Source organism: Pan troglodytes, chromosome 22, assembly GCF_028858775.2.
Source record: "Pan troglodytes isolate AG18354 chromosome 22, NHGRI_mPanTro3-v2.0_pri, whole genome shotgun sequence".
NCBI lineage: Eukaryota > Metazoa > Chordata > Mammalia > Primates > Hominidae > Pan > Pan troglodytes.
In genome coordinates, this window is record NC_072420.2 from 20,155,503 (window position 1) to 20,227,591 (window position 72,089).

Here is a 72,089-nt window from a genome sequence, read left to right on the forward strand (position 1 = left end):
ATAGGAATGTAAAAGTAATGTAGAATAGTAATAAGAATAACTAAATCAAAATGTTAGTGATAATTAGAAATTATTAAGTTAAAGTTCTAATCATAAAATATAATGATTTAAACCTATGTTTTAATTTTATTATTACTGATTTTTTCAACTTTTCATGTCAAATACACTAATTATATCAGCTTGTATACTTTTTAAATAAAACTGAATAATGAAATTTAGTGGGCAAGAAGAGGATGAGGGCAGAAATGCCAATGATATTGATCTGAATATGAGACAACTACAGTCACAATAATGTTGACTTTTACTCTTTGGTCTATACAGAGTCGTAGACTCTAAAGATGAGTTATGATGTTGGCTGAGAATTTCATTAAACGCAAGGAAAGAATGAATTGAACACTTACTGAGTACCGAATGTTACTTACCAGATACCTAACTTATTATTTTCTTATTTAATACCAATAGCCATTAGTAATAATCACAAAAGCATCATTTTCATTTCACACATGAAAAAATTGAGGTTGAGTGAGATTAAATAATATGCTCAGTGTCAACAGAGCATTTGGAATTGAGAGTCATTTTGGAATTGAGAGTCAAACAGGCTTGTTGAATTGGACAGTCCCTGCTTTCTTTATTAACCAAGATTTTTCTATTTAAGTTCTTTCTAGTTTTCTTGTAAAGATAATAAATTATTTTCAAAAGCTACCTACAGCTGACACACTATTTATCAGGGGAAAAGGTGGCATGGTACAATACAGTATATCATCCATCCACTGCATGATGCAAAACAGGAGCCATGTGGGGGGTAACCATATTAATATTATTGTTCTCTCCTGACTTTGAACAGTAGCTGCAGCTTGAGCCTTAAATAACACAGGGCACAAGAGGTCCCAGGACATTGTACTTTGGTTATACATAGCTAAATTTTGCTGTCACTGTTTTGGTAAAGATCTAAAACCTCGTGTTCTCTTCAGCACACCCCCGGGATGAGACAAATTTTCTGATTAACTGGCGTTTCTCCCTCTCCTGAGTTCTGATATTTAGACGTTAAATACTCTTCTTATACTTTGCCTTTTCTCCAGCCATCTATTTAGATGACATCTTTCATACTTAAGTTAAAGATCTTTGAGGATAGGTAGAGATTGAGCTTTTTACTCTTTGGTATCTCTCACAAAATCCCGGTGTGCCTTGGGCACAACAGGAACCTAACTCGTTGATAGCTAAATTCATTGAAACTACATGTTTTTGTTTGCTTTCAGCCACCAATCCTCACGATAATATATAATGTCATTTATTTTGTGCAGATGATACATTAGAAAATAACAATGCATAATAATGCAAGTTCCATTATTTAATGTTTTGTTTATACAGTCTTGATGATGTTAATAAAAATGTATTATCAGGAAGACAGCTTTTGCGTTCATGAAATACAACCCATTGTCATTTAGTTGTTGAATGTAATTTGAACTGTTTTCCACAAGCTCATAACCAGTATCAGCTTTTAACATTCAGCAGTAAAACAGAAGCAGCAATAAAAATAAAACTTAATATTTTATTCAAAATATTATCATCAAATTATGACTCTTGCATAAGACTGGAGAAGACTTGGTTTCTTTTAAAATTATTTTCTTCCATTTCCTCAAAAAATTGTTTCTCAATGGATTTATTAATTTTTAGACACATGTAATTAAATTAATGTCTCAGAAATTTTAATTTCTTATACAAGTTTTGCCTAAATTTTCATATAATAAAGACATTTTTTCCTGTTTCGTAGTATTTACATTTAAATGAAAGAAATGTAAAAAACATACAATGGAATTAACACTAACTTTTGGAGTTAGAAGATCTGTTTTAGTGTAGTTTCTTCCATTACATAAAAATTAATCCTTAGCTAAATATTTTTTTTGTTTGTTTCCTTCAAAATTTAACACACCAGTTACCTGGGATTGTTTGTGGAAGTTAAGAAATGTAGATGAGGTGAAAGTGATTTGCATGCTGCAAAATTTACATATCAATTATTTAATTTTGGATATCAGGTATTTGACTATTGAGACTTAGGAAACAGCATAATTTTAGTAATTTGTAAAATTTAATAGTGTTTAATCTTTCTTTTTTTTGGTAGAATTTTGTTGCAGTATTTTTTCCAATATTTTTAAATATGGTAAAACAGACGCAACATATAATTTACCATCTTATCATTTTTAAGCATACAGTTCAATGGTATTAAATACATTCATAATATTGTGCAAATATCACTAAGATCCGTCTTCATAACATTTTTCATTTTTGGAAATCTGAAACTTTATACCCACTAAACAATGACTCTACATTTTCTCAGCCACTGCCAATGGCCATTCTACTTTGTGACTCTATGATTTGACTACTCTATGTATCTCATATAAGTGGACTCATGAAATACTGGCTTTTTGTGACTTACTTATTTTACTGAACATAATGCCCTCCAAGATTATGTATGTTGTAGCATATGTCAGAATGTCTTCTCTTTTTAAGGTTAAATAGTATTACCTGCATAGACTACATTTATTACATTTTGTTTATTCATTCATTCGTTGATGTTTGAGTTGCTTCTACATTTTAGCTATTGTGAATAATGCTGCTATGCACTGTTCTTTAGGGTATTTATGGAACTGCTGAATTATATGACAATTCTGTTTTTAATTTTTGAAGTAACATCTGTACCATTTTATATTCCCACCAACAGTGCACAAGAGTTCCAATGTTTTCACATCCTTGCCAGTGCTCATTTTCTGTTTTTCATTTGTTTATTTTTGAAAGTAGTCATCCAAATGGATAATAGGTAGTATCTAATTGTAGATTTTATTTGCATTTTCCTAATGTTTAGTGATGTTGAATATTTTTTCATGTGCTTATTGACCATTTGTCCTTCTTCATCTTCTTTGGAGAAATGTTTATTCAAGTCCTTTGCCCATTTCTGAATTTTGTTGTTTGAATTACGTGATTGAGTTTTGAGAGTTCTCTACATATTCTATATATTAACCCATTATCAGATGTATGATATGTAAATATTTTCTCCCATCCTATGGGTTGCCATTTTACTCTATTGATAGTGTCTGTTAAAGCACAAATTTATTAATTTTTATAATGTCCAACTGTCTATTTTTTATTTTGTTGCCTGCTCGTGTGTAGTCATATTTTAAAAGTCAATGCCAAATTTAATTTTGTGAAGCTTTGCACTACATTTTCTCCTGAAAAGTTTTATAGTTTCAGTCTTACATTTTAGTCTTTGACCATTTGAATTCATTTTTATATATGGTGTTACAAAAGGGTTCAACTTATCATTTTGCATGTAAACGTCCAGGTTTTCCCTGCACCATTTGTTGAAAACATTATTGTTGCTTTCATTGAATAGTGTTGGTACTCCCATCAATAATTATTTGACTGTATATGTAAATGTTTATTTCTAGGATCTCTACCTGTTTCATTGGTCTATATGTCTGCCTTTATGCCAGTACCATAACATTTTGATTACTGTAGCTTTGTAGTGAATTTTGAAATCAGGAAATATGAATCCTCCAGCTTTGTTCTTTTTCAATATTATTTTGACTGTTCAGTCTCTTGAGACTATGCAAAATAGGTCATTGGTATTTTGATAGGGATTGCATTAAATCTGCAGATCACTTTGGGTACTATAAACAGCTTACTATTAAATCTTTCAATCGATAAATACAAAACATGTTTTTATTTATTTATGTCTTCTTCAATGTCTTTTGGCATTCTCTTCCAGTTTTTATTGTACAAAACTTTCACCCTCTTGGTTAATGCCTAAGTGTTGTATTCTTTACATGCTAGTATACACTGAATTATTTTTATAATTTTCTTTTAAGAATGTGCTTTTTTCATGTAAAAATGAAACTTTTTTGGTGGTAACTGTATCTTGCTACTTTGCTGAATTCATGTATTACTTCTAATAGTTTTTTCTGAACTCTTTAGAGTTTTCTAGAGATAAGATCATATCATCTGCAAACAGATAATTTTATTTTGTTATTTCCAACTGGATGCCTTCATTTCTTTTTCTTGTGTGATTACTCTGACTAGAACTTCCTGTACTATGCTGAATAGAAGGGATAAAACTAGTCATGCTTGCCTTGTTCCTGATTTTAGAGGAAAAGCTTTCAGTCTTTCACCATTATGATGATCACTGTGGGTTTTTAAAAATATATGACTTTTATTATGCTGAGGTAGTTTTCTTCTATTCATAGTTTGTTGTTTTTATCATAAAAACAACAATTATGTCAAATGCTTTTCTGCATCAGTTGAAATGACCATGTGTGTGTTTTTTTCATACTTGGAATGTGGTGTATTACATTAATTATATATGATGAGTCATTATTGCATTCCAGAAACAAATCTCAAATTGTATAATACTTTGAATTTGAATTTTAGTACTTTCTTACATTGTATAGTACTTTGAATGAATGTGGTTCTGAGTTTGGTTGCTAGTGTTTTTACATCAATGTTCACATTAAACATTAGTCTGTTGTTTTCTTATAATGTCTTTGTCGGGTTTCAATAGCAGGCTAATGTGATTTCTTCTTTTATTTATTGATTGTTTAAGAATGTGTAGTTTATTCATTATTTTATCTCTGACAATCTCTGCTTCTAAATTAGCATGTTTAGACTATCTGCATTTAAAATGATTATGGCTTTAGTTAGATTAATATCTATAAAGTTTGTTAATGCCCTTAACAAATTAACAGAAGTTATTTTAAATGTCCTGCCTGATAATCCCAAAGTGTGTGTTTTATCTAAGTTTGGTTCTTAAGCTTGCTTTTTTAAAAAAAGAAATTAATATGTCTGCATTTGTCCATTCTCACATTGCTATAAGAACTGCCCAAGACTGGGTAATTTATAAAGCAAAGAGGTTTAATTGACTCACAGTTCCATATGACTATGGAGGCCTCAGGAAGCTTACAATCATGGCGGAAGGGAAGAAGAGGAATGCACCTTCCTCACAAGGTGGCAGGAGAGAGAATGACCAAAGAGGTAACTTATCAAACACTTATAAACCATCAGATCTTGTGAGAACTCACTCACTATTATGAGAACAGTATAGAGAAACCTACCGCATGATCCAATTACCTCCACCTGGTCTCTTCCTTGACAGGTAGTAATTATGGGAACTATAACTCAAGATGAGATTTGGGTGGGGACAGGAAGCCTAACCATATCAATACCTAACAATGTTTGGTTGAAAGCTGGACATGATGTATTAGGTAACAGTAACTGAGCTAAACAGGCTTTAATGGAAGGTTTTATGTTAGCCTGGCTTGGAGCTGGGCTGTATTTAATGTTGGCGTTATATGTACACAGATTTCAAATTCCTCTGGTGACCTTATTTTTGTCTCCCCTGTTGATTTTGGGATCCCTTAAGTACTAGTCTCATAAAGTCTGTGTCTTGCCGCTATTTCAGCTATAATCCACTGTTTTTCTACTGAGTCTTTACTGGCCTGGGGGTAAATTGTGGGGTAGAGAAAACAGTGTGTAATCTTATTATTAAATGTCATTCTTTTAATGTATCTATCTATTTTCCTCTGCTGTGACTTTCACAAGTGTTTCTTAGCTTTTCTTCTTCCTTTAGGTGAAACAGAAAATCTAAAGGATTTTAGACTGGAGAAATTACCTTTTCTTAAGGTGGAATAAGGCTCTAGTTAAATGGTTTCTCTGGGGAGTAAGCCTTTGTTATGGAGAAGACTTTGGGTGTATTTCAGAACTGTTTCTTTTCCCCTCTCTCTGCCAGAACCAATAGGAAATTATTCTCAGATATTTACTAGGGACTCTTGGAGAGATTGCCCATAAATATATATCCCACCCACCTGAAAACTGCAGCCCCTAGTTTATCATTCTTACACCAGTCCACACTTTGCATCTAGTAATTTGTTAATTTGTTCAAATTGTCAGAAGTGTTTGAACCAGAGGAACTCCATTTTATATAGGGGCTGGATAAAATGCAGCTGAGACCCACTTGGCTGCATTCCCAGAAGGTTAGGCATTCTAAGTCACAGGATGAGATAGGAGGTTGGCACAAGATGCAAGTCATTAAAGAGGCCCACGAAACCCACCAAAACCAAGGTGGTGATGAAAGTGACCTCTGGTTGTCCTCACTGCTCATTATATGCTAATTATAAGGCATTAGCATGCTAAAAGACATTCCCACCATCACCATGACAGTTTACAAATGCTGTGACAATGTCAGGAAGTTACTCTATGTGGTCTAAAAAGGGGATGAACCCTCAGTTCTGGGAATTGCCTTTCCCAGAAAACGCATGAATAATCCACCCCTTGTTTAGCATATAATCAAGAAATAACTATAAGTATAATTAGTTGAGCAGCCCACACCACTGCTCTGCCTATGGAGTGGCCGTTCCTTTATTCCTTTACGATTCTAATAAACTTGCTTTAACTTTATGGACTCACCTCCAATTCGTTCTTGCACAAGGTCCAAGAAGCAAGAACCCTCTCTTGGGGTCTTGAGTGGGACCCCTTTCTGGTGAAAAAGTTACCATTCATGTTTTCCTATCAGTGTAGAAAGACAGGGAGAGTCTCCAGGAACTATAAGAATGTAATCAACTTGAGCAATCAGCCTGTTTTATGGCTTTGCAGCCTGTTTTTATAACCACTCAATGAGTTCTTGCCCACTGCTCAGATGGAGCCAATTTATGAAGACAGGGGAATTGCCATAGAGAAAGAGTTTAATTCACACAGAGCCAGCTAAATGGAAGACCAGAGTTTTATTACTCAATTTATCTCTCCCAAAATTTGGAGACTGCGTTTTTTAAGGCTAACTTGGTGAGCAGTGGGCCAGGGAGTTGGGAGTGCTGATTGGTCAGGTAGGTGACAAAATCGAGAGGGTCAAAGTGGGTACTTTTTGCTGTCTTCTGTTCCTGGGTGGATTCACAGAACTGGTTGAGCTAGATTACAGGTCTGGGTGGTGCCAGCTGGCGCCTCAGAATGCAGGATCTAGAAAGTATCTTAAGCACCAATCTTAGATTTTACAGTAGTGATATTATTCCTGGGAACAATTGGGGATGTTCTGAATCTAGTGGTCTCTGGCTGCGTGACTCCTAAACCATAATTTCTTATCTTGTGGCTAAAGTGTTAGTCTTACAAAGGTAATCTGGTCACAGGCAAGAAGGGGGCTTGTTTGGGAAAGGGCTGTTACAGTCTGTTTCAAAGTCAAATTATAAACGAAGTTCTTCCCAAAGTTAGTTCAGCCTATGCCCAGGATAACAAGGCTGGTTGAGGGTTAGAGGTAAGATGGAGTCAGTTAGGTTAAATCTCTTTCACTGCCATAATTTTCTCACTGTAATAATTTTTTTAATGGCGGTTTCATTTTTCCCCAAACTCTGTGTAGAATGTGTTCACCTAATTGCCTGGAACAAGCTCCTAACAGATCCCAGCAAATTACAGATTAACCCAAGTAAACTTTTCCTATTATCATGCTAAAATCTCCACCCCGTGAAGAGCAACAGCTTCATTATCATAACATGCAACCTTTGTGTGCGCATAATGACTTACTGCATCTGCCCCACCGGGACCTCTCCTCTACATGCAATGATGCACCCTCTCCCCTCTAACTGCCCCATGAAACCCTCTTTCAGGGAGACACTGCCTTGGAGAATACACCCCATGCACTCCTTACTTGTAGAAAGTAGTAAAATTCCTATTGATTGAAACCTGCATTCTTGTGGAGAGTCATTTGTTACTCCAGGTAAATGAACTCCCTTTTTTTGGTAACATTTATTTAAGATTCTATGAGATTCTTCTCCTCGTAAGCAGATCTCAGCTCTGATTCTCTGCATGGGCACTTTTTTAAGGATTTCCAGATTTCAAGGTAACAATTTGCCCAACAACCTCAGCTCTTCAAGAACCACCATTGATTTTCAGTTTGTACAATCATTTCTTGTTAGAAGAATATAAGTGATGACTATTAAGCTCTTTAAAATTGCAGCTGAAGTTGGAAATCCACTAATACTGATTGGTTAAGTGTTAGCTTTTATCTTTCATAAAATTTGCTTCTGCCTCTGTGAATTTAATTTTTTCTATCTGACATTTTATCTTTCTTCTATTAATTTTTCAGTTACTTGATAAAAAAAGCTCTTGTAATTTAATTCCTTTTCACATCCACTTGTTGGCATTTGAAACATCCTTACATTAAATTCTCATGCTACTCCTCTTTTTCTTGCCCAGTGAGAGCCAGTTCAGCTTACACCTGTCAGGAAGCTTCCATTTCCACATTTAACCAATTTAACCATCTATGTTCTGCTTTTTTCTATCTGTTGAGCAGGTGCACTTCTGTGAGTTCCTTAACCCTACATTTCAGTCTTGCTTAGTGGGGGTCAAGGGTCTCAGCTCCTGCCATGGTGCCTGGCACCTGGTAACACAGTTGATGTTCAGCTGTTACAACATGAATAATCATCATCCAGCAGTAATTATTCACAAAAGTTTGTTAAAATAATATAACTTTATTATAATATGACTATTTTCCAAATTATTTTTGAGAATGAAGATGATAGGGAAAGGCAACTGTTAACCGAAAAATATAGGCCATTTAAAAGTCTCTTGTTTTTCGGGTGTCAACAAGTTCAATGTGCACACCGTGCTTTTGAACTATAAACCTGAGTAAAGTACAGGAAACATCTCATTCAATTCTCTCAATTTTGAGTTCACTCATTTTAGAGATAGAAAAGTGAGCCCCAAAGAAACAAAGCGAGTAGCACAGACTGCGCAATCCCATGATTTATAAACCAGTACTCTTTCATTCTATCACCTTGCCTTCTGACACCTCTGAATAATTTGCTAGTTCTAGACAGATAAATGGAGGCTATGAATTGCTGCAATTTTTAGTCAAGGCAGACTGGACCAATAACGTTACCAACAATATCCCCCACAGAATTATTTATTACAACTATTCTCTGTTTTGTTCTGCATCAGCAGGTCCATCTGGCAGTAAAGGATTGACCAGGTGTTCTGGGAAAAGTTGGCACACGAATGCCTTGAACACTGTGATGTGAGCAGGAGGGGGAGATATTTTCAATGAGAGAAAATTAGATTATTCTTGATACGTATACAGGTGCAAGACATTTTTAGGTGATAGCAATTATGAAACATCTTTTTGCTTTATTTGTAGAGGTTTTTTGGCTTGGTTTATAAAATCAGAATGAAGTATAAATATTCAAGGGAACTAGAGTGTCATCCCTATTAGTGTAGAGAATAAACAAAAATCTAGGTAGACATCCTTGAAAATTTGCAGTAAAATAAAAAAGGCATATCTCATCAAAACCATTTGTTATTCTAAAGAAAATAATAATAACAAAACCTCTCTCTTGATTAGTCTTGATTAGTTGGTACCTGACTCAGGGCTTTCAATCAGATGCTCAGAATATAGTTTACAAGTGATCTTTCCCTTACTAAATTGAATTTTGTGGCCTGAATTAGTTAATCCTTTTCCCAAAGTGAGCAATTTCCTGTGTATTTTAGCTTATCAAAGACAATGAATGTATTAAGAGGGCAGAATTCATTCTAATACTGCAGAACTTAGACTGAATAACAAATGTAGTACAAGTCCACTGAGGTTTCAAGCAGCCACTAAGAAGCTGTCACCAGGCAAAGAGAATGTTTCTTTGTGTAGTGAATCCCTACACATTAATGAGAAACCTCCATTGCTGGCACCCGCGGTCTGCAATGTCCTTGACTTTCATTATGTAAGAATTAATTCCATGGCAAAGGGCTTTTATCAAGCTTGAATGTGCATACAGGAGTCCCCCATTATTTGTGGAACATACGATTTTAGGCCCCCAGTGGATGCCTGAAACCACAGATGGTACCGAATCCTATATCCACTATGTTTTCTCCTATACATACAGACCTATGATAAAGTTTAATGTATGTTAGGCACAGTAAGATATTAAAACAATAATAATAAATTAGAACAATTATAACAACATACTGTAGTAAAGTTTTTTTTTTCTTTCCTTATTAAATCAAGAATTTTCATCCTTTCACTTAAAAGGGAGAAATTTACAGCTTCTCTTTGGCATATCCGAATTACCAGCATCATTGTTCTTGCTCTTTGGGGCCATTGTTAAGTAAAATAAGAGCTATTTGAACACAAGTGCTGTGATACCTCAACAATGGATCTGATAACTGAGAGGACTACCAATTAACTAAGGGGCAGGTGGGCGGCAGCTTAGAGAGCGTGGAGCTGCTGGACAAAGGAATATGAATCTTATCATTTCTGGGTAGAACATAGTTGGATGGTGCAAGATAGTATCACACTGCACAAAACAACATGCAACTTAAAACTTATTGCTTATTTCTGGAATTTTCCATTTAATATTTTTGAACTGAGGTTAACCCAAACCATGTGTAACTGAAACTGTAGAAATTGAAATCATGGATAAGAAGGAACTAATACTGTATGATATACTGTAAAATATCCAACCACACAATGTTTCTATACCGCTTTAAGACAGAAAAAAAATAATTTTCTAAGATTTGGTTAATTTTTATTTAACATTTATATTTATGTATTTTAACCTTTTCATCATAATCGCCTACATTTTCTTTAACCTGTTTCATTTTGAACATTACTTAGCGATTTTAGAAAAAACAACTAAAATGTTAAATCAAAATTGACGAATCTACTATTTAGAAACAACATTGACATTTATACCTTTCTTTTATATATGAACATATGTGTTCCTTCACATCTTTTCTAAATATGAATTTTATTATAACTTTTGTAACCTTTCTCCAACAAATTATTTGCTGTTTTTTAACTTTATTAACAGATAAAGATCTTAAACAGTAATTATCTTAAAAAACAAGAAAATATAAATTCAATTTAAAAAGCATCCAGATTACACTTATATATATTTCCATATGAGATAATTGAATAATTCCTTGGAATGAAAGATGTCAAGCTCTTAGCATCCATATTTCTTCAACATCTTCTCTCTTGACCTGCTAATTTTGTTGCCCAGACTATTTTAAATTTGATAGCAATCATAACACTATATTATCCAGTTATATTTCCATCAGGATTTATTCTTGTCTTTATATTTAAGTAAATTTAATAGTCATTACCAATAAATCACCAAGGCTTCTCCATCCTCAAGTTCTTTATATTATTTTTTAGATTGTTGAATTTAATTACCAAGAATTTTTCTTCAGAATTACTCATTTTATATTTTCTGACTCTTTTATATTACAGAATGTCAGCCAGTTGCTTTAATTCTTTTATGACTATTGAGATGGGTGTCATATTCTTGGATCACACTTCCTTTTTTTCAAGACTTGGCAATCACTGCTTTACTTATTTTCTGGCAAAGAATGTTTCTGTAGAGAAATCTAAAGACTAGCCTAATTTTACCCTTATAGCTGATGTTTTCTTACTACTTATGATCTAAAAAATTATTTACTTTAAAGTTCACTGGTTTTGGTGTATATAATATGAATCTCAATTTTGGCTTATCTTCATCAACTTTCTTGGTATGTGATATATCCTGAATTCTTAAAAACTTGTTCTGTATATTTTTCCTGTGAATTTAGTTTCTATATAATTTAAAAAAATTTTTTCCAAGGTATCTCTCTGAATATTATTTGTATTGTTTACTTCAGTGACATCAATTACCTTATGTTGCAACATTTGTTTTTTATATAAATAATATTCTGTATATTGATGTAATATTTTGACTTTCCGTCTATGTTCACTATGATTTCCGAAGCCTTTTCCTCATAACAGCAACTTGATTTTCCATTGCACTCATTCTATTTCTTTCAGTTTGTATCTTTCTGTCTTTCAGTTTGTTGACTTCTGTTACTATCTTTACATTACACATCTTTTAGGTAGTTATTTTGTGCTGTGATTTTATGTAAGTAATTTTATCATTAATTTCTTTAATAACTCAGTGATTTTAAGGAAGTTGTCTGTTGTTTGCTGTTTAGTTTGTTTTTGCTTCTGCTATTTTATGTAACGCATTTACTCATATTTTGTGATATTCCTTGTTTTTATAATCATGGATAGTATGAACAGCATTCTGTAGGTCCTATTTGTTTAATCATAGAGCAATCAAATTGTCTTTGACAGACATCCTAATTTAACTGATACTTCCAGTAGCTTGAGGATGTGTGGTTAGAGAGGTTAAAAGGCTGGCAAGCATTACAGGGGGCTCTTTTCTGTACTCTAAGTTGCCACTGGATGTACCCTCTCCCTTCTGCAGGTTTCTGTCACTCCCTCCATGAGGTATCCCTTGTACTCCCTTCTCAATCCAGTGACTGATTAAGTTAAATGACCAATGTGCAAATTGGAACTCCTTGAAAAAATAAATAAATCAAGATGTTTCAGAACTTGAAGTTAGAGTACAATGTATAATGGCCATAAGAAATTGAGAAATGCAAGTATATTAAAATTAAAGCCTTTTGTATATCCAAGACACTTTAATAAAAGTGAAAGCTGGCAGAAGTTACTTGTATTACAAATAATTAAGAGGATTCATATAGTTTTATAAAGACCTCAGAATTCAAAAATAAAAATGCTAAATATATGAATAGACTACTGGGGAGTGTAAATGAGCACATTCTTTACAGAATAGTCAATGCGTGTGGCTAACATACATATGAAGAGACGTCCAAAGTCATTGACATTGAAGGAAGCTGGAAGCAGGACTCTAATGCGATGTCATTTTATACCCATTCAATTGGCAAGTAAGAAGCCTGAAATGCAAAATGTCACAGCAGATAAAGATTGATTCATTCTCTCATGCACTTAGGGGAATAGAAAATAGGAACAAAAAATGAACAATCTCTTTGAGTATAAAATACAGCATTATTCTCTAGGGCTGGTAAATTCATATAATCTTTGAGACAGAGATGTAGTACAATGACTGTATTTTGACTGTAATAGGCACTCAGTTAAGGACTGTATATCCCAGCTCTCACTGTGGTAGGGAAAGCCATGTGACTTGTTTACTATTGGAATAAGAGCAACAGTGAATGTACTAGCTTGCCAGGGATGGCCACAAAATACCACAGACTGGGTGTCTGAAACATGAGAAATGTATTTTCTTATAGTTTTGGAGGCTAGAATTCCAAGATCAAGGCATCCCCAGTTCAGTTTCTCTTGAGGCCTGTCTCCTTGATTTACAGAAGCTATTTTGTCACTCTGTCTTGACACAGCCATTCTTCTCTATGTGTGCATGTCTGCTGTATCTTACACTTTATTATAAAGACTTCAGTCATATTGGATTAAGACCCCATCTTCATGACCTTGTTTTTATCTCCAAATATAGTTACTTTCTGAAATACTGAGATGTGGGACATCAATGTGTTAATTTTGTGGAAATATAATTCAGTTCATCCCAGTGCGGTACACCATTATTGAGCCAAGGTTTCTGGGAGATAGATGTGCTACCTTCATGTTCTCTTGAACTTCTGATAATCATATATATATATATACACACACACACACACACAATTATGTGGTACAAGAGGAAAGAAACCTTGATTTCTGAATTACTGAATGGAGATCAGGCACCTGCTTTGAACTGATACATAAGCAAGAAAGAGAGGTTTAATATATTTGAGTCATTTACATATTTTGGTCCATTTGTTAAGTTACCTTAATCTGTAATGAACATAATTTAAGCCTCATGAATATCACTCATGCACAAAATCAACTTTTACACTTAGTAACAGCAGATATAAAGAAGAATGTTCAGGCCGGGTGAGGTGGCTCACGCCTGTAATCCCAGCAGTTTGGGAGGCCGAGGCAGGCAGATCACGAGGTCAGGAGTTCGAGACCGGCCTGACCACATTGTGAAACCCTGCCTCTACTACAAAAATTAGTCAGGCGTGATGGCATGCGCTTGTAATCCCAGCTACTCAGGAGACTGAGGCAGGAGAATCACTTGAACCCAGGAGGCAGAGGTTGCACTGAGCCGAGATCATGCCACTGCACTCCAGCCTGGGCGACACAGCGAGACTCCATCTCAAAAAAAAAAAAAAAAAGAAGACTGTTCAGAGCAATATTACTCATGAGGGGAAAAAAACTAGAAACAGCCTAAATTCTCATCAATTTGAGAATGAATAAATAAATTGTTGACATTAAAATGATGAAATATTGCACAGTACTAAAAATACCAAATATACATACTTCAATCATGATAAATTGTAGAAATATAAAATTGAGAGAAAAATTTCACAGAAGGCTGCATACAATTTTCTACTGTTTTTATAAACATAAAATAAATAAAACATATTTTAAGTACGCATATATATATTTATATGTCATAAAATGATAAAGAATCTTGAGGCCATGATAAAAACATCAGCTTGGCCACCTGCTCTTCAGAAGAGGTAGGAGGGCCTGCTCAGGAAGTTGTATGGAGTGCTTATGTAGTATTGGTAATACTCTGTTTATTGTGTTTTGTAATGGGTTCTGTTTTATTCTTTCCAAGTTGCATATGTGAAATACATATATACAATATTTATTATAATATTATGTATTAAGCATTTTTATTTGAATAATTTTAAACATCTCCAAAATAATCATTTTGTCCCTTTTAAACATTGTAATAGTAAATTACAGTTGGCATGGCTATATTTGTTTAAGGTCTAATAAAATTTTTTTAAAAATCAAATTGTCATTAACAGGTTACTCAGTAAGATATCATATAATTTTGAAAATAATTTGGCCGGCCATGGTGGCTCACGCCTGTAATACCAGCACTTTGGGAGGCCAAGGCGGCGGATGGATCCCGAGGTCGGGAGATTGAGACCATCCTGGCTAACGCAGGGAAACCTCGTCTCTACCAAAAATACAAAAAATTAGCCGGGCGTGGTGGTGGACGCCTGTAGTCCCAGCTACCCCGGACGCTGAGGCAGGAGAATGGCGTGAACCCAGGACGTGGAGCTTGCAGTGAGCCGAGATCGCGCCACTGCACTCTAGCCTGAGTGACAGAGTGAGGCTCAGTCTCAAAAAAAAAAAAAAAAAAAAAAAAATTAAATAATTTCGATGAATATAATTTTGATCAAAATTAAGTTGCCAAAAATAACATTCAACTTCATCTTTATAGATGAAAGACTTTGAATTTAGGGTGGGATTCAAAAGTGGTAAGTAGTAAAAATAATTTTAGGTGAAAATAATATAAGTTGATAATTAAAAATACCATATCGTTGCACAGAGACTAGTTGTCTTTGCCAAGGACATCAGTTAACTATCAGATAAAGCTAAAATTCTTGTCCTTGTGATTTAGTGATTTTACAGGCAATGCTTATTGATTGAATAATAGTTAGCAGATTAAATGTTTATTATTTCTGACTTTCTAATAATTATAAAATCAGTTGCATATGGTGCATAATACTGGAAGGGAAAGCCATAAATACTAAATAATATACATATCTAACTGGCATTTCTATCTCTACTTGAGGTAAAAAGTATTAACGTGTTCAATAATATTTCTGTATTCCATTAAGAAATCATGATACATATGTACTTCTCTAAAGGATTAAAAATCAATTCCTGTGTAGAAAGGATCCTGTGATAATTGGGATTGAATTGCAAAGAATATCCTTATGATTTTATCTTGAAAGATTTTTCTAGAGTAGTGGTGTGCACTTTTATTAGTTTAATTACCTTGAAATCTTAAAGACAGAAGAATTTTTAAAGTTAGCCAAAATATGGGAGTTAAATATATTCATTATTTTTCAATTCTTCTTAAGGAGGTATGAAGGACAATTCAGGAATAAATATTTATAATGAGGATTGGCTTAAGAATGCTTGACCTCAGAACAGCACTTCCATTATCCTTTAAGAAAAGTGTCTACATTTCAAGATTAGATACTCTGATTAATTTAACATTTAATTTACAATATTGGGGTGTATATTTCCTAAGGAATTGATGAAAGAAGTTTCATTATTTCTTACAATTTTTTTATATTTTTGCATGTTTCTTAGTGTTTGTAGTCTCTAAAATGTACTTTTCAACATTGATATTTCTTGAACATTCTACCCTATTTTTCATCTATTTTTAATTTTCTCTGTTTTTCATTAGATTCATTTTGCCTTACCCTCTTCATTTTATCTTCCTTCTCTAAAATGCTAAAATAAAGAAAGGGAGAAACAGCTTTGTTGGGGCCATCGCTGCTATTTTATTTTCGATGGCAGGCATTATATCTTAGTGGAAATTGTGCAGTCTTTGATAAAACATACATCCGCTTACGGAATTGGATATGTTTTATACAAATTTCAACTTCAACTTCTTCATCTGTAAAACAGGGTAAATAATATCGAATTTGAGTTATTAAGGCAATAGAAAGAATATATTTAAAGCTCCTAGAACATATTCAATATTCAGTTAGTGGTAGCTATTATTGATTATATTATTGGTCTTGGTATCACTAAGGAGTATAGGAGATAAAATATATTATTAAATGTAGAATTAAAAGTTAGAGGTAAAAAAATGAGTGATATTCAGCATTGGGAGATTTTTATAATTTGGTAGTGATAGTGATAGGAAGCAGAGAAATTCCTGGGCAGACAGGGACAGGTGCCTGGTGAAACTCAACCTTCAAGCCAAGGAGAGTCTAAAGTGTAACACCAAACTACCAATCCTGGATAGAGTCTGTGGACCAGGGTGGAAACTTCCATTTCCATTTGGTGCAATCAGCCCCTCATTGGTTCTGGGCTAAGCCTTCACTTCAGCTCTCTATTGATTCTTTACACTCTTGTACCTCTTTCTGAATGGTGCTTTTTCCAAGCCTACCCACAAACCAATCAGCATACATTTCCCCTTTCTAAGCCCATAAAAACCACCTCGCAGCCAACAACTCACTTTCAAGTTCCCTGTTGCTCCTGAGAGCTTTCTTTCTGTCACTCAATAAAATTCTCCTCTGCCTTACTCACTCTCCAGTGTCTGCACACCTCATTCCTCTTGGTCGTGAGACAAGAACTCAGAACTTGCTGAAATGCAGAAGTGAAAGAGCAGTATCACTCCATCCTGCTGAACTATGGGAGTGAAGAAGCCACAGTAGGACTTTACTAGAAGTGAGGATTGGAGAACAGAATCTTTCCAAAAGGTAAGATTACCAGTGTCTCATTCTTAGAGAAGTTTTTAAATGAAACTACCTGATCTTGAAGCAAGAACATAGACTGAGTCGAACAACAGGGAAGATCAGTTGTGAAATCTCATACACTGCTGGGGCACCCAGACTCAATGCTGGTGTGCAGTGTCTGGTGATCATGAAGCGTATGTGTTGGGTTAGAAGAGAAACTAGCAGCTGGAGTCATTGACTATTAATGTAATTTCTGTTTTCAGAAAGTATTTCAGAACTGAGTCAGTTTCAGAAGCCCATCATTAATCCAATTCAGGAAGAAGAGAACAGAAACATTAAAAGGAAGACCGGTTCTAACTTAAATCCATGAAACCATAACTAATTTCTTATTTCAATTAAGATTTCTTAACAAAGGTTTTTGCATTTACATCTACCTGAATTTAATCTACATAAACTTCAGATTTCACCCTCCAACTGGTTGAAACATACATGTACTAAATTTAGTATTATCCTAAATAAGAACAAGTGTTTCTAAAGGCACAAGTTATTTATAGTGTATCCTTCTACCAACTACTTTGATAGAAAAGGAGATTGGAGGAGTTAATTATGTTTCATAAAAATAAAACATCCTAGTTCATAATATTTCACATGCATCTACAGGAGAGTGAGACCTGTCTTTGAGAATAGAAAAGATTATGATATTATTTCCATAATTATTTTCTAAATAAACTAAAGCTAAGATATACAAATTTAGAGAATATAAATTTTGACAGCACTTTCAAATTTTAGAGACATAAAATTATACAGATATGTTTTGAGACGTAATTAAACATACTATTAAATACAAATTATGATCACCATGTAAACATAAAAAGCACTAACAGAAATAATGCAAAAAAATAAAAATCTAGATACTAACATAATTTAGTAACTGAATGACCTTGAAAAGTAGAATAGTCATTAATTTAGACTAACTTGAATGATAGCTTTTTCTCCAATTACAAAGCCAATACATGCATATTGAATAGAAAGATAGTAACAAAATTCAAAAGATATGCTGTTTTTTTCCTACTAATAGTTTTATTCCTATATTTTTAAATTTTATTTGCAATTTACAGTTATGGATATATAATTGTTGTATGTACTTATGGGGTACATGTGACATTTTGATACAAGCATACCATGTGTAATGACCAAATTATGGTAACTGGGATATCTGTCACCTCAAGCAGTTATTATTTCTTTGTGTTAGAAACATTCCAACTCCACTATTTTAGTTATTTTGAAAGACACAATAAATTATTGTTAACTCTTAGTTTCCCTATTGTGCTACTGAACAGTGGGTCTTATCACTTTTAGCTATATTTTCGTACCCATTAACGAACCCCTCTCTGTCTCCCCCCACAACAGTACCCGTCTAAGCCTCTGGTAACCATTATTCTACTCTTTGTCTCTAAAAGTACAATTTTTTTAAAGTGTATGTTACATGAAATAAGCCAGGCACAGATAGACAAATATTACATATTCTCTCTAATATACGGGAACAAAAAATTATTTGTTTTTTAAGTTAACAGTGAAATATTTCAGAATGCAAATAGGTTTTGAGGAAAGTATTACTATACCCCAAGTGCCTCTGTGAAGCTGAAGAAACAAATCTAACAAAAATGATTGAAGTCTTTTCTCTCCTCTCCCAAATCTCTCTCCTTCTCCCACATAGTTAAACACTAAACAGAATTTGGTTTTCATTGTTTATGTGCCTTTTCTATACTTTCGCTGTGTAGTATTATATGGTTATGCTAAAACTATTCTTTTGCAACCTATTTTTTATGCTTAACATTGTGTTTGAGATTTATCCAAGTCAACTTTTTTATTCCAGATTCTTTATTTCAACTGTTGTATCACATTTTATTTATATAAATATACTACAATTTATCTATGCAAATATTAATTTGAATCTCTTTTTATTTAAAATTTCAATTTAAAATGTGAATAGGAATTCTTCACAAATAGCACTGTAATGGTTATTTAACATTTTACAATGTGAACATAATATAAGATGCCTAATGATTCTCCATTATTAGATATTTGGGTTAACATACTCTCTCCACTTCTCCCAAGAATTTAGAATATTATATAGTGCATAATAGATGCTTAGTAAAAACATTTATTTTCAAAGAATAACTTTCTAGGTTTTCATTGTTATAATTAATAATTCAAATAAACTATACATTACTTTTCATGTGATTATCTGACAATTTTTATGCTATATTAGAGAGAAGGTTGTTGTAGGAAAAAATATACAATTATGTAATTTTCTTTCCTGTTCTTACACTTTAGAGGTAGAATTTGGGAATTACATCAGCTCTGCTTAGCCCAAAACTTTGGAAAAGAGAAATTGGCTGCTGACCGTTGGCCTACCTCATCCTTTAACAAATGCTTGATAAACAACCTTTGCTCAAAGGTGTCACTCTGTCACTCTGAAGAGCACGTGTAAGATTAAATTTCCATTGGAAAAGATGAAAGCTCTTTGCCACATTTACAGTGGGCTCAGATCTTTCTATTTTAGCAGGAAACAAACAAGTGCCAAACTATGCTGACTTTTAAAAAATTAATCAAATGATGTTCAAATCTAATTTGTAAGAACACTTCCCTTCTCCCATGGGGCTTAATAAAAACACTTTTATTTTCTCCTAGGGTGGTGGGAGGGGTTGTTGTAAATAATTACTTTTATTTATCCTGAATTGATTCTTGTAAGGAATAAAAGTCACTTCCAAAGGAAAGAGTTAAGAGCCATTATTGCCCAGATGAGCCCAACATCTTACAATGTGGACAATTTTCAAGCACGAATTACCAATGTGAATTTGCCTGGAGCAACCTGCATCTCTCTCTCTGCGGTCCCCACCCCTCATATTTATTTCTTACAATAAGTGACAGCTGGCTGAGTGTAGCAGATATCTAGGCAAAGTAAGATAACTCAAATGAAGAAAACGTTTGTCTATTGTCAGTGTTCTGTTAACCATTTTAACTAACTTTCATCCTAGCCTTTATCTTATTTGACCTTAGGACACTGTGACCTCATTGGATTCCTTCTCTATTTTTTCATATATAAAAAGAATAAGTTGAATATTTTCTATACTTGATTATTACAATTCCATCTTCGTCAAGTAGACCTTGAAATGACCCCAGTAATTCCCACCCTCTGGTGTTCACTTCCTGCATTATCTTCTCCCTTTGAATGTTAATTGTTTCTCATCAATGAGATACGGTAAAGATGAAGAAATTTTGGAGATGTAATTAAGATCCCAATTAAGTTGCTTTTGAGTTAATCAAAAGGGAGATTAATCTAGGTGGGTCTGGTTTTACTGATAAAAGAACTCAAAGCGAAAATGGATCATCCCTGAAGTAAGAGTTTCTCTCCCTCTCTCTATCCCTTTCTCTCTCTCTCTATTGCTAGTTTTGAAGAAGCTTCCATGTTGTGAGAGAGCATACGGAGGGGGCCACGTGGCAAGGAACTGTAGTGGCCACTGAGTACTGAGTGCTGAGTGCTGAACATAGAACCTCAGGGCAACAGTTGCAAAGACATGAATTCCACCAACAACATGAAGGCCTTGGAAATGGATTATTCTCTAGTCCAGGCTCTGATCACCACAGCCCCAGCCAACACCTGAATTTCAGCCTTGTGAGACCCTGGAGTAGAGAACTTAGCTAGGATATGCCTGACTTCTGCCCTACAGAAACAAAGACGTAATAAATGTGTGCTATTTTAAGCTTCAAGTTTGTGATGATTTACTGCACAGTATAGAAAACTAATACAATATTACTTTTCTTTCTGCAACATATGTTTCCATTAGTCTAACTTCCATCTTGATTCAACAGATATTTTTTGAATTCTTATGCCAAGTGCTGTTAAGAATTTATCTCACAATCATATAGGTCAGTAAATAGCAGCGACCAGATGGGAGTTCAGGCCCTTTTAGTCATTGCTCAGTGATCATTCCCTTACAATAAACATCTGTGGATGCACTAATCCAAATATCAAGTGTGTGACTGCCACAAATATTTGAGTTATAAGATGTTAGAAATGTTTCATATATATATGCCAAATTTGGAACTGTATTGATACTTACGGAATGCTATGCTAGGAAAAGAGGTTAAGTGAGCCATTCTTTTTGTAAATAGTCATCAATATTTACAGAATACCTATGTTCAATTTTTGTTTTGCCTGAAGGTCAAAAAAGAAGTGAGGATCATATGGGAAATATACCTTCTTAAGAAAAAAGACTATGATCTCCATTCACAAAACTACTAATATATCTATGAGCTCTGCTTCATAATATTTCTGGATTTTATAATTAAACTTTCCTATGAATTTTCTAGGTTATTTTTGTGAATTTTCTGAGATATATTTCAAATTTTGATGGGGAAGCTTAAATAAGTTGGTTTTTCAGTCAAAATTATTATAATACAGCTAGAAAACAATTTGAACTATATTAATGGAGCTGCAATAAAATTAATTGAAAATTTTATGGACAATAAAAGCATAAGTGGAAATTTAAAACTAGATTTTGTTTCAATATAATAGCTTTTTAGAAATCTATAATGTTATAATAAAATATTGTAAAATGAATGATTTGGACACAATTTCCTACTTGATAGGATCTAAAACTTGTGTGGAGTTGAATAAAAAAGTACATTATAGATTTCCTTTGCTTTAATTTCATTGAGAACTACATTGTAGACTGCAATAAAACAAAGGTCAGATTCAGAGAAAATTGCATTTTACTAGTGGTAGCAGCAAAAATATGAACCAGAATTTACTACAGTTTTATGAGTTTTTATTAATATCAGTGATAGCACTGAGAAACAATGATACTAATTGAATTACTTATTTTTCCTATACTTGAAGTTTTAGAATAAATGAGATTATTCCAGGAGTTTAAGTTTTTATTTATTTCGCTGAAGATACTAAAATCTGTTTCATTAATTAATAAATTAGCCTATATGTTCTGTTATTAATGATGTTGGTAGCTGAAATATTTTGTTTATTAATGGATATATCTTTTATAATGACTTCTGCAAAACAAAGCAAATGCATCGCTTATGTTCCATTTTCACCATGTAGATTGCATTGTAATTTAATATCAGCATTGCCATAAAAACTTAATTGGTCACAAGACCTGAGTAAACTGGAAAATAATGGCATTTTCACCAGGATGTTTTTGAGACTGTTCTAATATAGTGAAAGCAAGCAAAAATTGAAGTAAAACTGTCAATCAGTAGTTTTCTTTTTTTTTTTTTTTTTGAGAGGGAGTCTCGCTCTGTCGCCCAGGCTGGAGTGCAGTGGCGCAGTCTCGGCTCACTGCAAGCTCCGCCTCCCGGGTTCACGCCATTCTCCTGCCTCAGCCTCCCGAGTAGCTGGGATTACAGGCACCCGCCACCACGCCCGGCTAATTTTTTGTATTTTTAGTAGAGACCGGGTTTCACATGTTAGCCAGGATGGTCTCGATCTCCTGACCTTGTGATCCGCCCGCCTTGGCCTCCCAAAGTGCTGGGATTACAGGCGTGAGCCACCGCGCCTGGCCAGTCAGTAGTTTTCTTTAAAATGCCTTTGCTGAATGACTTTATAAATGGAGTGAACTAGGTTTCAACAACTTTTGTTTCTCTAACAGCATGTAATGTTTTATCATTATCATTTTGTAGTTGATGTTTTTGGGATAAAAATTCCACATATTTTTAGAATTAAGTGTATGTATCTTAAATCTTGTAATTATTTTGAGAATAGGAGACAAAAAAATTGAAGAAATTCTATCACTAATAATAGTGAGCAAAACTGGTAAGCTTATACAAAGAAGATCATTTGTTATGCAATAGACAATTTTTAATTTTTTTTTAGTTGCTTGCTATTTTTTCCCCATCTATAAGCCTTCTTGAGGTCAGAACGATAGTTTATTGCTCTTTATCTTTTTGGCAATTAGGGAACTATCTGACTTGAATTTTGATTAGAATTGAACCAGGTTTTCTGTTTTTGTTTTATAGGAGACAAGTTCTTGCTCTATTGCCCAGGCTGGAGTACAGTGGTATGATCATAGTTCACTGTAACCCTAAACTCTTGGGCTAAGTTTTTAAATTTTTAAAATGCATGGCTAAGTTTTTAATTTTTTGTAGAGATGAGGTCTTGCTATTTGTCCCAGGCTTGCCTTAAACTCTTTGTCTCAAGTAATCCTCCCACCTAGGCCACCCAAAGTGCTGGGAATATAGGTCTGAGCCACTGCTCCCAGCCTAAACTGGGTTGTTAATAAAATTCCTGAAAAAAAATGAATCAAATTTTCATCAGGACAGTGAAATTAACAAATTTATCATAATCTTTGCCAAATTAAAAATAATAGGACTTATATTGGGGGCCAAGGTCATCTACTTTATAGTGCTTGAGTATTTTTTGTGCTTATGGCCTCTCTATATACGGAGGAAGCATATTTTCTTAAATTTATTAAGTTCTTCTCTATGGTACATAACAATCTTCATTATTCTAAAGTTTTATTTTTCTGAATCCTAAAAGATTGAGTCTCCTAAACAAATCATTAACTATTTGCATATTTACCCAACCAAGGCGATCTGAGCTGCCAGCTCAGTAGTAACATATTCTCTAGGCTCCAGTGAGCGGGATCCAATGGTAATGGCAGAGTAATCTAAATTTCAGATTTGGCATACGAGATACATACATTAACCCTTCAAATAACTGCCAAAGTCATAGGCAAAACTATGACCTATGCCAGCCTCTACCATTTCTAAAATGGTATGACAAAACCATACCTACCCAAGTGTTTTATGAAAAATAAAATAAGACACTGGTCACAACATTATAAGAAATTTAAACTGCATTGTTTAACTTAATAATATTTTATTATGATGATGCAGATTAGCAATGAATGTAATACGCATATAAGCAATTAAGAATCAGTTATAGAGTTAACAATTATGTGATTATGATGTTAACCTATATCAATTAGCTAGTCCATTTAAAAACATATTTGCAGATTTTCATATATTTTACTTAACCTTAAAAGTCATGGTTAGAGATAATTTCCCCAAATTATTGAATTATCTAATCAATGTGATATTCTCCAATATTTGGTAGAAAAAACACTACTGGTGGTCTTCAGGGTTTAGCTATCTTATTCTTGCCTAGAATTTTAAAGATATAATTAGTCATATAAATAAAATGTTTTGATTTTCTTTTGTATACATAAGCAGTGACTGTAGGATATCAAAAGCAGGTATGTAAAAGCAATTGTTAATATTTCCTAATATTATGGATATTGATTATAATGTCACCACTACAGGGTTTTACTTCATTGGAAATTAATAGATTGTGAAATATAAAGATTACTTATCATTCTGAATTCAGTGTGCATCAGAATGACTGTTTTAGTAAGACATTCTTTTAAAATAAATCAGGAGGTGAATCTTTTGGTGATGTTGAAGAAAAATTATTTAATTATACTTGTTAAAGCACAGAAAGGAAGACTTTATTCAGGACCATCATGATGTAGGCACCATTGCAATGGGATTTTGCGGTTGGGGAGAGATTGGGCTCAACTCTGAATACAGCATGAGAAAATGAGAATTTATAGCCAAGGAGCAGGGTGGGGATCAGTGGATAGAAAGTTACTAAGAGGAAACATCAGGGGTAAGATGGAATGTAACTAAACCGACCTAACAGTATTTTTGCTGAAGACAGGCCAGAACAATCAGATATCAGCTGGGGAATTGAAGAGAATGAGGAACCCAGTCAGATCATGAGGGTGATCAGATATTAAAGGTGAGGGCTGATGCTTGTTAAACTGACTTGTAATTTTGCTAAAACAAGATTTTACAAGAAAGTGCATAGATGGTGCTAAGAGATGGTTCTGCAGCATGACTAATGTTTGGTCACGCAGAGTCTTTGTTAGTGGCAAATTCTCAGAGAAATATGTTTAGCGTTACTGTTATTTGAAAAGGGTGATGGCTAAAAGGCTTGTTGGATGAGGCAATTTTCAGTGGTCCTTGAGCATCCTAGCAGTAACTGTGCAGTAACTGTGTTACACTGCAAGGTTTGTCTGTCTCCTGAAACTGACCAGTCTCTGCATTTAGTCACATAGGTGATGAAGTATTCAAAGCGACCGAAGTATAAATACCTTATAATTGCTCCTCCCTTCGTACTGGCTTGCTTGTTGCTTGTGAAAATATTTGTTGCTTGCTATGATGCTTGGTCCTTGCTCAAAAAGTGCTAGGCCTTGGAACTGCATTTCTCACCTGCAACACAGCCCACTGTATGCCTAATATCCATCTGGGCTGGTGGTATCTCCTTGGAGACATGGAGGTAGGGTCTTTGCTTATGCTCCTGATGTACACAGTTCTTTGAATAATAAACTATCTGGCCCTGGTCCATTGAGTTTCATTGTCCACTTTCCACGGAATAACCATGCTTTTATAGCAAGCCAACCTGCTTTCATGCCTAGTTACATGTTTTGTAGTTTTGTTGTGCTTTGGTATCTTCCAGAAGATTGGGGTCCTTCCTTGACAACTCTTCTGGATATTTTTTCTCTTCTGCGAACAATTCTATTTATTTTTTTACTATCTTTAAATCTTAATTACTATTTAGTAATTAAATGTAATTATCTTGCATCAGATATGTTCCATTTCAAAATTAATTTTAGAAAAAATATTTACCACAAACTGGTGAAAATTTGGCTTGTTATCCCTGTTAACATTGATTTTTACATTTAATTTAATTTACTTTTTAAATTTTTTTTCCTTTTTAACTTTTATTTTAGAATCATGGGGTACATGTGCAGGTTTGTTAAAAAGGTTTATTGCATAATGCTGAGGTTTGGGGTGTGATTGAACCTGTCACCAAGTATATTAGTCCATTTTCACACTGCTAAAAACAACTACCTGAGACTGGGTAATTTACAAAGAAAAGAGGTTTAATTGACTCACATTTCTGCATTGCTGGGAGGCCTCAGGAAACTCACAATCATGGTGGAAGGCGAAGGGGAAGCACATCTTACATGGCAGTGGGAGAGAGAGAGAGTGAAGGGGGAAGTGCCACACTTTTAAACCATCAGATCTTGTGAGAACTCACTCACTATCATGAGAACAGCAGGGGGAAAATCTGCTCCCATGATTTCATCACCTCCCACGAGGTCCCTCCCCTGACATGTGGAGATTACAATTTAACATGAGATTTGAGTGGGGAAAGAGCCAAACCATATCATCCAGGTAGTGAGCATAGTACCTAATAGGTAGTTTTCCAGCCCTTGTACCCCTCCCTTCATCCCCAGTCTAATAGTCCCCTGTGTCTATTGTTCCTATGTTTATGTCCATGAGTATCCAATGTTTATCTCCCACTTATAAATGAGAACATGTGGTACATGGTTTTCTGTTTCTGCATTAGTTTGCTTACGATAATGGCCTCCAAATGCATCCATGTTGCTGCAAAAGACATAATTTTGTGTATTTGTATGGCCACATAGTATATGTACCACATTTTCTTTATCCAGTCCACCATTGATGGGCACCTGAGTCGATTTCATCATTTTGCTATTTTACATAGTGCTGAGATGAACATACGGGTGCAAATGTCCTTTTGGTAGAACAATTTATCCTCCTATGGGTATATACTTAGTAATGGGATTGCTGGGTCAAATGGTCAACTACCATTTTTTAAGAAATCTCCAAACTGCTCTCCTCAATGGCTGGAATAATTCACATTTCCACCAATAGTGTATAAGTGTCCCATTTTCTCTGCAGCTTTGCCAATATCTGTTTTTTTTTTTTTTTTTTTTTACTTTTTAACAAACACTCTTCTGACTGGTGTGAGGTGGTATCCCATTGTGGTTTTGATTTGCATTTCTCTGATGATTAGTGATGATCAGCGCTTTTTTATGTTTGTTGGCCACTTATATGTCTTCTTTTGAGAATTGTCTTTTCATATTCTTTACCCACTTTTTAATAAGGTTATTTGGTTTTTATTCACTAATTTGTTTAAGTTCTCTATGGGTTCTGGATTTTAGACCTTTGTTGGATGCATAGCTGGTGAATATTTTCTCCAATTTGGTAGGTTGTCTGCATACTTCCTTGATAGTTTTTCTCGATGTGAAAAAGCTCTTTAGTTTAATTAGGTCCCATTTATAAATTTTCATTCTGTTGAAATTGCTTTTGAGAACTTAGCCATAAATTCTTTGCAAAGGCCAATATCAAGAAGACTGTTTCCTAGGTTTTCTTCTTTTACAGTTTGGGGTTTTAAGTCTCTAATCCATCTGGAGTTAATATACATGGTGATAAGTAGAAGTCTGATTTCCTTCTTCCTCCTATGGCTAGTAAGTTATCCCAGTAACATTTATTTAGTAGGGAGGCTTTTCCTGTTTGCTTATTTTTGTCAAGGTTTTCAAAGATCAGATGGTCGTAGGTATGTGGCTTCATTTCTTGGTCCTCTATTCTGTTCCATTGGTCTATGTGCCTATTTTTATACTAGTACCATGCTGTATTTGTTGCTGTATCCTTGTAGTATAGTTTGAAGTCAGGTATTGTGATGCCTCCACAACATTGATTTTAATACTCAAGTAATGTTGTCAGACAAGCCACTATCCTTTAAGTTAGAGAAAAAAGAAATAATGATTCTCTAAACAATAGCATAAAATGTGGAAATTTGTGTTTTAGCCACTAACTAGGACTGGAATTCTGTAACACTCTGAAAATTTACATTTTTCTTGATCTTAGTTTTCTCAAGAGGTTGTTTACAGCCTTCAAGTTTTAAAATGACAAGTACCATGTGTCAGGTGCTGTGTTTATACATTGCACTGTGAGCATCAGAATGAGTAGGACTCATTGCAAAACTCAGTATTTTTAGAATCTATAGAATCTCTAAGAAATGTCAATTTAATAATTTTAAACTTTATAAATATCATCATTGTCTTATAATCTGTTGTGTGGTATTTATTTCTCCTACTGATATTAATCAAATGCTGATTATGTGCTGGGCATTGTGCAACGTGCTTAGGAGCCAGCTGTCACTGATATCAACACAGTGCTTCATCTCATGGAGCTTCCTGTTTTATGGAAAGGGACATTTTTAAGACAAACACACACCACTGTACTTCATGAAATGGAAGAACAGAGGGATTTAGAAACATAATGGGGACCGCCAAATAATTGGATTTTCAATATATTAAAAGTGTTTATTATGTACCCATAGAATGTGTTCCTTTTGGGTTCATCTTCTGTCTAGAACAGATGTTTTTGCTATAATTTCACAAAATAATGATTTGCTACAATCAGTTGATATGCAGATGTTGCTCTTTTTAAAAGATTGCTATTTTGATTTTACTCTTTTCATTTTACATTTCCCTGATAGTATCTTCAAAAGGGTTAAAAAATTGGTATCACAAGGAGACAATTATCTATGGGTTTCTTACATTTTTGTATGTCTTGTAAGGAAAATAACTAACTGATTTGTTCTGACCTATCTTTTCAAGGATGTCTGTATAGCAAACAGCCTTGGATGATCTAGTGTCCACCTCGACCCCACCCCACCTCACTTCAGAGCAAACCCTGGATTTTTAAAATGTTAAAGGATAAAGTACCTTTCTCTGGAGCAAGTGGCATGCGTGCATTCATTGGTCTGTCTGGAGCAAGTTTGGCAGGATATGCATCCCAAAATATACCATTTTGGTATAGAGATTCTTTTGAGCTTTAGCACTTGAAAAACAGCAGATACAAGAAAGACATTGTAATTTCCTTCATCATAAAAACCTGAGATGAAAACTCCTCGTATAAATGATGTCCTCCCTAGGCTGGGTGCAGTGGCTCACGCCTGTAATCCCAGCACTTTGGGAGGCTGAGGCGGGTGGATCACGAGGTCAGGAGATTGAGACCATCCTGGCTAACACGGTGAAACCCTGTCTCTACTAAAAATACAAAAAATTAGCCAGGCATGGTGGTGGGCGCCTGTAGTCCCAGCTACTTGGGAGGCTGAGGCAGGAGAATGGCGTGAACCTGGGAGATGGAGCTTGCAGTGAGCCGAGATTGTGCCTCTGCACTCCAGCCTGGGTGACAAAGCAAGACTCCGTCTCAAAAAAAAAAAAAAAAAAAAGATGTCCTCCCTATACCAGAAAGAAGCAATATTCTTCAATGAGAAATCAGAGCTAAGAAAATTCTGTATAAACAGACTGTTAAAGTAATTATTATATTCGTTTAGCCTGTTGTGGAAAATTCAGTTACTTTTTCACAATTCTCCCTTTTGTTCAACCTAATATAAAAGCATTTAGGTTTTGCTAGTTCTTTGAGTCTTTATTTCATTATGATGGTTCCCATGTCCTATAAACTTATATTCAATTTGTATGCTTTTCTTCTGTTAATCTATCTTATGTCAATTTAATTTTTAGGCTCAGTCAGGATCCCAAGAAGTTAAAAGTAAAATTTGCCTCCCCTGTCTATGCATACTACCCGGCATTAAAAATGTGGATTTTGTAAACTTCGTGTTTCTCTTCTATAATATAATCCACTTTGTGGGTAGGTGTCACTTGTTCTTTTTGCCTCAGCTGGTGAAAATTGAAATGCAAATGCTAATATTCTGGTTATTGGTGTTGGAGTGAGTAATAAACTATTATTTGTTTCTAATAAAGATTGTACATATCTGAAACTATGGCAAGCTAACTTATTAATTTGCAAATAGGGTAAAAAATTTAGATACTTTACAGTTTTTAATATCATATCAGAGCCATTGGGGATTGCAAACACAGATGGGACATTTTTACATGTGATATTATCAATCATGTTGATCAAAGGAATAGAGAGGAATAACCAGGTTAAGCAATGCTGATCTAGAAGTTTTAAATAAAAGTCACAATTATACTTCCATTTTCTCCAAAATGCTAAGAGATATATATGCTATATGCATTAGAATTTAAGACAAGATTCTAAAAGATTCTAAAACATTTTTTTTCCAATTTTATTTGTCCTTACTCTTTGCCTTCACCATTGTGCTTTTTGTTTTGTTTTGTTTTGTTTTGAGATGGAGTCTCACTTTGTCACCTATTGCCCAGGCTGGAGAGCAATGGCAAGATCATAACTCACTGCAGCCTTGAACTCCTGAGCTCAAGTGAGTCTCCTGCCTCAGCATCCTGAGTAGCTGGTAGTACAGGACAGATATGTGTCACCATGCAGAGCATCTCATGCTTCCTTTTCATTCACGGAGATAAGGACACTCATACAATTGGACCTCGTTGGAGGAGTGTATGTGTGTGTCTGGCCGTGAGGGTAAATCCATATCCTTACACATTTTTAACCAACTATTTTTGTTACAAATATAAATGGTTAAAAATAGTTAGAGTTTTCATACTTCTCTGCCAAGCCATTGGGTCTCTTGTATCTGCATAAGGGCCCGCTGAGGATGGATCCCAGTAGAATAGATTACACAACTTTCATACAAACTTTAACCAGAGTAACTTTGACTTTCTTCATGTTACGTGTTGTATTTTTAAAAACACAAGAAAAGAGCTCTTCAGATAATAGAAATTTACAAACCACTGTTCCTTCAAAATTCAAAAGCTCACTTTATTGAGTGAAGCCAATATGTTTATAAGGCTTTATCTGTTATTAATCTGATGACACTAGTAATCCCGTACATATGTATTCATTTCTTAAATTTAGAGACTATTCCAATAAAATTTTCACCAAGCAGATAACAGGATTACTTTTATTTAAAAACCTGTCATTCTAAATTACAGCAGTCTCCTTTGGAGGCAAATAAACTGCAGAAAGGATAAACTAATATCTCAGTGTCTTATTTCTGTTATTTTAAATATTAATATTTTAGAACTAACAGTGATACTCCATTGAATGAAAAGCATTTTGGTGGGGTACAAAAGCTCAAAAAAAATTCAATGGGGTTAATCTTTGAAGCAGAGGAAAAATAAACTGCATGATTGTCTTACTCCTACTGATAAGGTTGATCCACTTTGAAAGCTTATCAGTACGTAGTATTGTCAAAGACATTCATAATTAAAGTCCAAATTGTGTGATTTATAATGTTCACAGCAGTTGCTTTTGATTTTCTTGCTATCTTTATTCCTGCTTCATTACGAATACATTTGTCTAATATATTTTAATTTCATTTAGTAGCTCTTTCCTAAGAATGTAAAAGTCCCATACCAACATTGACTTTTTTAAAAAAACTTTTAAGTTCAAGGATACATGTGCAGGTGTGTTACCTAGGTAAACATTGACTTGTAAAGCTTCACACTTTTGTTAGGTTTATGCTCATGTTGGAATGTTTACCAGCTGTTCCTTTTGCCATCATAATTATTCAAACCTGATTTTCATGTGCATGACAAAAATAGGCGATTTCTATAATATTTTAATCAATTATAAATGAAAGAATAATTTCTCGTTATTCACTAGAACCATGGATTTTACCGTATGGTCATTATTTTTTCAATCATCAAGCTTTTTAAAAGTATAGTGAATACAAAATATTCCAGACTTTCTTAAAGCATGAAATTTGACCAAAACCATTAAGATTTATTATTAACTTTGGTAATAAATACAAATTAAATATATAGAAATGAAAACAAAAATACATTAAAATGACTTAACGGTCAAAAGTTCAACACGTCAAAAACTGTTCACATAAGAAACAAGTGAAATGATAGATAAAATCAGCTATGGTTATCTGATACCTACTAATAAGCACACATAACACCTGACATCCACAGAAGGCTCTTGAATGTTGAGATAGGGGTATTATATTTAAAAATTATGTTGATTTTTTTTAATGTTTTATCTTTTAGCCTAGGTTGTTCTGGAACACCTTGGCTACTTTTGATGTTTCTAGATACACATATTCCAATTTTCTCTTTTTAAAAATATGGAAATTCATACTGATTTATTTAGTACCATCCAACTAATTACGGATAGGGCAAAGACCAGAATCCAAGACTTTTACATTAATTTCAATATTTTTGGATGCTTTTCCAGCTGTATAGTAGTCATTTTTGCATGACAAGTTATTGTCATCAAACCAGCATTGGTTGTAAACAAGCCCCTAACAGTTCATCTCAACATTTTATCAGTACTATCGCTTCTAGGGAGGGTGTACATAGCAAGACCAGTGAATTTCATGATAGTTAAGTCCATTCCCTTGCTGCTTCAGTTGTAAAATGGTTCGTTGTTAAGGGGCAGTGATGTGTGAATACCATGATGCTGAATGAGTATGAAACAAAACCAATTAAAGTCATGCTAAAAATAATTCTGGGCAACTTAAAAGCATCTGTAATATAATGTTTGATAGATGTTTTTAGTGATTCACTGAATCACTATTTCAGTGAAGATGGATTATTGTCTGTATCCTTCTCCACAAGGTGATGAGAGGAATTCAATATAATTAAACGGCCATTGGGTGTCAGACTGGTCCTCTTGGGAAATGGCAGTTTTGAATATTAGTCACTCAGCTAGATATGCCTTACTTAAGGGAAGATCTTGTTGTTGACCTCATGTGTAACATTCATCCCTTCTGAATTTTCGCAGGTTTTATCTCCCACCATTTGACATATATATTTTACAAATACATCCAGAGGTTATTTGCTATGTCTTGCTCACCAGATGCAAGTTTTGTGATATTATTGACATAATAAGATCATATATTCTGAGGGATGGTGACACAGTTGAGGTGAGCAAGTGTACTATGTTATGACACAAAAAGTGACACAGTGCACTATTTTATGAAACAGAACAGAGATGACATATTCCTGAGGTAATACAAAGAAGATGTGCTGCATTCCACACAGTATGAAAGCAAACTTTGTGGTGGTCCTTTCTAATACATAGATGCAAGCAATTGCCAATCAATAGTTTTTTTTTGTTGTTTGTTTGTTTGTTTGGATGGAGTCTCACCCTGTCACCCAGTCTGGAGTGCAGTGGCACGACCTCAGCACACTGCAACCTCCACCTGCCGGGTTCAAGCAATTCTACTGCCTCAGCCTCCTGAGTAGCTGCAACTACAGGCGCACGCCACCATGCCTGGTGAATTTTTTGTATTTTTAGTAGAGACGGGGTTTCACCATGCTGGTCAGGCAGGTCTCGAACTCCTGACATCGTGATCCGCCTGCCTCGGCCTCCCAGAGTGCTGGGATTACGGGTGTGAGCCACCGCGTCCAGTCCAGAACAATAGGTTTATACCAACTACGGAGCTTCATACAATCTGCTCCAATCTATACACAACATTTGAAACAACAGCCGCAATTGGAGGCAATTGCTAATTAGGTTTACAATAGTTCCTTTCGGTCTATAGCATCAATATTTCTTCACAAGCCCAAGTGGCATGTTAAGTGAAAATAAAGTAGAACTCACTTTTCTTGTATCTTTGATGGTGGCATAATTCCTTGTGATTGTACTACAAATGACATATGACTTTTTTTTCTGCTATTCATGTAAAATGAGATCAAAGACCTCTACTTTCTTATTGTACCATAAGAGCCTTTTCACCAGGGGCCAAGGAAGCAGTGTGGGGATTCTGCTAGCTATGGAGTATGAATATTTCAACTATGCATTCAGATCTTGGGGAGGTAACTACAGAATGGTTTTGTAGATTTACTATGCCCACTTACAGATGGATTCAGGCCAACATTACTTTTCTCAAATGACCTCCATAAGCCCCCACTCTGAGTCATGGACAGCAGCGGTCTTTTGAAGTATGAAAAATTTATGTCAGCTCAGAGCCAGTGTATTGAGTAATACCTAAAAGGTCTGGATATTCAAAGCAATTTACTTTGGAAAATGTTCACAGGTTTCTTTGGGGAAAGTTGGAAAGACTCGTTTCATTGCATATTTGTAGGTTTGTTTCTAGGGTCTACCTTCAGGGGGAACCCAGTTTCTACTTCATTCCAGGAGCTCTAGAATCTCTTTTGAATCACATCTGGGAAGTAGGTTACAGGTCCTTGATTCTTTAACTTGGCCATTCCTTCAAGTATCTTCAGCCCACTTACATTTTGTCTTAGTCTGATTATGGATCTATAGCAAAATACCAGAGATAGGGTAATTTATAACGAACAGAAATTTATTTCTCATGGTTCTGGATGTTAGGGAATCCAAGTTCAGAGTGCCAGTGGGATTGATGTTGGGTGAGGGCTGCTCCCTACTTCCAAGATGGACCTTATTGCTACATCCTCCAGCTGGGAGAAACAGGGAAGAAGGGATGGAAAGGCAACTTTGAGCCCTTTTATAGGAGTGCTAATCCTATTCATGAGAGTGGAGCCATTATGATGTAATCACACCCTCAAGGCACACCTCTTAATACCGTTATATTGGGTATTAAGTTTTAACATGAATTTTGAAGGAGATATTATTTTTCAAACTATAGAAAATTTGTTTTTAGTCTATGTTTTCCCTGTTTCACTTATTAATAAATAATTTACTTGATTCCTTCTGTTTCAGTCAGGGTTCACTCAGAGGAGCAGAACCAGCGGGACATTTATTATGGGAAATGGAAATTGACTAAGCAGTCTTTGCAAGGATATTTCTATATCAAATGCTGGAGGCCAAAGTCCACAGACAGACAGGCAGGGAGAAAAGATAACAAGAAGTCTGGAACCACAGGAGGACAGACTGAAAGTCATGTTTCTTCTTGTTACCACTGACATTAGTGATGAGGGCATCCTCGAAAACAGAGTCCTTTGCCATAGAGGTGGCCTAAGGTGACAAAGAGTCCTTTGTCATAGAAGTAGCATGTAATACATGTGGCCTAAGATTCAGAGAAAATAAATGAAGGTATAGCAAGAAGAGAATTGGAGAACTAGCTGCTGCTTTATGCTAATGAGGTGAGTTAACAGACTATCCATGCATATCCTACAAAACGGTTGCTTCCTGCCTTTCTGGCACCCTTATTAGAAGCATATAAAAAGGGAATTCTGGGAAATACTCTTCAGCTTAGCCAAGTGTGCACATAACAAAGCCATCACATCTGTTGTTCTCATTCCCAGGAACACCTCAAATACTCACTTCATCAAGTCTCTGCAGACCAAAACATTGTGATTACTGCTAACCATACCCATCTTAAAGATACAGGTAAGAGGTATTAGTTGTTGGCCTACGCCACTGCACAATCCCATTACCACTACTTAAATTAAGATGTAACACCTGTTATCGTGGACCTGACAAAGACAGCCATTATAGGGCTATCCTTTCCAAGAATGTTGGTACTGTTCTCATCGTTGTAACTTTTCAAGTCACTTATAAAAGGACTATCTTTTGGATTCTTCTCAATTCACTGGTGAAGGAAATATTCTCCGAGCTTTTCTTGGAAACATGATTAGCTTGGATAAGTGAATAATCCATGCTGAATTTACTGTAGTTACTTCCTCTTCCTAAGCACTTTCATTTTTTCCCCTGCTTTACATGCCAATTAAGTTCTAGTATTTCCATTCTATTTAATGTAGGCCAACATAGCATCCAGATTTCAGTTATTCATCAGGTAAACTATTAGAGATACTCATTGTTGCTCAAGCTGTAACCCATATTAAAAATTAAATCCCATCTAATGTTATAATATTTTTTCCTCATAAAATAACACACTTAGAATCCTTCCCCGCATGCATTTCCAGGTTTCAGTTGATACGAATTGAGAAAAATCAGGCAGATCTTTTGGCTTTTATTCTATCCCCTTTCAGGTTGTGATTTATCCTTATTCTTTTGAGAATATGCTGGTTATTTAATTCTGGGTCAGGAAGACATGAAGGATGGTACCTGTGAGTCTCAAAAACAATCAGCCTCCCCTTGAAAGGCATCTGCCTCAAACAAGGGATCAATTCAACAAGAAGAGCTAACTATCCTAAATATACATGCACCCAATGCAGGAGCACCCAGATTCATAAAGCAAGTCCTTAGAGACCTACAAAGAGACTTAGACTCCCACAGAATAATAATGGGAGACGTTAACACCCCATTGTCAACATTAGACAGAACAAGACAGAAAGTTAACAAGGATATCCAGGAATTGAATTCAGCTCTGCACCAAGTGGACCTAATAGACATCTACAGAACTCTCCACCCTAAATCAACAGAATATACATTCTTCTCAGCACCACACCGTACCTATTTCAAAATTGACCACATAGTTGGAAGTAAAGCTCTCCTCAGCAAATGTAAAAGAACAGAAATTATAACAAACTGTCTCTCAGACCACAGTGCAATCAAACTAGAACTCAGGATTAAGAAACTCACTCAAAACCTCACAAATACATGGAAACTGAACAACCTGCTCCTGAATGACTCCTGGGTACATAACGAAATGAAGGCAGAAATAAAGATGGTCTTTGAAACCAACGAGAACAAAGACACAACATACCAGAATCTCTGGGACACATTCAAAGCAGTGTGTAGAGGGACATTTATAGCACTAAATGCCCACAAAAGAAAGCAGGAAATATCCAAAATTGACACCCTAACATCACAATTAAAAGAACTAGAAAAGCAAGAGCAAACACATTCAAAAGTTAGCAGAAGGCAAGAAATAACTAAAATCAGAGCAGAACTGAAGGAAATAGAGACAAAAAAAACCTTCAAAAAATTAACGAATCCAGGAGCTGATTTTTTGAAAGGATCAACAAAATTGATAGACCACTAGCAAGACTAATAAAGAAGAAAAGAGAGAAGAATCAAATAGATGCAATAAAAAATGATAAAGGATATCACCACCGATCCCACAGAAATACAAACTACCATCAGAGAATACTATAAACACTTCTATGCAAATAAACTAGAAAATCTAGAAGAAATGGATAAATTCCTCAACACATACACCCTCCCAAGACTAAACCAGGAAGAAGTTGAATCTCTGAATAGACCAATAACAGGATCTGAAATTGAGGCAATAATTAATAGCTTACCAACCAAAAAAAGTCCACGACCAGATGGTTTCACAGCCGAATTCTACCAGAGGTACAAGGAGGAACTGGTACCATTCCTTCTGAAACTATTCCAATCAATAGAAAAAGAGGGGATCCTCCCTAACTCATTTTATGAGGCCAGCATCATCCTGATACCAAAGCCTGGCAGAGACACAACAAAAAAAGAGAATTTTAGACCAATATCCCTTATGAACATTGATGCAAAAATCCTCAATAAAACACTGGCAAACCGAATCCAGCAGCACATCAAAAAGCTTATCTGCCCTGATCAAGTGGGCCTCATCCCTGGGATGCAAGGCTGGTTCAACATATGTAAATCAATAAATGTAATCCAGCATATAAACAGAACCAAAGACAAAAACCACATGATTATCTCAGTAGATGCAGAAAAGGCCTTTGACAAAATTCAACAGCCCTTCATGCTAAAAACTCTCAATAAATTAGGTATTGATGGGACATATCTCAAAATAATAAGAGCTATTTATCACAAACCAACAGCCAATATCATACTGAATGGGCAAAAACTGGAAGCATTCCCTTTGAAAACTGGCACAAGACAGGGATGCCCTCTCTCACCACTCCTATTCAACATAGTGTTGGAAGTTCTGGCCAGGGCAATCAGGCAGGAGAAAGAAATAAAGGGTATTCAATTAGGAAAAGAGGAAGTCAAATTGTCTGTGTTTGCAGATGACATGATTGTATATTTAGAAAACCCCATCGTCTCAGCCCAAAATCTCCTTCAGCTGATAAGCAACTTCAGCAAAGTCTCAGGATTCAAAATATGTGCAAAAATCACAAGCATTCTTATACACCAATAACAGACAAACAGAGAGCCAATCATGAGTGAACTCCCATTCACAATTGCTTCAAAGAGAATAAAATACTTAGGAATCCAACTTACAAGGGATGTGAAGGACCTCTTCAAGGAGAACTACAAACCACTGCTCAACGAAATAAAAGAGGATACAAACAGATGGAAGAACATTCCATGCTCATGGATAGGAAGAATCGATATCATGAAAATGGCCATACTGCCCAAGGTAATTTATATATTCAATGCCATCTCCATCAAGCTACCGATGACTTTCTTCACAGAACTGGAAAAAACTACTTTAAAGTTCATATGGAACCAAAAAAGAGCCCGCATTGCCAAGTCAATCCTAAGCCAAAAGAACAAAGCTGGAGGCATCACACTACCTGACTTCAAACTATACTACAAGGCTATAGTAACCAAAACAGCATGGTACTGGTACCAAAACAGAGATATGGACCAATGGAACAGAACAGAGCCTTCAGAAATAGTACCACACATCTACAACTATCTGATCTTTGACAAAGCTGACCAAAACAAGAAATGGGGAAAGGATTCCCTATTTAATAAATGGTGCTGGGAAAACTGGGTAGCCATATGTAGAAAGCCGAAACTGGATCCCTTCCTTACACCTTATAAAAAAATTAATTCAAGTTAGATTAAAGACTTAAATATTAGATGTAAAACCATAAAAACCCTAGAAGAAAACCTAGGCAATACCATTCAGGACATAGGCATGGGCAAGGACTTCATGTCTAAAACACCAAAAGCAATGACAACACAAGCCAAAATTGACAAATGGGATCTAATTGAACTTCTGCACAGTAAAAGAAACTACCATCAGAGTGAACAGGCAACCTACAGAATGGGAGAAAATTTTTGCAATCTACTCATCTGACAAAGGGCTAATATCCAGAATCTACAAAGAACTCAAACAAACTTACAAGAAAAAAAGAAACAACCCCATCAACAAGTGGGCAAAGGATATGAACAGACACTTCTGAAAAGAGACATTTATGCAGCCAAAAGACACATGAAAAAATGCTCATCATAACTGGCCATCAGAGAAATGCAAATCAAAACCACAATGAGATATCGTCTCACACCAGTTAGAGTGGCGATCATTAAAAAGTCAGGAAACAACAGGTGCTAGAGAGGATGTGGAGAAATAGGAACACTTACACTGTTGGTGGGACTATAAACTAGTTCAACCATTGTGGAAGACGGTGTGGCGATTCCTCAGGGATCTAGAACTAGAAATACCATTTGACCCAGCCATCCCATTACTGGGTATATACCCAAAGGAAGATAAATCATGCTGCTATAAAGACACATGCACAGGTATGTTTATTGCAGCACTATTCACAATAGCAAAGACTTGGAACCAACCCAAATGTCCATCAATGATAGACTGGATTAAGAAAATGTGGCACATATACACCATGGAATACTACGCAGCCATAAAAAATGATGAGTTCATGTCCTTTGTAGGGACATGGATGAAGCTGGAAACCATCATTCTCAGCAAACTATCGCAAGGGCAAAAAACCAAACATCGCATGTTCTCACTCATAGGTGGGAATTGAACAATGAGAACACTTGGACAGAGGAAGGGGAACATCACACACTGGGGCCAGTTGTGGGGTGGGGGGAGAGGGGAGGGATAGCATTAGGAGATACATCTAATGTAAATGACGAGTTAATGGGTGCAGCATACCAACATGGCACATGTATACATATGTAACAAACCTGCACGTTGTGCACATGTACCCTAGAACTTAAAGTATAATAAATATATATATATATAAAAAGAAAGAAAAATATAGATCCATAAGTAGCAACATGGAAAGTTGTCCAAGATATATTGTTAGATGAAAAAGCTATTCACTGAAGGATATAGAGAAAAAAAGTGATTTACTTTTATAAAAAGAAAAACCGTACTATTTAAAAAAAACATTTTAAAGCAAAGGAATGTTAATATTCTTAGTCAGGGGAAGAGATTTTTCTTCTTAAAAGCAAAGTAAAAGAAGATGGGGGGAGTGGGGAGTGTAAGTAATCATCTCTATAAGAATACGTATGAATTCTCTCATTCTATATTCAGGGTTTTTCATGTTTTCCTAATAAACATTCTCACATTCACGTAAGAACCCCAGAGAGTTTCCTCATTTCATTTGCATGATACATCTTTACTTGGAAAGTAATAATTTGGTCTTTTTATATCAATCCCATGGCTACAGAAGATAAAATATTCTTTTAAGTCATCATGGGAGTTCATAGAATCATGTTTCCCTTATGTAAAAAAATACCTCCTTCTATCTTTTCCTCCCATGGATGCCTTTGTTCTCTCATGCTCTTTCCACAACAATTTTCAAAATTTTTAAATGAATTTCAAAGTGGGATACACATTTAATACAATGTAGGAGAAAATTTGAAAGAAAAGTAATCAGACAAATGATAATATCAGAAAATACAATGAGACGGGGATGGAGGATACCATGTTTTACTTTTTTCACATATGTTGAATAGCATATATATATATATATATATATATTTGAGGTGTATTAACTATCATTGTAACATAATAATGATTGTAAAATGACCCCAAGATTTCCAACCTTTTGTTCCACATGACATATATAATTTCCTCATCTTAAGTGTACTCAGAACTTTTGAGTTTGATGCAATAATACTCTCATGATTATGCCATATTACATGAAAAAGGAGATTTTGCAGATGTACTAAAGTCACTAATTAGTTGACCTTGAATAAATAAAATAGGAGATTATATATGTTGGCCTGACCTACGTGAGTCTTTTGTATATAGGTCTAGAAGTCAGAGTGAAGGAAATTCAGGTTAAAAGCAACAAAGATATTTTCTTTCTGGCCTTGAAGGAACAACTGCCATGTTGTGGAGAGGGCAGAAAACAGCAGGCAATCTCCCAGCCCTGAGAATGGCCTCCTCTTCCCAACAGCCAGCAAGAAGGCTGGAATCTCAGTCCTATGACCAAAAGAAACTCTAGTCTAACAGGCCAAATCAGTCTGGAAGAAGATCTTAAGCTTCAGGTAAGGCACCTTGCTTTCAGACCATTAGCAAAAAATGTACCCACTTTGTGCAAACTACTTTCAAGAAAAGCTGGACTAATTTAGATTCCCAACAACAGTGTATAAGCATTTTTTTAATCCACAATTTTGCCAGCATGTTTTATCTTTCCAATAATAGCCATTCTGACTGGTCAGTGATGTTGAGTATTTTCTCATATGTCTGTTGGTCATTTGTATATCTTTTTAAAAGGGTCTGTTAAAGTCTTTTGACACTATTTAATGGAGTTGTTTTTCCCTTGTCAAGTTGTTTACTTTTCTTATACATTCTGAATATTAGACCTTTGTCAGGTGCATAGTTTGAAAATATTATTTTCCCCATTCTGTGGGTTGTCTGTTTACTCTGTTGATAGTTTATTTTCCTGTGTAGAAGCTCTTTAGTTTAATTAATTCTCATTTGTCAATTTTTGTTTTTCTACAATTGCTTTTTTTTTTTTTTTAAACAGAGTCTCGCTCTGTCGCCCAGGCTGGAGTGCAGTAGCACAATCTCAGCTCACTGGAAGCTCCACCTCCCAGGTTCATGCCATTCTCCTGCCTCAGCCTCCCCAGTAGCGGGGACTACAGGCGCCCGCCACCACGCCCGGCTAATTTTTTGTATTTTTAGTACAGACAGGGTTTCACCGTGTTAGCCGGGATGGTCTCCATCTCCTGACCTCGTGATCCACCCGCCTCGGCCTCCCAAAGTGCTGGGATTACAGGCGTGAGCCACTGCGCCCGGCCTCTGCAATTGCTTTTGAGGATTTAGTCATAAGTTATTTGCCAAGGTCAATGACCAGAAATATATTTCCTCAGCTTTCTTCTGGAATTTGTATAGTATAGGGTCTTAAATTTAAATATTTAATCCAGATTGAGTTAATTTTTGGATATGGTGAAAGGTAGGGTTCAGTTTTATTCTGCCTATGGCTAGCCAGTTATCCTAGCACCACTAATTAAATAGGGAGTCTTCTTACCACTGTTTATTTTTATTGGCTTTGTCAAGGATCAGATGGTTGTATGTATGTTACTTTATTTCCAGGTTCTCTAACCTGTTCCATTGGTCTACATGTCTTTTTTGTACCAATACCATGCCATTTTGATTTCTGTGGCCTTACAGTGTAGTTTGAAGGCAGGTAATATGATGTCTCCAGCTTTGTCCTTTTTTTTTTTTTTTTTTTTTTTTTTTTTGAGGCAGAGTCTCACTCTGTCTCCCAGGCTGGAGTGCAATGGCGCCAGCTTTTTTCTTTTAACTTATGACCGCTTTGGTAATCTGGGCTCTTTTTTAGTTCCACATGAATTTTAGAATTTTTTTTGAATTTTATGAAAGAGGATGTAGGTAGTTTGATAGAAATAGGATTGAATTTGTAGACTGTTTTGGGCAGTATAGCCAGTTTAATAATATTAATTCTTTCAATCCATGAGTATAAGATGTTTTTCTGTTTGTGTTATCTCTAATAATCAGCAGTGTTTTGTTGTGCTCCTTGCAGAGATCTTTCACCTCCTTGGTTAGATGTATTCCTTAATATGTTATTTTATTGTATTGTAACTATTGTAAATAGGATTTAGTTCTTGATATGGCTCTCAGCTTAAATGTTATTAGTGTATAGCAATGTTAATCATTTTTTACATTGATTTTTATATCCTGAAACTTTACTTAAGTCATTTTTTCAAGTCTAGGAGGCTTTTGGTGAAGTCTTAAGGGTTTTCTAGGTATAGAACCATATCATCAGCAAAGGAAGAGAGTGGAACTTCTTTTCTGCCTGGTGCGGTGGCTCACACTTATAATCCCAACACTTTGGGAGGCTGAGGCGGGCAAATCACCTGAGGTCAGGAGTTCGAGACTAGCTTGGCCAACATGGTGAAACCCCGTCTCTACTAAAAATACAAAAATTAGCCGGGTGTGGTGGCGGGGAGACCTGTAATCCCAGCTACTTGGAAGGCTGAGGCAGGAGAATTGCTTGAACTGGGAGGCGGAGGTTGCAGTGAGTCTAGGTCGTGCCAATGCATGCCAGACTGAGACACAGAGTGAGATCTCTCAAAAAAAAAAAAAAAAAAAAAAAAGGGAGAGACAGAGAGAGAATGGGACTTCTTTTCCGATTTACATGTCTTTTATTTCTTTCTGTTGCCTGATTGTTCTGGGTAGGTCTTTCACTCCTATATTATATAGGAGTGATGAGAGTAGGCATCCTTATCTTTTTCCTGTTTTAAAGGGAATGCTTCCAGCTTTTGCCTGTTCAGTATGATGTTGGCTGTGGGTTTGTTATAGATGGCGCTAATTATTTTGAGGTATATTCCTTTGATGCATAGTTTGTTGAGGGTTTTTAACATGAAAGGATAATGGACTTTATGAAAACCTTTCTCTACATTTGCAGAAATAATCTTATGGTTTTGTTATAAATTCTGCTTATGCGAAGATCACATTCATTGATTTGCATATATTGAACCAAACTTGCATCCCAGGAATAAGCCCTACTTGATTGTGGTGTATTACCTTTTTGATGTGCTGCTGGATTCGGTTCGCTACAATTTTGTTGAGGATTTTCAAATCTATGTTCGTCAGGGACATTGGCCTGTAGTTTTCATTTTTTCTTGTTGTTGATATCAGGGTAATGCTGGTTTTGTTGAGTAAGTTAAGTAAGGGTAGATCTTCCTCAAATTCTTGGAGTACTTTTAGTATAATTAGTACCAGCTCTCCTCTGTGTGTCTGGTCTAATTCAGGTGTGAATCCACTCATACAGGATTTTTTTTTGGTTGGTAGTCTTTCTTGACTGACTCAATTGTGGAATTCTATTGTTCTGTTCAGGACTTCAATTTCTTCTTGATTCAATATTTGGAGATTGGTTTTTCTATAAATTTATTCATTTCCTCCATAGTTTCTAGTTTGTGTGCATAGAGGTGTTCATAATAGTCTGAGAATCTTTTGTATTTCTGTGTGATCAGTTGTAATATCACCTTTGTCATTTCTGATTGTGCTTATTAGATTCTCTCTTTTGGTTAATCTAGCTAGCAGTTTCATTGTTGTTTATCCTTTAAAAAATCAACTTTTAATTTGCTCATCCTTTGTAAGAGTTTTTGGGTCTCATTTTAGTTCAGTTTTGCTCTCTTATTTATTTCTATTGTCCTGGTAGCTTTGGGGTTATTTTGGTTTTGTTTTTCTAGTTCCTTTAGGTGTGATGTTAGATTGCTAATTTGAGATCTTTCTAAATTTTTGACAAATGCATTTACAGCTATAAATTATCCTGTTAACATTTTGCTACATCCCAGAGATTTTGGTATATTTCTGTATCTGTTTTCATTTGTTTCCATTTTTTAAAAATTTCTACCCTGATTTTGTTATTTACCCAGAAGTCATTCAGGATTAGTTTGTTAAATTTCCAACTAATTGTGTGGTTTTAAGAGATCTTCTTAGAATTCATTTCTATTTTTATTCTACTGTCATTTGAGAGTATGGTTGCCATGATTTCAATTTTAAAATTTCATTAAGATTTTATGTCCAAGAATGTGGTCAATCTTATAATATGTACTCTATGCAGATTAGAAGAATGTGTATTCTTGGTTGTGTATATATGTGTATATATATGTATATATGGTTGATGGGTGGAATATTCTATAGATGTCTATTAGGTCGAATTGGTCAAATATTGAATTTAAGTTCAAAATTTATGTTGGTTTTCTCTCTTGGTGATTCCTCTAATGCTGTCAGTGGAGTATTGAAGTCCCTCACTATTCTTGTGTGGCTAAGTATTTTCATAGGTCCAGAAGTACTTGTTTTATAAATCCAGGGGCTCTAATGTTGGGTACATATATATTTAGGACCCCTAAGACTTCAATCTTTCTCCTCCCCTTTACTTTGAGCCTATAAATGTTGTTACATATGGGATGGGTCTCTTGATGACAACAGACAGTTCGGTCCTTTATTAAATCCAGCTTGTCACTCTGTTCCTTTTAAGTGTGGCAATAAGTCTGTCTACCTCCAAAGTTAATATTGGATATGTGCAGCCAGGCACAGTGGCTCACGCCTGGAATCCCAGCACTTTGGTATGCTAAGGTGGGTGGATCACCTGAGGTCAGGAGTCGGAGACCAGCCTGGTCATCATGGCAAAACCCCATGTCTCTACTAACAATACAAAAAATTAGCCAGGTGTTGGGGCAGGTGCCTGTAATCCCAGCAGCTTGGTAGGCTGAGGCAGGAGAATCACTTGAACCTGTGGGACGGAGTTTGCAGTGAGCCAAGATCACGCCATTGCACTCCAGTCTGGGCAACAAGAGCAAAACTCCATCTCAGAAAAAAAAAAAATTAATATGTGAGGTTTTGATCACCTTATGGGTTTCTTAGCAGGTTGCTTTTCAGTTTCCATTGTGTAGTTGCTTTATAGAGTTTGTGGACTATGTACTTATATGTGGGGAGATTTTTTTGGTAGTGGGTATTGTTCTTTTGTTTCCACATTTATAACTCCCTTGAAGATGACTTATAAGGTTGGTTTAATGGTAAAAAAAAATCCTTTTGCAATTGTTTGTTGGAAAAGATTTTATTCCTTTTTTACTTGTGAAGCTTAGTTTGACAGCTTCATTCTTGGTTGGAATTTCTTATTCTTTTTCCTTTTTTTTTTTTAAGAATGCTGAAACTAGGCCCCCATCTCTTCTGGTTTCTCCTAAGAAGTCTACTTTTAGCCTGATGGGGTTTCCTTGGTATATGACCTGACCTTATTCTCTAACTTTAAGATTTTTTCTTTAGCACTGACCTTGGAAAGTCTCAGTGACTATATGTCTCGGTGTTGTTTATTTTGTATATTATCTCACTGATGTTCTCTGCATTTGTTATATCTGAATCTCTATCTCTCTAGCAAGATTAGAGAAATTTTTTTATTTATCCCTCAAATAAAATGTGTTTTTCATGTTGTTTACTTTTCCTCCTTTCTCAGGAATGCCAGTAATATACAGTTTTTTTGTTTGTTTGTTTGCATGATCCCATATTTCTCAAACACCTTGTCCCTTTCTTTAATTATTTTTAAATTTTTTATCTAACCAAATTACTTCCAAAGACCAGTCTTCAAGCACTGAAATCATTTCTTCTGCTTAGTCTTGTATATTGATGATACAGCTTGCAATTGAATTTTGAAATATCTTAAGTGAGATTTTCAATTCCAGAAGCTCTGATTGATTTATTTCCAGATATTTAGCTCTTCCTTGATTGCCTGGATTGCTTTAGAAGTTCCTTTCTGTTGATTTTTAACATTTTCCTGAATCTTATTGAGCTTCCTTGCTTTGAATTCTTTGTCTACCATGTCTGAGTTTCTGTTTTGGTATAGGACCATTGTAGGAGAGCTAGTATGATCCCATGGTGGTGTCACAGCATTCAGATTTTACATGGTGCTGGTCTCTTCCCATCTGGAGATGCTGGCACTTCTAGGTTTTGTAACTGTTTTTATGGAGATGTCATTTTTCTTCTTTTTTTCTTTCCCTATCTTATTATTATTTTTCTACCTCTACCTCTTTCCTAGAGGATATGACTGCACAGAATGTCGGATGGGATCTTTTGGCTTTGCTTCTCTATCTCTATGCACTTATGTTGGCTGGTTTTATATTGGGCTGTATGGTTCAAACTACAGACTACCAGACTGAGCTGATGGGTAAGAGCCAACAGTGGCCAATGCAAATGGGTAAACATATAGTCATTGTTTACTGGGAGAAAGTCTCGTTGCTGCAGGCAATGAGCTAATCCATGGAATGCACAGTGGTCTGAGTTCCCTGCTTATCCCTGTAAGGTGGGGACCCATATGGGCAAGGCCAGACCGGCCATGCCCACCTACACATGGGCCCCATTGGATCACAATCTCTGCACAGGAGGGATGGGCAACTTAGGCTGCTGGTTCAGGTGTACAAGTGTTCTGAATGCCTGGAGCTCTATCTGAGTGTTGAGTGGGGAGGACCTCACTGCACCACAATCTATGGAAAGGAGGATTAAGGTGGAAAGGAGGGTTAAGCCTGGGCATGGAGCAGAGAAGGCCCCACTGCATCAGGTTCTTAGAGAAGCAGGCTGTGACACACAGGAATGTCACACACAGGCTAGTTCCTCCCTATGTGAGGGAGTGTTTTGACTGCCTGGAGATCTGCCTGGGCATGGAGCAGGGAGGGCCACGCCAGTCCCCAATCTATGTGCAGGAATGCTGGGGTGGCTCAGGCTGCTGATCCTGGAGAGCAAGTGCTCTGAATGCCTGAATATCTGCCTAGGTGCAGAAGAGAGAGGGTCCTGCTGCACCCCAATTTATGCACCAGAAGAGTGGGACAGCTTAAGCTTTTAATTCATGTGAAAAGGCACTCTTAGTGTCTGGACATATGCCTGGGCATGGAGCAGAGAGGGCCCCACTGAACCAGGTTCTTCGAGAGGCAGGCTGAGACAGCCAGGAATGTCACACAGACTAGTTCCAGGTTGCCCAGTTGGCCTTAGCTACAAATCTCAACACCCAGGAGAAACTATGGCAGCAATGGCTCTCCTGCTCCACATGTGATGAGAGAGAGCACCATTTCAGTGCATACACCTGGAGCACTTTCCACACTTGTCACTTCATTCTGGTTGTGGAAGCTACTAGTCAGCTCCATAGCAAGTGCTGTAATTCCTGGACTAATACTAAAACACTTGCACAGACACACTGCTGGGCTGCCAAAGAAAGACTGACTGTGTACGAGCCCAGATCAAACCTGGCATCCTGCTGTCTGTCACAGGACTGGGAAAATGCCTGCAGGTATTCACAGTGTCTTTCTCTTGGAGTCTCCAAGCCTTTCCCCAAATTAGCTCCAAAACCGAGAAAAAGAAAACTATAAACTGTACTCCCTTGGCCTGTGTTGCATGAATCCCTAGTGGAAAAGTGAGTCACAGAGAGAGATTAGTTTTTCTACTTTTTTTCATGTAGGCACTTAGAGCTATATATTAATGCTTTCTTCTTAGTACTGCTTTTGCTGTATCCTGTTAATTTTAGTAAGTTGTGTATCCATTTTCATTTGTTTCAGGAAATTTCGTATGTCCTTCTTAATTTTTTCATCGACCATCATCCTTCTTAATTTTTTCGCCGGTCTTCCAGGAGCATATTGTTTAATTTCCATGTTTTTGTATAGTTTCCAAAGTTCTTATTTATTTTTAGCTTTATTTTATTGTAGGTAGAGGAGATACCTGATGTGATTTCATTTTTTTTCTTTTTTTTTTTTTTACATTTTTAAGACTTATTTTTTGGGCTAATATATGGTATCTCCAGAAGAATAATGCATGTGCTGAGGAAAATAATGTAGGCATTGAATGAAATGCTCTGTAAATATCTATTAGGTCCATTTGCTCCATAATGCAGATTCAGTTGGATGTTTCTTTGTTGATTTTCTGTCTGGAAGACCTGTCCAATGTTGAAAGTGGGGCATCAAAGTCTCTAGCTAGTAATGTAGCCTTGAATTTGTATGACATGACTGACTGACTATATTAGTCTGCTCTTGCATTACTATAAAAATACCTGATACTGGGTTATTTATAAAGAAAAGATGTTTAATTGGCTCATGATTCCAAAGGCTCTACAGGAAGCATGATGCTGGCATTTGCTCCATCTTTTGGAAAGGCCTCAGAAAACTTTCAATCATGGCAAAATGTGAAGGGGAAGCAGGCATGTCACACATGGCCAGAGCAGGAGGAAGAGAGATGGGGCATGTGGTACACACTTTTAAACAACCAGATCTTGTGAGACCTCACACACTATACAGTATCAACGTTGGGGGATGGTGCTAAATCATTCATGAAGAATCCACTCCCATGACTCAATCACCTCTCACCAGGCCCCATCTCCAACATTGGTGATTGCATTAGTTCATTCTTACACGGCTATAAAGACATACCTGAGACTGGGTAATTTATTAAAAAAAAGAGGTTTAATCGACTCTCTTTTCTGTGGATTGTACAGTCTTCTGCTTCTGGGGAGGCCTTAGGAAAGTTATAATCATGGTGGAAGGCAAAGAGGAAGCAGACACATCTTCACATGGCTAGCAAGAGACAGAGAAAGAGTGAAGGGGGAGGTGCTAGATACTTTCAAACAACCAGATCTCTGGATAATTCTAACATGAGACAGCACTAGGGGTGATAAGTTACTGCAGAACTGAATCCTTCCCTTTCAACATAGCAAATTTCCTTCTTGGCCTAGGCTATGTCTAAAAATGTCATTCGGAAGGTAGGGACTAGAATGAGGACCTCAGGACTCTGCATGGTGCCCTGTCCTTCTGTGGCTGAGCTGGTGTTTGAGTTTCAAGACAAAGTCCTCTTTACTCTCTCTTCTCTCCCCAAGCAACAGGAAGGAGAATGTCCCAGAACTGTGAGCTCTGCTGCCTGGGGGTGGGGGAGGGGTGACACAAGCACTCCCTAAGCTGCCCTTGCTTGTATCTCAGTAGGTCACAGGCACCCCAAGTCTACTGGCTCCAAGCCACCACAGCACCAGAACTTTTCCGATAATTGCACTCCTTGTGCCCTAGATCGCCTTTCATATTTGTTTATTTATTTATTTGCGACGAAGTTTCGCTCTGTCACCAGGCTGGAGTGCAGTGGTCTGATCTCGGCTCACTGCAACCTCCGCCTCCCCAGTTCAAGTGATTCTCCTGCCTCAGCCTCCTGGGTAGCTGGGACTACAGGCATGCACCACCACGCCTGGCTAATTTTTGTATTTTTAGTAGAGATGGGGTTTCACCATGTCGGCCAGGATGTTCTAGATCTCTTGACCACGTGATCCGCCCACCTTGACCTCCCAAACTGCTGGGATTACAGGCGTGAGCCCCCACGCCCGGCCGCCTTTTATATTTATTTAGGATCCAGTGTGCTTTAGCACATGGTGTTGGGGCTTGCCAGAACTGAGGTTTCAACCACTTAGATGGACAGTGCTGGTTTAAATGCTGCCTCTGTGGGCTCTGACTGAATTCGGCCCAGTGTTGCTTTCCAGTATGTCAGGCAGCTGTGAGTTTCAATGCAAAGTCCCACAATCACTGCACTCTTTCTCCCCTAGCTCACAGATTCTCTGCCTGTGTCGTATGGCTATTGCCAGGGGATGAACGAGGGTTGCTGTTCGCAATTCAAGACTGTCTTTCCTACCCTCTTCAGTGCCTCTTGATGTTAAAACCAGGTACTGTTATCGCTCATTTGATTTTTGGTTCTTATGAAGGTGGCGTTCTGTGTGAATAGTTGTTTAGTTTCGTGTTCCTGTAGGGGGAGGGATGGTCTTTAGAGGGAGTCTACTTAGCCATCTTGCTCTGCCTCCTCTCCAGAATCTCTTTCTTAATCAAATGCAGTAACTTCCTACATTCCTCTGCTGTATCCAGTCTTATCTCCCATGAATCTGTTTATACCGTAGCAGAGAAAGTGATCTACATTTTTAAAAACCTGACCATGTTGCTGTCACCAAAACATTCTATATTGTTTTTTAGCTCCTCCTCATGTACAAATTCTCAAACTTCTTAACGATTTTCTTTCATAACTTTGTACTTACTGATCTATGTCAACTTTTTTTTAATCCTAGCTTTGCACTTTATATTTAACCACGCAGAACTCCTGTGAGACTGAGCCCTTAGCCTATGAAATCTGTCGCTATCTCTGGATAGTTACTTGTGTTGCTTCACCAATACTGTGATGTTTCTTGTCATAATTATTTACTCTGTTCTTTTCTTCCTGAAATGTCCTACAGTTTTCTTTAATCAACTTCTCTTTATCTTTTCTGTATCATATCTAGTACCACTTCACAATCCACACTTCAGGTTCTCTCTCTAATAACATCCCAAGAATTTCTCTAACACTGAACTTTGCTTCATAATAGTTATCTATGTGACTATAATTCTTGAAGAAAGAGACTGCCTCATCTCTGATTCTACATTGCTTTATGCAGTTTGTGTTAATGGTATAAAGATAACAAATATTTATTAACTAAATGAGTACAGTGTAAGCTGTATTTTGAAAAAAGATTACTTTTTTTCAAAATAGAGTTAAATTACTTGAGAAACAAAGTTGTTGATAATCTTTATGATCCTTATTTTCTTTTAATTATTTTTTCAAGTTTTGTCTCTTAATGCAGAGCTAATGAATACATGGAAATTCAATTCAAATCAAATTCAGATTTGAGATAATCAACAGTATGTTCTATTGCCAATTTTGCCCAAATGGTATATTATTCAGTTTCTCATAAATTAGCACCAAACTTACTTGTTACTTCACTTCCAAAAAATAATCTTAAACATCATATCAGGTAACTGTGGTTTGCTTATCCTTCATATTCAATAATTGGTCATGATTTCTTTTACCTCCTAAGAGATTAAACATTTAAATCTTCTCTGCAATATTGTATATTTCTATAGTTCATTTCCAAATAATCAAATATCATCCTATTTCTTCAGTATCTGTCAAAATGTCATCTCTGCTTTTAGATTTACTAACTCGAATTCATCATCCACATGATTTTTATTCTTATCTCTTTAAATGAAATTTAATGCTGTATGATTTTTCCTTTATTGAGCTTGGTGTCCAGAGATCTATAGGACTCTGGTGAGAGAGTGTTGGAAGTGAAGACTGAAGGTTGACTTTTTCAGAAGGGCCTCAATGAGTCTGGATTCAAAACAAGAAGTGAGCTACTTCTTCATTGATAGGATGGTTGGAAGTAAAACAATATCTGAGAGCAGAAAGCCCTCTTCTATTTTTCTAGCTCAGTAGCGGTGAGAGTCTTTCATCTGTAGCCTCCCAGGGAAGGAGTCCCATGTACCTCTAAGATCCTGAGGGTTCTGGCTATGAAACATATGTAAACATTAGAATCGAAGTCTAGATTCATTGACATAATGAAATTGCGGCTTTTCTGATAGGCCTCAGGAAGAAGAGAGAGAAAAATAAGATGGAAAATTTGAAACACATGGCAAGGGAAAAAAACTGCTGAAAGAGACAGATGGACACCTGATTTGTTTTAAGCATTTAGGAAGATGCACTCAGAAATTAGATTAGATGAGAGAAAATTAAGATCAATGTTAATGACTTAACAGGTTTAGGAAAATTTGGAGGAAAAGAATAGGAGCTTCAAAGGGAGCAAAGGGGACAGATGGAGGATCAGAAATAACAAAACAATTGATTGAAGAAAATTTGAACTAAATGAAGAACTGTGTTTTCATATTGAGAATACTCACTGGGTCAGTCCTAGGCTGCACTAATGAGAAAGAATTTCTAACTGGGCAAAGCCTGATAAAATTAATGATAATGATAAAGAAAAAAAATTTAACTGTATATGTAAGGATAAGTCATCAGTAAATAAATATATTTGCATTACCAGTGGTTATAAAATATCACTTACTCAAGATATTATTTGCATCTCAGATGCAGAAAGGTATTTGAAGATATGCAATAATTCAAAAGCGTATTACATAAGTATCCCATCTATGTAATATCTATTATCTATCATCTATCTATCTATCTATCTATCTATCTATCTATCTATCTCTGCCCCCAGTTCCTGGCACAGATGGCACAGAACTTCAAAAACTCTTGTAGTTTCCTCAGTGTTATGCGTTTTAATCTTTGGTTTTAATATTTGTTCTCTGCACCAGTTCCTGACACAGAGCTCCTAAATCCCTTGGAATTTCCTGGGTGATAAGGGCACCTTTTGCTCAAATGAGATGACCCTTGGTGGGCTCCTGAATGGAGACCAGTCACCAAAAGACTAACCCATGATAATAAGCTCAGAGCTTTCAGCCACACTTCCCACTGTTTAGAGCGGGGAGAGGGACCAGAAATGGAGTTAACAATCAATCCTACCTTCATGACAAAGCCTCTACAGAAATCCCTGAACTTTGGGGGTTAGGAGAGCTTCGGGGTGAATGACCACATTCATGTGCCAGAAAAGTGGCATGCTCCAACTCCATAGAAACAGAAGCTCCTCCACTTGGAGCCCTTTCAGACTTCACCCTATGTATTCCTTCATCTGGCTGTTCATCCATATCTTTTATTATCTCCTTTATTAATAAACCAGTAAACATAAAGAAGTGTTTTCCTGAGTTCTGGGAGATGCTCTAGCAAATTATCCCCCAAAGGGGATTATGGGAACCCTGATTTATAGCCAATTAGGTAGAAGCACAAGTCACAACCTATGACTTGTGATTAACATCTGTACTAGGGGGCACTCTTGTGGGACTGAGCCCTTAGCCTATAAGATCTGTCTGTATCTCTGGATCGATAGTGTCAGAATGGAATTTAATTAAAGGACATCCAGCTGGTGCTGGAGAATTACTAGGTCAGTGTTGGAGGACAACTCACCACATCTTGGTGACTAGAGGTGAATGAAATATTCTGTGTTGATTGTGTAAGAGTAGAGAAAATACTTTGGCTTTTCCTATCTCTATTATTACCTAAGCAAATAAAAAGGAATAGCACCAAACCAAAACTGAGACCTCAAAATGTGGCAATGAAGAGAAGATGGAATAATAGTATAAATATTGATATAAATAAATCGATAGATAGATGTAGCTATAGATGTAGACAAATAAATTTTGTGTCTGTATTATATACATATTGTGGAATAAATTATTAGTGGTTAAGTGCATACTTTCTGGTCTGATTTGAGTATTATATAAGATTCACAGAAAGCACACGTTGTCAGGATAATGCTAATAAAAACTACACTATTTCAGCCAAGATTCAAGGTAGGCAAAATTCAAGAAAATTTTGTATATTGATACCTGAATAACTTAAAAAAGGTAGATTATTTGTAACTCAAAGGATAAATGATTGAGGGAATCGATACTCCATTCTCCATGATGTGTTTATTTCACATTGCGTCCCTGTATCAAAACATCTCATCTACCCTATAAATATCTACACCTACTATGTACCCACATTTTCAAAAGTATATTAAAGTTTTAGATGAAACAGCTGAATTTATAGTTTGATATGCTCCATTTATGGCAATTTTAACATCCTCTTCAGTAAATGAATGTATTTCAGTTAAAGAAAGAATTAATTCTACATTAAAGCCGATAGGAAGTAGAGATTCAAGTAAAGTATTTCAGATACTGAGTAAATAAAAAACAGATACATACTATAAAATATGTGAACCTAGAAAAGTCAGACGAGCAAAAAATTGAGAGTTATAGGAATACAATAGCTTATTTTAATAAATTATAACACACAATGATAAGATCACCCACTTTATAGTTACAAAGTCAGAAACTAGTACACCTGTATGGAAATGGAAACGTTGATCTTAATAGGTGGCTTAAAAATACATCAGTATAGGAATTATTATTCCTATTCTATTAGCATAAGAACTAGTACTTGAGTTATCAAAAATATGTTGGCGGCACTTATTGGCATTGTTGAATCCGATATGATTCCTCCCTGGAATACTGGGTGGAAAATTCATACATTTTTGAAAAAGATATGTAATTAAAGATTTGCAGCAGAAAATGTCATTAAAATTTTTAAGCTAAAAAATACAGGAAGGAAAAAATAAGGAAGGTAAAAAAAAAGGAAGGAAAGAAAAAGAATAAGAAAGCAAGGACTCAATTGACCGATCAACAAGACTCTCTTGTTGGATTAAAGTCTAACACCCTATAATGTAATATTCAAAAAAACAAGTTTTTTTCAATTAAAAAGAAAGAAATAACAAGCATCTTCAAAACAATGACATATGGAGTAGGAAAAAATAATAAAAAGCAACATTGAAGATTATAAATCAACAAAAAGGGTAAAGAGAAACATCATATATTAATAAAATGTAGCAGGCATAAAAATGTGTTCATAATTATATTTGTGTGAAATATGATAACAGATAAACACATTGAAAAAAGTAGAAATAGAGAAAGATTTCAACATGACTTAACACTTAGATCTTACAAGAAAAATAACGGCAAATATTTATTGAGTAAAGCAATCAATACACATGATTTAATAAATAATAGTTTCATAGAACAATAAATCTATATGCACCAGTTGTAAGCATATATATGTTTTCATATGTCCATATAACATTTGTATTCTTCAGCTGTCATTCCTCCACTCAAAGCAACATTTTTAAAACAGATTGAAGATGGATTACTAGTTTATAAGATTACATTAGACAAAAAGTGTTTTATGTTTAAATCAGCTTCAAGAGTATTTGTACACATTTTATATCCTTTCCTGGAATTTCCCTATATGTATGTGTGTGTGTAAATATATAAAATATGATTTTATACATTCAACATATATATTTAATGTATATTTTGTGCATATATATTGAGTGTGTATATATATATAGTGTGTATATATATATATAAATTACTTTCTTTTCTATTTTCATAATGGTTAACACATCTAATTTCTTATCTCAGGCTACTTAGTCTCTCTCCTTATACTCATCCTCTTTCCCAGAATTTTTTAGCTCTTCTTTTTTAGCTCAAAACTCATGAGTTTTGAGATCTAAAAGCTAGTGAGTATGGATCAATGAAAATCTGTTATCTATTCCAGAAAATCAATTGTAAATCATGCCAATAAAAACAGATTAACAATGCAAATTTTCTCTACTGTACAGAAAACATTCCTGTAACTTTACATTTAAATGTATATATAGTAAATTTTAGCATATTTCTAAGAAAATACACCGTTACAACCAACTGAGGTATCCAGCACTATATTCAACAGATATTTTTCTTTTCTTTTTTTATTCTTTGAAACAGAGCCTCCCTCTGGTGCCCAGGCTGGAGTGCAATGGTGTGATCTTGGCTCACTACAACCTCCACCTCCTGGGCTCAAGCAATTCTCATGTCTCAGCCTCCCAAGTAGCTGAGATTACAGGCGTGCACCACCATGCCAGGCTAATTTTTTTTTTAATATTTTTAGTAGAGACAGGGTTTCACCATGTAAGTCAGGCTGGTCTGGAAATCCTGACTTCAAATGATTCGCCCACCTTGGACTCCCAAAGTGCTGGGATTACAGGTGTGAGCCACCACACCTGGCCTATTTTGCTTGAATTTCAATTCCACAAATGATGGCATTACTCTTCAGGTACTGACTTACTTTGTGGTTATTCTGAACTGCATAATTCATGGTATTTTCTAGTTTATGTCAGACGCTAGAGAGTATAGAGATAAGCTGGTGGAGAATAACATAGTTGAAGCTCTCATACTGCTTTTTCTTTATCTTCTTCTTCTTCTGAAGTGCCAGTGTCCTCAATTTATCCAAACCCACCTGCAAAGTCTATATCTATTTGAAATTTTTTTCTTTCTGGAATTAGCTGGTATGAAACTAAAAACATACATATTCAAATTAACTAATGTCTTATAAGGGAAAGTCCCGTGAGAGGTACAGATAAATGAGCAGAAGGCATTTCATTTATCGTCATTGATGAGGTCAATCACATTCTCCTATGTCCAAATCTACTCTTTCTTCTTTCTTATAAAATGATTCTAAGAAAATTTATTTATTTATTTTATTTTACCTGTCTTTATTAAAACCTCCATGATAGTGAATGCTGCATTGTCCTCTTCTCCTCCAGTTATTGCATTACTTAGTTAAAAAAAAATTGAATCACCTAACTTCTTTTTTTTTTTTGAGACAGTCTCACCCTGTCGCCCAGGCTGGAGTGCAGTGGTGTGATCTCGGCTTGCTGCAACCTCCACCTCCCGGGTTCAAGCCATTCTCCTGCCTCAGCTTCCCGAGTAGCTGGGACTACAGGCACCCACCACCACAGCTGGCTAATTTTTGTATTTTTAGTAGAGACGGGGTTTCACCATGTTGCCAGGCTGGTCTCAAACTCCTGACCTCAGATGGTCCACCCGCCTTGGCCTCCCAAAGTGCTGGGATTACAGGCGTGAGCCACTGCATCCAGCCCTAACTTCTTTAAACTCAGGGCTGTAAAGAATGAAAATATCTGCCCATAGGTTGGAGGTTGCGTTTTGGTTAGCTATACCTCTCAGGAGACCCACAGAATCACCACCTGCTTTAGTGAATACTTGATATTTATCCCCCACAATGACCATCATGACCTTTAGATTATGATACTGACCAACTCAATGATTCATGCCTTGCCCCCAAAATGTGAAGATCTACAATTTAAATAGTGATCTCTAGATTTTCTATTTAGGGCTTCTACCCACAATATTCGACCTCTGATAGGAAACTATTCACATCCTGAATACTGCCATTTGATGACACAAGAAATGGCTCAGTAAAAAAATCACACAGAGTTGCAGAGACTTTTGAAAGGAAATCTTAGAATTCCCCAAAAATTTCCAACTCATGAAACAACAGATTTGTAATTATTTTTACCATTGCTTCTACCATAAAATGGAAACTCTTTTGGGTATAAAGAACCAGCCCAAAATGCAGTCTTTTGAAATATGTTAAAATTTCCCAATCAACCAGAAGATTTTAGAATAGTGAATAATGCTATATTTTCAGTGCTTACTGAAACTGTACTTAAATTTGCATAAAATACATCTGAGTCAAACATTCACACAGACTATTTTTTATTCATTGACTATATATGAAATCCAATATCACTAGTATAACCATCTCAAAAAAGATACGTGTGGTATCTAAGTTTATCAAATACGACAGAATTTATTTAGTCTCTTCTCTTTCTGGAATGAAAAAAATTCATCTTATCATTTACAAGACTCAGCTTCTGAAGTGTTCGTATATAAGGTCCCATTTTCTATAATATCTTGATTTCCTAAATAATACAAATTTCTATATAACGGTTACTGCCAATAGGCTGTTTCCTAAAATGTTATTTCTCTACATATTTGGGAGAAATGTCGAATATTAATAACACAATATATAATTAATTGTATTTATAAAGCAATAAACTCCTTTTGATGTTCCAATTCTTTACAATTTTAGCTTTCAAATCTTTCATCCTGACCCTAAGACAATCATTAGGTAACTAATGTCAAGCTGAATTTCATTCAGGTCTGTTTTCCATACTCAGTGAAGAAATAAATGATGTTACAATAAGCTCAAATTCATTTATTCCTTCTATAATAATAACCTAGTGTGTATTCTACACTTTGTAAAACAAAATTATATAAAAATGAATGAATAGATAAATAGGTAAATACTATGAACCCTGCCAGTGACAATTTTAAACAAGTTTAGAGGTAGTACATTTACATCACTAAAAAATATTTTAAGAACTTATCCAACATCTATTTAGACACCCAAAGTGAATATTTTATTAAGACTTTTTTCTCCTAAAAACAAAAGAGAGATTTCTTAGGATAGCCATCGCAGGTCATACATCTTAATTAGAAGTTCCTAGGTGGGCTGTGACTGTGTGTATATGTTTGTGCACTAAGGCAGGTCATGCAGCCATGTGTGTATGCCAGTATCCCCTTCTCTGGGGTGAGAGTTCTAGTTTAATTGGGACAGGGCCTTTTTTTAATCACCTAATACCTTAGCACAACTATTTTCAGCACCCTCTTCACTTTCGTAAGAGTTGTGAGTTGGAAGATAAATTATAGAATCATCCTACAAGGAGGGAACAAAATAAAGGTTAAGAGCATTGATGAAGTGAGCAGGGTAGAATTTCTAGAGAAATCAGTGGTGCAGCAACTATCATATATTAAAGCCAAGGAGCCATCAGACGAAATACGGTTATATTCCACACCATTAAGAATGACAAAATGCTGTCAATTAATTTCTGATACATTATCCATTTCAATAAAGCAACCTGGTTTCAGAGACATTCAGTAGTGAAAAGAATGTGGGTCTTATAGTGAAATACAATGTATAAATTTAGCTTAGAATGAATTACAATTTAAGTAATTAGAGTGAATATATTCCTGAAATGATTGAAAATGTATATCTTAAGAGACGCATATATCAAATTAACTCTTCAATAAGTATTAGTGTCCTTCTTTTACATCTGAAATATGAGATTACATATAAAAGTGGCCACAAATGCACAATTTGTAAATTTATAATAAAACCTATTTGTTATGTTTAAATCTGAATGCACTGAGACATTACACAAATATTTGTGTTTTATGTTTTTTGTTCTACCTCTGAATCACTGTCTGTTTTCTGGACTCTATCAATTTAAAGTTAACAGTGGGATTTCTTTGGATAATTAAAGGGGAATACCTCTGTCACGCTAGCCCATATGTCTCACAGAGTGGTGCCCTCTGAATGCAACATTTCATTCTGTTTCTCCTTTACTCATCATGAGGTCAAAGGATTGTTCTTCAGTGCACTAAGTGCAGTCAAATAGCCTTACAAGTAAACATCCTTTACAAGTCGAGCCTCTAGACAGACCATAACTTTTCTACTTTGTTGAACTCACCTGACAGGGCAAGAAAAATTGCTCTGAAGAGCTGTAGCCAGCAGCACTTTACATTCACGGCCAGACTTCCACTTCACTTCCCAGAAGCAATCAGACTTCTTCAATCAGATACCTTCTCCTTCTAGGGTCTTTTTTATTCTGAACTGTAAGAACAGAGTGAAATAGATATTTTGTGAACAGACACACGTTGATAAGAAATAGATTACTAATGACATTAAGAATTATTGCAAAGTAAATCACAGTAACCAAAATGATACTTGAACTTATCTGAAAGATAATATAGGCTTAAATAAAATCAACTAAAAACAATGAGACTGCCTTTTTGTCTACATCAGTTTTTATATTCTAAAAGTATAAAATAATTTTTATTTTTAATTTGGGAAGTCACTCTTCTTTTAAAATTTATTCTAACTATAATTTTCCAATTATAAAAACATGATCCTCATACAATATAGAATAAATACATGTCAAAGATTTATTGAACTCATTAACTAATGAGAGGACCAGTTAAATGGGAAGACTGATTCCAAGAACATTTGAGGAACAAGTGTTTTCATAGTCTATTAGGAAAGGCATTTATGTGGAATATTAGAATAAGATCACTAGATTAAATGTAACACAGGTTCATATTCCAAGTGGTAATAAAACCATAATCTTTGGGGATACCTTTCCAACTAGGCAGATATCTACAAGTAGACATGTAACTTCCCAGTGACTAGGCACTAATCAATTGGTACACAAAGTAAAAAAAAAAAAATCAATTCCTCTAGAAAATTAAATAATCCTTGGGTTATTACTGTAATAGGGCCTGTTGATAGTGCAGTGGCACTGAAAGGACTTAAATATATCCTCTTGCATTATTTCCTATATTTTGATCGTATTTTTTCTTACAGTTCCTACTACTTGTAGGTGATCACCTGAATGCCATTCAAAAATTATACTTTGCCTTAATGGCGGAGGTGTTAAGATGTTTGAAGATGGTTTGTAAAGGAAAAGCATTCCCTTAATGAAATTTTAATATGTTTGCCAAAATCTTAAAAAAATTATGGGTTACATCTGCCAATTATTTTCAAATTTCTAGAACACTGACTTTTATTTATTTCAGATGATACAATTTACATCTCAAAAGGAACAAAATACCTCTCAAGTAATTATAAGATTATTTTGTCTAATCTTGAAAATGTCTTAATACACTGGAAAAGGGGACTGAATACTTCACTGACTAGGACTGATTGGCCATGTTAGTGGATTATGAAATACATGAGAATTTATAATTTGAATTTCATGTTTTAAACTTCAACAGTGTACTAATCAATAAAACATATTCTAATGAGATGAAAAGTGTTTTTTATACATTATGTTTCTCTTGTAGTAGTTATATCTTTACAAAATTTACTTTTTTATAATATGTTATAATTATAATAATATATAATATATAACATCATGAAAATATATATGGGCAATAAAATCCTGGTAATTGCTTTCTTTGTATTCCTACAAAAATTGTATTCTAATTAATGGATTTTTTTCTAGTAAAGTATTATGACAACAACTTTGTATTAAATAATAATGCTGCCACATTTATTTACAAAGTAGAGAGGTACTAAGTTTAAAAAAGTATGGAAGCATAATATATTATTAACTTATTAAAATTATATCCCCACATAAAAATATTTTTTGATATAGTATGTTTTCCAGTATCATTTTTAAACATTATTATTAGCCATGATTACTTCCATGGAAGTTATTTTGTTTTGCAAATCCTATAATAGTGCACTAATTTATGTGTGTGTGCATTTAGTATTTGATAATTCTAGAAGAAACAACTGAAAATAAGATTTTAAAATGTTATACTAATAAATAGAGTGATTCTATATAATCTCTTTTTCACTTTTTTACTTTTTTTTTTTTTTTTTTGAGACAGAGGCTTGCTCTGTTGCCCTGGCTGGAGTGCAGTGGTGCAATCTTGGCTCACTGTAACCTCCGTCTCCCGAGTTCAAGCGATTTTACTGTCTCAGCCTCCCAAGTAGCTGGGACTACAGGTGCGTGCCACCATGCCTGGCTAATTTTTGTAATTTTGGTAGAGACGGGGTTTCACCATGTTGGCCAGGCTGGTCTCAAACTCCTGACCTCAATTGATCTGCCCACCTCGGCCTCCTAAAGTGCTGGGATTACAGATATGAGCCACCATGCCAGGCTCTTTATTTTTATTTATTTTTTTACTTTTTTTAATGTTTGCTTCCATATACTTTCACATAGAGAATAAAAGAAATAAGTAATTAACTTAAGGCATCTCACAAAAAGGGAAATGTTAAACTCAACATCTGATTTTGTTTTACTCAAGCTGGCAAGTAGGATCAAACAAATGCCACATTTAAGTCTTTAACATACATTGAGCTATATTTTCTAATTTCACTGCTTTTGAGAATTAGTGATTTGCATTAACTAAAATTGCTAGGATACAGTTTAATAAACAATAGTAACAATTTACTTGACTGGGCAAAAGTCATTTCAGGTTTTAATATCAAAACAATATCATTTTGTTTTACGCAATTGTTGTTGCTTTGAAGGCCAACATAAGTTACATACATTTTGGAGTATGTAACAAGTTTCTAGAAAAAATAATCTACCTTTTCTTCCAAAGGCTATCCTTGATTTTCTTTAAATCAAATGAGGTTATAAAATATTTCTCTGTAACTTTATTTTTTATGTAAGAATTACACATTAAAATAATATTTCATGTTAAAATATCTCTTTGAGCTGTTTTTTCAACAATAATATCAATAAGTTAATAACCATAATAATACTAATGACAAGAGTACATATTCTATGACAGTGATGGAGCTACATGTGTTTTATAGATGTTCCTTGGCTCACAATAATCTCTTAAGGCCGGTACCAGTGGCCACATTTTCAGAGAACAGAACAGAATATTGGCGGGGGGAGAGTTAAATCATTTGCCAAAGTACCCAGTTGGGTAAGCAGTTTATCCAAAAACAAAACCTATGTTTGTCTAACTCTAAAACCTATGTTCCTTTTACTCAATCGTAAATACAAATTATAAGTCTAGACTCCTAATGTACTTTTTTATGACTCTAGTATATGCTATATCCGGGTAACCTAACCTCTTTAATGGACAATTCATTCTCGTATGAGTGATATTTCCATTTATAGTTGGACTAAAGGTGAACTATCTTATAATTTGCCGTTGGTAGGAACTTTCAAAAATATTGTTTAATCAAGTTTACATCACTGTCTGGGAAACTCTTTAACTCATTCATGACAAGCATAAGAATTTGGGAGTTGAGGCAGAGTTATCACAGTTTGTCATTTACATGAGTTTTGAGTACTCTTTCATTGTTTTCCTCTAAAAGTAGCCTCAGATTGAAGTTTCCTGGTTTAATAAGAAAAATGATAGAAATAATAACAACTAACTTGACTTGTCTTAGTATCAGATCTTTCCAAATTATATTACATGTATGCAAATTAAGAGAGTATGATCCTAGGGCTGGGCGCGGTGGCTCACGCCTGTAATCCCAGCACTTTGGGAGGCCGAGGCAGGTGGATCACAAGGTCAGGAGATCGAGACAATCCTGGCTAACATGGTGAAACCCCGTCTCTACCAAAAATACAAAAAATTAGCCGGGTGTGGTGGCGGGCGCCTGTAGTCCCGGCGTGAACCCGGGAGGTGGAGCTTGCAGTGAGCCGAGATTGTGCCACTGCACTCCAGCCTGGGCGACAGAGCAAGACTCCATCTCAAAATAAATAAATAAATAAATAAATAAATAAATATAAAAAAAAGAGCGTATGATCCTTTCTTCTTTTCATTCTCAGGAAAGCAGAACATAAACACAAGTGATTTTTAAATAAAATATTATGCAGGGCAGAGAGAGATTTTTCCACATTAAAAAAGCAAAAACAAAAAAAACGCTCGCATGTAGGCCAAAATGCACTTGCAGGTTTATAAATTTCCAATATGCACAACTTCTTACAAGCCAAATGATAAATTGCCCCAAAGATAAGGGAATTATTTGAACCCTCCTTGTCAAAATATGGCTGAGTTAGTGTTTTGAATCATGATTTACACTGAAGATGTGAGGTGACCCTGCGGTATATATTTCATGCTCTAATTACTTCTGCCTCTGCCTTGTCAGTTAATATGATGTTGAACTTAAAAGGGCCTCTTCACAATAAACCTGTAATGAAGCCTGGACTGATGGAAGTGAGATTTGTAATGTAACTCTGAAAAGTTTGACAGTAAAATGAATGTGATGTTCTCTCTAAAAAAGAGAAGTCAACTAAAAGTGAATTCAAAAAAAAAGTGAAGAAGAAAAATATGCAAAAGAAATGGATTTCAATTTAAGTTTATAGTGCCTTGTAGAATGACTGGTACAATCAGATTTTAATAAATGTTTGAGTAATGGACAAATAAAGTCAGCACAATAATTAATAGGACTGATCTTTTCTCTGAGGGAAATTTACACAACTTAGTAAGAGGGATAAGCATGCAAACTTACAACTGCCAAGCTCTGGATTTCTTCTCCAATAAGATTCCTATGCTACTCATCACTTTTTCAATACTTTTGAAGACATTCTTGACCAAAGGTACAGGATAAGCTTAGGAGGTTACAAAAGTTTCAAACACCAAAGCACATCTGCTTTATGATCATCCATAAAAATATAAGCTGACTCGTGACCTGCTACTTGTGACTTGCCTTCTCCAATTGAGTGTGTTAGTAGTGATGGATTCACTTCTAAGACTTTAGGAGGTTGTTTGCACGTCTTTCCCTTGCTTCTCTATGAGCTGCTGAAACCACGTCTAGGTTAGCCTGTTGAAGAGAGGTGAGAGACCAACTGTAGAGAAGCTGAGCCATCCAAAAGCAGCTGACAGCCAGTCTATCCACATTACGTGACACAGCAGGGCCATTTCCTTAACCCAGAGATTACTGCAAATATAACACTGTCAGCCAGGACCCAAAGAACCATCCAACTGAACTGCAGATTTGTGAATTGTAATCAGTAGTATTGCTTCTCTTAGTTTGGGCTTCCAAGAAGCAAAGCCTAAGACTTGTTTTCCTGATCGAGTAAGTATTGAGGGAATTCTGTCACATAAAGAGAAGTAAAGGAAGCTGAATAGGGCTAAGCAGAGGTGTCCCTCAGCTGGGGACTACAGGCATTCTGATCCAAAGGGGAAGCTAAAACACAAATAGCACCACAAAGTGAATCCTGCAGTGAGGAATGGGAGTGGCTATTTCCTGCCCTAGTGTAAGTCAGTTATTGGCAGACAGCTTTCCTCCAAGGGAAATGAGATTGGGAAAAGGGTATGGGGAGTAGTAGCCTTTAGGGCTGTTATAGAAGGCCCACCCACTTTTGACTAATCACCATAGAAAAGGCAGCAGTGAATGATGAGCTAAAATGCACAGCAGCTGGAGATTGGGCAAATCTACCACCAAAGGAAATTATGTTGAGGCACCAGCAGCATTCACTACATTGTTTTAAGCAACTAAGTTAAGCAGGGATAACTAATATAATAACCACAATAGTTTCATCATTGTCTAGTCATTGCTGAAGTGAAAAATGTACATATTTAACCATTTTATGATCGCTTAATATTAGAGGAAGGAGTTTAGATTGTTTTTACTATAGATATCAGGAAACTAAGAGAAACCCATTTTGCAGAGGAATATGATAAGACCACATTATTTTCTGGAGGGACCCCTTTAGTGACTGACATTTAAATAGATCCATTGGACTAGAAAGATTTAAATAACAGAGAGATCAATGAGAAGGATATAGCAATAGTTGAATTAGTGATTCAGAGACCTTGAATTAGTCTGCATTAAGTAGATCTCTAAGAAAAAATAATAAAGACATGGTGTCTTACTATTCTCAGATTGCTATAACAAAAAATCATGGCTGGTGGCTTAAACAAACTTATTTCTCATCGTTCTACGGGCTGGGAAGTCCAATATCAAGGTGCTGGCTGATTTGGCTCTTGGTGAGGGCTCTCTTCCTGGCTAGCAGATGGCCTCCTTCTCACTGTGCTTTCACATGGTGGAGAGAGAGCAATACGTTGCTCTTCTTCTTACAAGGACCCTAATCCCATTATGAGAGTCCCACCCTCATTATCTCACGTATGCTAAATTCCCTCCTAAAATTATCTCCAAATATAGTCACATAGGGGGTTACAGCTTCAACATATGATTTTTTTAAGGAAAGCACAATTCAGTCCATAGACCATGGTAACCAATTTGATACAAAAGGCTTGGAAGCAGAAAGTAGTGAAAAGAAATCAGGGTTTACATTTTCTGATTCCTTCTAGATATCAATATATTAAGAATTAGGACGACTGAAGAGAGAGTTAATTTGAGGGAGAAAATTATGAAGACAGATTTGGAACTGCTGAATTTGGATGCTTTAGAATATTCAGGCAGCACTAAATTACAGGCATTTGAAATACGGTTGTTAAGCTTGGATGATTTAGAAATAATTAATATCTTAGAGCTTTAAAATGGAAACTTTTCACTTTAGGGTGACCATTTTGAAGTGGCAGGTACCAAGGATAGAGTTCTGAAATCTTAGGATCATGCAGAACAGGAAAAGGCAATAAATAATACTCTTCATTAGTGAAAAGTATTTTATACGTGCTAAATTCTATGTAAATATTTCAAGTTGACTTTTTTAATCCTCCCAAAAACCTATTAGGTAAGGTCTAATATTTCCAAATTAAATGTGAAAAAATGATTGTAATCGTTATTTATTAGTCCAAATTTTCAGAGTTATTAATTGAATAAGCCATGATTTGAACACAAGCCATTTCACCCCAAAGCCTACCTTATTAATCTAGAAAAAATCTTTAAGGTATTTTTCTTTTGTTAACAGATGTGTTATCTACAATGTTATTCTTTATATCTGTTCACTGTCTCACCAAATGCATGAATTCATAAATATTCACCCTGATGTTTCATCTTTTTACAACCTGGCAAATGGGCAATTGAGTGTTTTCTTTGTAAATTATCTTTGCAATAAATAATTTATTAGGATGTTTTTACTTACTGTACTGGTAAGAATTACTAAATTGAAAATTAATAAAATATGTACAACTTAAACAGTACATTAGATATTGATTTTAAGGCATTAATTCATGGGCTTATATTAAATAGCTTATAGACTGATACAACCTCTTTAAGTACTCATACATTTAGCCTTAAGACTAATTAAATAAATTAGAATTTTTCAAGTTAAAGAATTTTTATTTCTTTCAGAGTAAATGGACTAACAAAAACTTCCATGGGGATCTTTTTTGAATTATCAAAAGAGAATAAGGCTCACTGGTAAAAGAAATATAAAAGTATATATTTCATATTTTAAACCAAAATATAAAAGTCTAATCCTCTACATTTATTTCTAAATATAAACTATTACATTTCAAGCTATTATCTTTATTACACATAATTTAATAGATGAGAATTACATAAATTCCTATTACTAATGAATATAATTATTATGCTTTTTTCATTGTATTTGACTATTTAGTTTGTTCATGTATATTTTATTTCACTAATATATTTTTTCATTTTTTTGTTATCATCTACAGAGGGCAATATATAGCTTTGCTATTCAAAAAGTATATTAAATCTAGATGTAAGCTTCCATGCTTCCTATAAGCATGGCTTAACACGTATCTCATTAACTGTACAATATCAAAAAGTGTCAAAAGACAAGACCTTTTTGTTGGACTTTTGCTTATCTTTTCAGTTACAAATATTTCTGAATGTGCTTTTTCTCATTCTCATGTATATAAGACAACCTGAATTGCTTTAGCTATGCCATGTATAGTTAAACATTTTTTTAAGAAAAATACAGATATCTCCTAAAAGAATAACAATGTATCGTGAGCTATAAAAATAATGTGGATGGTGTGTGTGAATAGTTTTTAAAGTAGTAATTCTGACTGTGGAAGTTACTTTACTTGTGCCAGAGAAGAAATAGTCAGTTCTGCATTTTAATTGACTATTGCTTGTATGAGTTAAAAAACAAAATAAGACAAACAAAAGTTTGCAACAGCCTTAACAGAGAAGACCATTTCCTACCTGAGGTAAGATATCAGGGAACTTCTTGACATGAAAGAATAATACTTAACTGAGTCTCAAGTTAAAAAGAAGCCGACAGGGATAATGCGATATTGAATTCTACTTATCTAAATTGATTCCCACATTCATCTTAAATCAAATGAAAGATAAATCCTCATTTGGAAGTAATGACATACTTGAAAAAAAGTAAATGCTTCAATTAAATATCTCCAGATATATATATTTTACTTTCATTTTTGTAATATTTCACTCCATGAATTTCTGAAATGTTCTTCACTGGAGATTCTTTTAATCTCCAAAACTTCATATCCAATAAGATTCATTCTCCTGCTTCTCATTTCCTTCCAACTCATAGATTGACATCCTTGAGTAAAAACTTCCATTATTTAAGCTAATGTCATATGTCTATATCACCTTCCATTTAAAAAAATTGTTTAGGCACTTGTAATCCCAGCATTTTGGGAGGCCGAGGTGGGCGGATCACTAATAAAAATACAAAATTAGCCGGGTGTGGCGGTGCATGCCTGTAATTCCAGCTACTCGGGAGGCTGAGGCAGGAGAATTGCTTGAACCTGGGAGGTGGAGGTTGCAGTGAGCCGGGATCGTGCCATTGAACTTCAGCCTGGGCAACAAGAGAGAAACTCCATCATAAACAAACAAACAAACAAAAAATTGTTTAACCCCTGTTTACAGGTCACTTTTTTATCTTACCAAGAACTTTAGAACCTTCTCCATCCTAGCACCAACTATAATAATCAGAGATTTAAATGGCTGTTTTGTCTTTCCTTAATATCCCACAATACTTCAAATATTTTATTTGTTATATATGTATTAATATTTACTTTAAGTCTATTTATGTGTGAAATATGAAAAGAAAAGAGTTAAATAATATTTTGAACCTCTGTTTTAGGAAAATATGTGAAGAAATGAAAAAAATACTCATTTAGTAGACATGAGTACAAATTAGAGGGCATGAATGAAGGCATGGCTAAGCTTAAGATCTCTGGGAAAAGACCTACAGATAAGATAGTTTGCCCTATTTACTTTTAATGTGATTATTGTTGGGGAAACCAGCCCCACACCACCTGGTGGGTACCCCGAGTTCGGTGGAGACAAAGGAATTAGAAAGAGACAGAATAAGTGTTTGAAAGGCGGGTCCAGGGGACTGGAGCATTGGAGCCTCGCTCATGGCCCAGAGCTCTTCAGCTCCACCTAATTTATTGGTTTACAAGCTCTTTGTTCTTAGGGCAGATGGGAGGGGTAGGAAAGGATGAGGAAAAGGATTAATCAAGGAAGGAGAACTCATGATTCATTCAATAAGATGTACAGCAGTGGCGGTTTCTGTGAATTTCCTTGAGCAAAGGCTTGTGTCTAAACTCTTGTTCCCACAATTATTGATATGATTACATTTAAGTTTATCATCAAAATTTATTTTATATTTGCCCCATCTGGTATTTTCTATCTGTTTTCTTTTCCATTTTTCTGCCTTCTCTTGTATTAATTATTTTATATAATTTTATCTCTTTTGTTGGCTTCTTAGCTGTTATGCTTATTTTGATGATTGTTTTAGTATTTATAGGAAACATCTGTGATGTTTAATTCTGAATGTCAACTCGACTGGATTAAGAGATACCTAGATAGTGGTAATGCATTCTTTCTGTGTGTATCCGTGAATTGGTGGGCTGAGTGGAGAATATCTGCCTTCAATGTGGGCAGATGCCATACCGTTGGCTGGGGCTCAGAGAGAACAAAAAGGCAGAGGAAAAACAAATTTCCCCTCTCACTTCTGGAGATGGGACACTTTTCTTCTGCTTTTGGACATCAGAAATCCAAGTTCTCTGGCCTTTGGACTTTGGGACTTGTGCCAGCACCCTCCTGGGTTCCCTGGCCTTTGGCCTCAAACTGAAGGTTACACTATCAGCTTCCCTTGTTCTAAGGGCTTCAGACTTGGACAGCCACACTGCCAGCTTCCCCGATTCTTCAGCTTGTAGATGGTCTGTCATGGGACTTTTCTCAGTCTCCATAAATATGTGAGTCAATTCCCCAAGTGAATTGCCTTCTATCTATCTATCTATCTATCTATCTATCTATCTATCTATCTATCTATCTAATCTATCTATCTATCTATCTATCTATCTATCTATCTATCTATCTATCTATCATCTATCTATCCAGTCTATCTACCTCCTATTAGTCTGTCTCTGGAGAACATTGACTAATACAACATCTTTAATATATCACAGTTTAATTTCAAGTTATATCATACCACTTCATACATTATATAAAACCTTACAGTGTTTCTCCGTTCTCAGTGTTTATGGCTAGTAATTTTTTACTGGGTGCCAGACACTAATTTTTATTTTGCTAAGTGGCAAATATTTTTTATATCCTTAAAAATATTTTTGAGTGTTGATCTGGGTAAAGTTAAGTTCAATATTGGAAAAATATTGATTCTTTTGAGGATAGTTATCTTCTAATTAGTCTACCTGTTGCCCCATAAATGGCATGATTTTCCACTCTGTGTGAGTCCTCTACACAGCTCTCTAATTCTTTCTGATAGTCATTTTTCTGGACTTGGGCAGATTACTCAGAAGTACTCCCTAATCACCACTCAGATGAAAACCTGTGAGGCCTCTCTGCAGATCTGTACAGCTGTCCTTGGAGTGAGCTGTCTCCTCTCCAGAACCCTGCTTTGTAAATTACAGCTTTCTTGTCCCTCCAAGATTCCCAGCTCCACTTCTTCAATTCAGGGAATCCGCTAGGTTCCACATAAACTACCCTGCCTGGTGCTGTAGCCTAGAAACCCTCTCAGACATGAAGTTGGCAAATTGCAAGTCTCACTTCATTTGTTTCCTTTCTCTTAGAGATCATTAAACTGTATTGCTTGATGTCCAACATCTTGAAACAATTATTTTGTATATCTTGTCTGATTTGATATTTGTTTAGGTGGAAGGATGAATCCGATTCCTGTTATATCATTTTGGCCAGTAAAGAAAACTAACACAAGAACAGAAAACCAAACATCGCATGTTCTCACTCATAAGTGGGAGTTGAACAATGAGAACACTTGGCCCCCGGGAGGGTGGACATCCCACACTGGGGCCTGTCGGGGGGTGGGGGGCTAGGGGAGGGATAGCATTAGGAGAAATACCTAATGTATATGACGGGTTGATGGGTGCAGCAAACCACCATGGCACGTGTATACCTATGTAACAAACCTGCACGTCCTGCACATGTACCCCAGAACTTAAAATATAATAAAAAAAAGAAGGCACAACTTTTATTTTTTTAGCATTTCTTTTGTAAGCATGTGTTTTATATACTTTATGCTATGCAGACATTAGTCAGTGTTTTTAGCAACTTCCAGAAAATACATGAGGAGAGTGTACTTTTGAAGCTAAAATACATGGCTTCAATTATGTTTTGAAATGAAAGACTTTTGTTGTAAAATTGTTGAATTCTTTTTTAAATGACTCGGGTTTTAAGACAGCTGTAATAATAACTAACATTACTAATGTGATTATGATCTTCCTGTGTATTACAAACTATATTTCATGCTGGGTGATGGGACTTAGGGCTTACTGTGAGATGATTCTAGCTTCATAGCCCAGATTGCTGGTTATTAGAACTCCAGCTCATACGGCATCACTCTTTCTTATTCTTAGCAAGAACATGGACAAGTTTTCATTTTCAGTGTACCTTCCTCACCCTACAGAATGGTTGAGAGGTTATATCTTAGGCCTGTTAAAATCATGGTTGCTTTCAGCCGGGCCAGTGGCTTATGCCTGTAATCCCACCACCTTGGAAGGCTGAGGCGGGCGGATCATGAGGTCAGGAGATCGAGACCATCCTGGCTAACATGGTGAAACCCCATCTCTACTAAAAATGCAAAAAATTACCTGGGTATGGTGGTGGGCGCCTGTAGTCCCAGCTACTCGGGAGGCTGAGGCAGGAGCATGGCGTGAATCTGTGAGGCAGAGCTTGCAGTGAGCCAAGATCGTGCCACTGCACTCCAGCCTGGGTGACAGAGTGAAACTCCCATCTCAAAAAAAAAAAAAAAAAAAAGAAATCATGGTTGCTTTCAGAAAATGTCAACGTTAAAATTACATCTACATAAAAACTTGGTTACAGCAGGACATACCTCCTCCAAATAAAAGTATGTTGTGATACCTCTTTCTTTGTGTAGCCATATCTCTGCAGATATATTTCTGTATATTTTTATATTAAAAAAGTAACAGATCTTAAATATGTCTCCTTGTATTTTCTGTACTTTACCATATTTTTATGACACTTAAACATTTTACACTTAAGAATAACACAGATATAAAATTTGTACAGAAATTAAAATATATCATTTTTAGTATCAGTAGTGCAAATGCAAAAGTTAAAATGAAAAAGTATCTTCCTGAATCTCCCTGAACTGTGAAAGAGATTTTCTAGAAAATAAATTTACTAGAGTGCTTGAAAAAAGCGAGTATGCAAACTACATGACTCAAATTTGGAAAAATTTGATATTAAGTGAATGCAAATTAGCCCTGATGGACAAAAAGCAATAAAAGATTATCCCGGATTGCTCTTCCCTTTACTAAAGCAGATGTTGACAGAAATATTGCAATCCCCACTATGTTGACAAGCTACAACCCACAAATGACATTACTGTTTTCAACAGAGAAAAAGTTCACAGCTTAAAGCTTTTCACCAATAATAATATTGTGCTCAATTTTAAAATAATATTTATATTTTATAGATAATGATTGAAAATTTTATGAAT

General features: G+C 35.5%; 1 long non-coding RNA gene across 1 annotated transcript; it reads left to right on the forward strand.

Annotated features, from left to right (window-relative positions):
* Positions 1-16,869: 16,869 nt before the first annotated feature.
* Positions 16,870-52,244, forward strand: LOC107970185 (uncharacterized). The gene is made up of 4 exons (XR_001712562.4): positions 16,870-17,115; positions 35,109-35,193; positions 40,738-40,908; positions 49,944-52,244. It is a non-coding gene; the product is annotated as an uncharacterized LOC107970185 (long non-coding RNA).
* Positions 52,245-72,089: the final 19,845 nt, after the last annotated feature.